The sequence below is a fragment of the Melozone crissalis genome, unplaced genomic scaffold (assembly GCF_028551555.1).
Source record: "Melozone crissalis strain CALT ecotype California unplaced genomic scaffold, PUWL_Pcris_2 ptg000005l_1, whole genome shotgun sequence".
Lineage (NCBI taxonomy): Eukaryota > Metazoa > Chordata > Aves > Passeriformes > Passerellidae > Melozone > Melozone crissalis.
This window is the reverse complement of record NW_026535783.1, coordinates 22,278,601-22,350,689: the sequence shown is the minus strand read 5'-3', so window position 1 is coordinate 22,350,689 and position 72,089 is coordinate 22,278,601.

Below are 72,089 nucleotides of genomic sequence, written 5' to 3'. Positions count from 1 at the left end.
TATCACAGTTTGCTATTATTTGGCAGCTATGAAAAATGTGACAGTGGAATTGTTCTGAAAAACTCAGTCAGCATCAAGTGTCATTTTCCTTCCCTTTAGATTAGAAAGATGTATGCATTTGGGTTTTTTCCTGCACTATTTGCCAGGTAGACAGCCTCTTTTCCTAGCTGTCAACAGTGTCACTTTCCTTATTCTTTGTGGTGGGTTTATACTTCTTATTTTGAAACAGAGGTGCTAATTAATCTTCCCACATTCAAGAATTGCAAACATATTTCAATTTCAAATGAGGCAAGACCCACGTTTGAAACACCCACACTTACAGTTTTAGATAGCTTTGTACCACATATTGGAACTGGCCTGAATTTTCTTCGTGACGTTGACATTATCAACAATGAGCTTGTGAAGCTTTGTATCTAACAGGCAGCCTCTACATAAAAGCTCACCAACTCACATTACAGTTAAGAGAGTTGGAAATATACAAGAAAGAGTAAATTAAGAAAACCAATTTCTGCTAGCCTGTGTACTGGGCTCCTGCTTTTCAATATCCACATATATTAGTCTATTCATATGCATGCTGCTCACTTCATTTTCCAAAATCTGCATGATTCTTATGCCTCATTCAATTACTACTTAGTTATTTACTTAGCTCATGATTAAGGCCAAGAAGCCCAAACTGAATTGCAGGAAATGCCATTTAAACAGAAGAAAACACTTTTCTTATTGTGACCTTGATTGAGCACTGAAGCTAATTGCCCAGGGAGGTTGTGTATTCTCTATCCTTAGAGATATTCAAAACCCAATTGAGCATCAGTTTGGGCAGCCTTGATCCTCCTCAGAGCAGGAGCTGGGTGATGGTGATCTCTAGATATATATGTGACTTGTGAATTATTTTATTTAATGAGTGAGCTGTATATTGATTTCAGAGTCTTCCTGTTGGTTTGCGGTTTTTAAGCTCCTGAAGTTTTCCTTCAAGAAAGAGTTAAATGTATGCCCCATCATATATCAAGTTTTATTATTCAGTTGACATGAATATTCATAGCAAGAAAACAGCTCAATGCAGGGTCTTAACCAGAACTACTGAATTTCTGCTGTACTTGCATTTCAATATCTGATTTTCACCTATGCTTAGAAACTCCCTCTTTCTATATTATCATTTAACCTTCTCCTCTGATGACTTGTTATTCATAATTATGTGACAGTGAATATCTCAGGTGACTTCAAGTCTTTGTTGTGCTAGATACTGTGGCAGTCCCTAAGTTCTGCGGCCTGCAAACTGATTGTACGCCTTTTTCCTTAGGCCGTCCTGTTATACCACTTTTTTTTTCTTCTGAATCACTGTTGATGATGACTGAGTCCCAAAATCTATTACCAGGTATAAGCAGAGTGTCACGATCCGTCCTTACAAACAGGTTTTGTGATGGTTCGTGGATTTGATCGCAGGGTGCAAAAGAACCGACACAGTACAAGGGGGTTTGCAGTGATAATCAAAACAAATGCACCTTTATTGTATGACCACAGCAAAATGCGATCAAGGGATTAAGGGAGAGAAAAAGATAGAGAAAGAGAGAGAAGAGAGAGAGGCGGGGGGGTTATAGCTACCAAACATAGAGATGAAGTCCTTTGGTCCAGTCCTGTCGAGGATCCTTCTATTACATTGGGAAGATCTCAAAGGCTCTAGCTAACTCAGAGGTTTTTATTATTGAAAATTGTGAGGGGGGGAAACAAATACAATAGGGAACAGATGTAACAGGTAGTCCATGTTCTCAGCAGTGAACCAGAGCCATTGCTTTCTTGCTCCAGTGGTCACAACCTGCAGGCAAACATCTCGCTTTGGTCAGCTTGCCTCCCCCACACACCTCCCCCAGGCTGGGGGTTTCAGTCCCAGTCCTTGGAAGGAGCAGAGGGGCCTTTCCACATGGGGGTTTCCTGTCTCAGTCCTTGATGGAGAGGCTCCTTACATCTCAGTCTGTCTGTCACAGTGGTTGTAAAACAGGTGAGGGTCTTCTGTGGGAGACCACCCAGAACTCAGGAGAAGTCCACCAGGCCGAGAGGTGGGACAGCTTCCAAAGCCATTGCTGCAAAAAGGTCACGGTGCCCCCTTCTTAGCATACAGTAAACAACACATGTGAAAACAAGTAACTTAACACTGAGCTTTCAGGTCTCAGGGCCTTTCACGTGTGACTTTCTCCTTCAGAGCCAGAGATTCTAGAAAGGGGGATCTTCTCTTCAGTGGTCCCCCAATGACAATCGTGAGGCAGATGAGGGAAAATTCGGACAGACTCTCAGACAGAGGAAGATGAAGAAACCACTAGTCTTTCAAGACATATGCAGAAATGAGGTGAAGACAGAGAACATATTTCTGCAGAAAGCGTGAGGCAGAATCCACTCCAATTGGATTCTGCCTCACACTTTCTGCAGAAATATGTTCTGCAGATAAAAGCAACACTCTTGCTTTTTTCCTTCACCAGACCTCAGTTCACTGACCGTGTGTTTCCACAGGGCAGGTGAGATATTCTTACTGAACAGCAGTAGTGAGGTGCCCTGTACTTTGTCATGTTGAGAACTAAGCTCAATTACACTGTGCTCCCAGTTACACTGGTGTCAATATGAATTATTTAATTAAATCATTGTTATTGAAGTCAATGTGATTGTGGCAAATTCACATCATGGTCAACAAAAGTAAAGTATAACAGCATGACTTTGCTAGTTTGCTAGACTTCGGTTTCTTTTTGCAGCTGTGAAGAAAGAGAAGCAACTTTACCAAAGGAATAGAAATACTCACTACACAAAGCATTTTTAAATATAACTCTCTTTGGATTTGGGGGGTTTTTTGTCATTTTGAGATCTCTTTTTTTGTGCTCTGGTTGCCAACTGGCAATGACAGCAATGTGTGGCAGTATGGAAATGCAAAATTGTCATGTTGTGATGTTCAAATTCAGTAAGAGGCTGTTTCCCTTCACCAGACAGAACACAGTCCAGAGGCAAACTACTGTGATAGCTCTTCAGAATCATACTGTGGTCACTGAGGTTAATTGGGGTGTGTTATTACAAATATTGTGGCCTTTGATTCAAGCACCTTAAGAAGTATTTTTAATTACATTTTACAGCCAGGTAAGCTGATGTGAAGCAGTGACAATTTAGAGGATCATACAAAACTGCAAATAATACATATGTTGTAAACAGCTAGAATGGCTTAGGGCTAGTCAGCAGTGGGAGTACTATTGCCCTCATCTCTCTTTCCCCCTATAGGTTACAAGGACAGATTTGCTGCCCCTGTTAATTGTCATGCCTCTGTTTGCTTAAATGTTGTCCTGAATAATAATACACCTGAGCATCTGTCCCAAGAGCTCTTCCTTCAAATCAGTTCCCAGCAGGATAGCCTTAGAAATGGAAATGGCTGAAGGAAAACACTAGAGATCTAAAGGTAAACTGGATTTTGAGGGTCTTTTGTTTGGGTGTCTAATTCAGAATGAAATTTCCTAAAGTTATGAATCTTAATTTAAAGTGTTTGTTTATCATTCCATAAAAAAACAATGAATGTTCACACACCATCTGCTTACATTTTCCCCAAAGGGTTTTGCATATTTTTAGGAATAAATGACTCTAAATATCCTGCAGTTTTCTCTGAAATGTTTCATTATTTCACAGCAACCCTGTTGATGAAGTACAGTATGTGCCCTTGTAAATAAATCAAAATTATTTTAAATTGCTGACAGAATCCTTCTATGTCATGAAAACATACCAAAGCTTCTGAAAAGGAGAGGTCCATTTTGGCTTTAGTCAAAAGATCGGAGGCTGCAAGTTCTCCTGTTTTAGAAAGCATGGTGGGTAACACAAACAATATCAGTCTTGTCTCTGGCAAACTGGGGGATAGTATGGAAAAATTAAAAGGGCAGGGTACTTGTGAAGACCCTGTGAGATGTATCAGCCACACTGGAGCACACCTGCTGTCTTGCAGAGATGTACCAAGGACTCCTGGATAAAAGAAGCCAGCAGGGAAACATTGGATAAAGCCCCTGAGTAGCAAAAGAAGGGTAAAGAGGGAATACCTTGACCAAGCACAAGCAACCAAACACACAACCGCTAGAGAGGACAATGATTTGTCCTTTGCACCTCCACAGGGATATTGTCACCATCAAATACCTCTATAAAGTGCCTGTACACCAATGCACAGAATTGTGGGGAACCAACAGGAGGAATTAGAGATCTGTGTGCAGTCTTGGGGCTTTGGTCTCACTGCAATTACATGGTGGGATAGCTCACAGGATTGGGATGTTGTTGTGGGGGGCTACACATTGTTTAGGAGAAACAATCCAGGAAGGAGTGGTGGTGGCATTACACTCTATGTGAGGAAAAATAGAATATATCAAACTCTGTCTTGGTGAGGAGCAAGTCAAGACCTTATGGATCAGGATAAAAGGGCAGACTTGTAAGGGTGACAGCGTTGTGGGTGTGTGCTACAGACTGCTGAAGAGGAGGAAGGGGATGAGGCTTTCTACAGGCAACCAAAAGCAGTCTCGAAATCATGGGCCCTGGTTCCTGGGACTTTAACCACCCTGATGTCTGCTGGAAAATATACACAAGGAAGCACAAACCATCCAGGAGTTCCTGGAAAGCATTGACAATACTCTCCTATCTCAGGTTGTGGGGGATCCTACAAGGAATTGTGCTGCTTGACCTTCTACAGATACACAGGGAAGGCCTTGTTGGAGATGCCAAGGGGGCAGCCTTGGCTGTAGTGACCATGAGATTGTAGAGTCCAGTGTTGAAAAAAGATGTTGCAGGACAAGGAGAAAGATTATAGCCATGGACTTGAGGAGAGCTAACTTTTGCCTGTTAAGGAATCTTCTTGGAAAAATCCTGGAGGAGAGAGACCCTGTAAGGAAGAAAGGTCCAGGTGAGTTTGTTCAAGGCTTACTTCCTCCAGGCTCTACAATAATGTATTCCAATGAAAAAAAAGTCAAGTCAAGAGCACAAGAAACTTTTGTGGATAGATAAAGATCTCCTGTCACTGCTCAAGTTTAAGCAAAAAATTCACAGGAGATGGAAGTGAGGTCAGGCCCTTTGGACTGAATATAGACAGGTGATCAGGATAAGCAGAAATGAGACTGGAAAGGCAAAGACTCATGTAGAATTAAACCTGGCCAACAATGTCAAAGATGACACAAAGGAGGCAGAGTTGCTGAACACCCCCTTTGCATTGGTCTTCACAAAGACCAGCCCTCTGACCCAGGATACCAGGACAGAGGAATGCTGGAAAGGAGACTTTCCCTTGGTCAGAGAACACCTAAACAAGTTTGACTTCTGCAAGTCCATGCACCCTGACAGGATGCATCCACCAATGTTGAGAGAGCTGGTGGACACCATTTTTGACTGTCCCTCATGCAATCTTCATAGGCAAACTCAGGAAGTGTGAGTTGGAGGAAAGAATAGAGTGAACAGTGAGATTGGGAACTGATTGAGAATTGCCCAAACAGCAGATCTCAGAGGGTCATAATCAGTGGTACAGGGTCCAGTTGGAGGCTTGTCACTCGTGGTAACCCCCAAGGTCCAATAGTGGGTCCAGTCTTGTTTAATTTACCCATCAATGACTTGGATGAAGGGCAGAGGCCTCCTCAGCAATTTCACTGACAACACAGAGCTGGGAGCAGTGGCCGATAGCCCAGAGGGCTGTGCAGCCCTTCAGAGGGACCTCAGCAGCCTGGAGAGATGGGCACAGAGGAACCGTCTGAAATTCAGCCAAGGCAAGTGCAGGGTCCTGCAGCTGGGGAGGAAAAACCCCAGGTACCTCATCAATTTCTGTAAGTATCTGAGAGGAGAGTGTCAAGAGAGTGGATGAGGTTTCTTTAAGGGGAGCCAAGCAATAGGACAAGAGGTAATGGACAGAAACTGATCTACAGGAAATTCCACTTGAACATGAAGAAGAATTTCCTTACTGTGTGTGTTGCCACTCACTGGAACAGGCTGTCCAGAGAGATTGTGGACTCTCCCTCACTGGAGATACTCAAGAACCATCTGGACACAATCCACTACCATGTGCTCTGGGATGACCCTGCTTGAAGAGGGAAGCTGACTATGGTCCCTTCCAAACTGGATGATTTTGTGGTTCTGTGAAAGTAAGACATGAGAAAGACACAGGAATACTGATTCAGACTCTACTGTGAGTAGGAAATTGAGGGAAAGCGCTCTGCTGATATTTCAACATTTTTAACAGTTTAACAACCTACAGTGTCAAGTAATTGCGAGCTCCTAAATGCCTTCTCATGGCAGTGTTTAGGTAATTTAGGAAGTCCCTTCTTTATGTTTGTACCTAATGCTGGTTTGCTATGCAGCTTTTTTTACACTGTTTTTAAGCACCTCATTCTGTTTGTTGCAGGCTCAAATCTTTCCTGATGTTTATAGAGCTCTCCACACAACACAAAACAGCTCATCTCAAGATGTATTAAAAAGGCCTCACAGATGAGTAACAAAGTGCAAAAAATCACGTTGAATTGCAGTTGGATGAACCAGAAGATAGCAGAACACCCCAGTTAAACTGAGTAGTTTTGAAGATGTGCTTAATTTTAAGCAGGTCTCTTGTGTGATATTTCTGGAGCTATTTTGGGTGAGTTAGTAAACACTTCACAAAAGTGCATTATTTTCAAAAGGCTTGTCTTGCAGTAATCTCTTGCTTAAGGACTCATTGATGTACTTGTTCATATATAGTACAGTTTAAAGTACAGACACAAGGACAGTAGGACCGATTATATAATTTATTTTTATTTGTGAAAAGAAAAATGTGAGGTTTCTTGACACTCGAGGCACCCTAAATCTCTGAAGCACAGTTGCATGCATTTGTTAAAAGGGATGCCAACAGCAGCCCTGGACCCAGAATACCAGGTGCAAAATCAAGAATATATTTAATGATCAATGCCAACCCCTGACAATGGAATATCCTCGACTCTGAGTCCTCCAGCTCCTTTTATGCTCCTTTTATGCTCCTTTTAGACATGATGAGAGACCATGTGGAGTGCTAGATTTGAGTTATTTTGACCTTTGATACGGGTCCCTGCTAAAATAACAGGATTTGCTATATTTCCCTAATAGTCACTTATTTATTTTATATCAGATACCAAGAATACCATTCTGCCTTATTCATCCATGAGTATGCATATTAAACAGATTCATTTTCCAGGGTGTGTCCTTAATGCCTGCATTAGGAGACCAGCCTCCTTAAGGTCTTTCTGTGGTCTGTGGAGAGATGCTTAATTAAGGAAACTCAGAGCATCTGGAGAACATTTCTGCCCTGGTTCATGTTTATGGGGGAGCATTTTGCTTTGACCACATAAGGAATCAGAGAGACAACTCTTTGAACACACACACACCTACTTAGGTGCCTAAAATTAGGTAGTGTGAGTTTAACAGCAGTGAACAGTCAACAGCATTTCATAACTGAATATGTTTCTCTGCATTTCTGGAAGAACAGACTGTGGATTTCCAAAGGTCATGGGACTCTGATTGGAAAGAAAAATTCTCATTGTGTTATTGTGTTTTGTTCCTAAAAGTCCATCTTTCTACAAATAGTTGGGGGGCGGGGGGGGCTGAAATTTACAAAGCTAGTATCCACAGTGTGGAGTACATTAGTTCCCTGGGAACAGTGGGTGACTACATTTCTCAAGGACAGAGCTACTGTTCTTTCCTGTGCAGCCTGCTGGAAGGTTTGTCTGTCATGTCTTCTGGTGTCTTCTTCCTGAGACTTGCAGAAATCTAATTCTGCTCTAACAGCTCCTAGATACTTGTCTGTACAGGTAGTGTTACAACCTGACCCTGAAGGGGAGGTTAATAGATCTCTTGGAGCAGATTAGAGTGAAACTGAATGACCAGTGTTTATACATATGCATATAAATAACAGTCACTCAGCGTGAATGTACATGTAGGGTTTATTTTAGAATTCTTTGGTTGCAATGGTAGACATCTGGGTTATTATCTGTAGAAATTTAACAATATAAAAGTATATAAAGAAAATAAAGAAAAAAAGAAAAAAAAGAAAGGATAAGGGTTAAAAGATGTCACCATCCATAGACCCAGTGACAAGACTTGATTTTTGCAATATCAGTGTCTGCTGGTTGAATTGATGGTCACAGTCTGGGTCTGTCATGGATGGGGGAAAAACACAAAACACAGAGTTCATTGGGTTAATGTACCTTTAGGTTTATGGGAACACCCAGGTACTTCCTCTGGGGATGTGGGAGTTGGACACCTCTAATACAGCACTGTGGGTCACGTGCAGGCCTCTGGTGGAAGGCTCCAGAATTGAGACTGGAAGTATTCTGGGGATCACTGGTGTCATGTCTTGGAGAGTCAGACACCTTGTACGACATGACACTGCCTCTCACATCAGAGCAGTAGAGCCAGTTATGGCCCATCAGAAGGGCTGGATACCTTCAGGCTCTTATGTGAATATCCTGCTACTTCCCCAGAGGAGAGTTTTCACACCTGATCCAGTTGCATGGAGGACCTTGGCATGATAAAAAGCATTATCCCACTTAGTAGGATCTGCCTCTTATCTGGCTCAAACTCCAGTTGCTGATATAACAGAGGTCCGTTTGCAGAGTCATTCTGCAGCGATGGGTGCACACTCCCTCTGCACCTAAATTGTTCTTACACAGATCAGATGCTTCACTGTCACCCACCCAAAACCTCCTCTCATACCTTTTGGCTGAGGGGTGCAAACCTGGCTTGAGCAAAGCACCCACTACTTTCACACATGGCTAGCTGTTAATAATATTAACCAATATTATTTCAGTCCCTCTCATATTGTTGTTACCTGAAGATGGGAACATATAGTCTTTTTTCTTGTCCTTTCAGCCCCCAACATTGCTCATGATCCAGCCCTTAAGATCTAACTACATTTAATGCTGACATATTTCAGAGGTAACTATTGTTGTTGCAATTGGGAATTGACTAAAAAGCCATTAGGTTGACTGGTACATAATTTCTCTCAAATAATATATGGAAAAGAAAGTTCATCATTGAACTGCTGCTGTCCTCTGACAGCAATATCAAGGGTGAGGCTTGAGCTACATTTCATAATGCACATTTCTATGGCTGTCATTCTGCAAAGCCATTGTAGGGAGAAAAGGAAGTGGCTGATGCCTGGTTTAAATTTTGTTAATCACAGTGAAGTGAAATGTGTTAAGAGCTCTGTAATGCCTATACGCTTCATGTAGTACACCTCCCATCAAGGTGCTAATTTCCTTTCCGGTAGTGACAGCAAATAAAAGAGGCACTTTCTTAAACCCAGCTGTTACATTATCAAAGGAAGTAAAATGAAAGGGAGAAATGAAGTGAATGCAGTGTATAAAAAGAAAATACATAGAGCGATAATGACATGAAAAATTACACCAGAAAATGGAAATTAGTATATGAATGGAGATGGTAAGGTGAAAATTTTGAGTCACTATTTAAAATTCCTGCAAAAATGCAACTTATGTACGTGTCAATCCATGTGAAGTCTTGACTTCCACTCTATCACCAGGAGACAATTACATTATATAGCTATACTACTTTCACATGGTTATAGTGTTTGCAGCCTATCTTTAAAGAATTATTTTTTTGTGAGAATATTTTAAAACAATTGATAGTGAAAACAACTGTCTTTCCATTCTACCCAGCCCATACTTTAGGTTTTGTATGAATGTTGCTTCCAGCAAATGCACCTGCAAAATCAGGGGTTATTTACCTAGTATGTCTGGGGAAACATCACTGGTTTTGTAGTTTTGATTATGATAAGGAATCTTAAAGAAGCAAGAAGAACTGGCACATTTGTTTCCAAAGAACAGTTCCAGTAATTCAGATAAATAGGCTCTTGTTCCTTCTCCAGACTTAGAAAAGACTTATCCCTCTTAGGGGCCGCCTATGATTCAGCAAGAGATTTATTTGTGGTCCTGCAGAAGGGGAAGATACCAGATGATAAGAGGATGTTACGAGAAGGATGGTGTGGTAAAAGGCATCTAGGAGAATTAAGTTTTGGTTGTGAGCAGAGGTAGGGTGTATCTGCTGTGTTCTCCCTTAGCAAGGTGAGAGAAAAAGGAATGCACTTTTCTCCTCTCATCAGCTGCAGGTTCTGGAAAGAATCATTTCACACTCTGTGTTTTGTTGCGACGAATGGGGGTAAAAAACATTTCATGAACTCTTCAATTTTGCCGTTACTGCAGGGTGGATTCCAAATGAACATGATTTCGACTGACCCTGTGGCTGTCAGATTTTCTGTCTCCTTAAGAGAAATGCTAGACCCATGTGACAGTGCATCTCAAAATTCCCTTCCTCTGCTGGTCTTACCAAGGTTTAGTGGGCAGCCCCTGTTTTGTCCTCCTCAGAAGACACTGCATCTAGCAGCCAGTCTACTGGTTGCAAGATCCTCAAGGCAGACTACCAGAATTCACTTCTTAGTTGAACAAGAAAGTCCTGAAAATGAGGGGAATCTGGGAGCTGTGATCTGTGTCTAAAGGCAGAAGGAAGGCAAGGGATATTTTGTTTCAATCATAGCTGTCATATTATTCCTTTTCATATATTTTCTATTCATATTTGTCTTCATATGCCAATATGAAGGTCCAGGGATATTTTTAAAATCTTGGTCCTAGCCTCCAGCAGCCGTTGTAATATCAGGTAAAAAACAGTCCATCCAACAATCTGTATTATAATTTGTAACAAATTTTTATTAATTTGTAATAATTTGTAATTAATTAACTCTTTCTTGACATGTACACTCTCCTTCTCTCACTTCATCTCCATTGGGGAAGTATTTCAGACACTTTCCTAGGAGGCACCCGTGCTTCTTCCCGGCTGAAACATGTTTATTCCCTAGATAGAGAAGAGTAGAGACCAAGCACCTGGGCCTTGGAAAGGGATACTTCCTCTTTAAAAAGTAAGCAAAATCAATGCACTTCTGCAAAAAAAACTTAGTTGAAGTGTTCCACCTAGTTCCACCTGTGGCAACCAAGGGAAATGGGAAAGCTGTGAACAAAATGTGTCAGGGCTGAATATCGTACAGATGAACTTTCTTCTCAGCTTTTCCCATTTCCAACATTATCTTTGAAGTGTCAAAATTTGGACCATAGATATCATGTGCAGGAAGCACAATATAAAAGAAAAACAGAATTTTAACTCCCACAGTAGGTTAGAGACTTCAGGCTTCCTCTTAGAGACACGATTGAAACTCAAATGTCATAAGCTACTGGCTTTCCTGCTTATCAAGAATTGGTCCTTAATTAAAATTAGAGTTCTCTTTTACACTGTGAAGATTTTAGCTATCTTTTTTTTTTTGTTTGAGCGGTATTATTTAATGAAGTGAATAGAATTAAAACCTTTCTGTATTATAAGCCAGAACATCAGTCTCTTGAAACACAGAACAGATAGACACAAGTAATCTGATCAGTGATGGGACTAGAAGTATGCAAAAGTAAGATTATTTATCTTGTCTTAATATTTCTCATTGCTATTGTTATTGAGGCCAAATCGGAAAGTACTTAATCTAAAATACCATTGAAGATAATTGGATTATACTTGTCAAGATCAAAGAATAAGAAGGTTCCACAATTTTACCCAATATAATTTATTTTAATTTAAATAGCTTCTCAGAACTCCCTAAAACTCATTCTTCCACAAAACAGAAATATATGGTAATGGCTTCAAGGAGCTACTCTGAGATCTGCTAACATACTATATTCTTATACATATTCTTATTTTAAGCATATCAACAATCTCACAAGTTTTTGTTGGGTGGGTTTCTGCACTTTGGAAAATCTTGTTTTTTATATGGAGAGGTGAAAGTAATATTGTGTAGGAATTTATCTGTGAGGGTCATGTCTGAGGAAAAAATTGGGGTAATTTTCATAGGTTTGGTTGGTACCGTTGATGAGCTTTCATCTATTACTATATTAGGAAACAAGTAGAAAAAGTGTCCAAGTTGGAATTGAAGAAAAGGTTCATCTCTTTCTTAAGATGGTGTTTTGTTTCACTCACTGAAGTTGGAAAAAACATATGGGACACTGAAAATATTTGGATTTTAACTGTAGCACATGGGAGATGTGATCAAATCTGTCAAAAAAAAGAAGAGAAAGTAAGTTGATGAAGTGACAGTTCAGGAAAAAAAGGTGTGATATCAATATTAGGGCACCCTTGGATGGCTGTAAGAGAAAAAAATATCATCATTAACAGGTTTTGCTCTCTTGTTTTTTCTTTTTCTTTTTAAGTACTTGTTACGCCTATGAATAATTTAATGCTTTGGACTGACTTGTGTGCTGTAAATTATGACTGCATAAATATGGAAGTGGGAGTAAGAGTTTCCATCTCACTCTGTTGCTTAAAGACACTAGCTGTGAAGTACAAAGATTCACAATACAGTATCTATACTGCCCTGTAAGAGCATCCCTACCTAAGCATCCTCAAGGCAGGTTTTCGTTACCACCACCAATGTCTTTACAGTGAATGCCATGGGGAAGCAGCTCGGACCAGGAGGTTGCCTGAGCTTTTCGTGACCCCCTCACCTCCCTCCATGCCGTGTGGATGTCACCCAGGGAGAGCTGTAGCAACATGCCCACACTGTTGGACATGTATTCTGGCGCTTCATGGGATCTAGAGAGCTGTGGCCAGGAGGACCAACTGCCCTGGGACAGTGTCAAGGGACATTCCTCCCTCCTCGGGTGTAAGCTGTGTTTGTCCTGACAGACCTGAATCATCACTGATGTACTCCAGAACTGATCCAGCTTGCTTGTGACCCCCACTTTAAGGAAGCTGGATGAATTTTGGACTGAGGGCTGTCATGCAACACAACTTTACCTAGAAACTAGTTTCCTGCAGCTTGAGTGAGAAGCACAGAGTTTCTTGCTGCTGGGGTCATATGGAAGTGGACATCTGCTGCTTTTCCACAGCTTTGTAGGTCCTGCATACCTACTCTATTTCCCTTCCCTGTAAGCTCAGTCTGGCTTGCTGTCACATTTCTGGATGACCATTACTTCTGTCCCACAGAAGTGTGTCTGTTACACAGACACAGAGAAAATCCAAGGGGGAAGGTGTGTTATTTGTTTTCAGGACACCTCCCAGGCTGTACATTTCCCACCACTCCTGGCTCACATGTGTCCCTTTTTCCTGCCCTCATTCATTCCCCACATTCCATCCCATGTGCTGCAGAGCAAAGAGCACACACAGTTCTGTGTGAGTGACACAAAGCTGCTGCCTTCAACACAAAGTCAGTCAGCTCAGGTGTCACAGTGCACATCAGAACATTCTTTAGGGCAGCTGGCTGTTCAAGTCACACAGGGAAGCCTACTCTTATCTTCTTCTTTGTACTTTCAGTTGTCTCTCAGGCCTTTCCAAGTCCCACAAGCAATGCCCATGACTTCTTGTCCACCTTTCATGTGGACATATTTCCAAACCCTCTGGCTTTCCAGGGAGAACAAGACACAAAGTCTAATGCCTCCCTTGTAGGGGACCTTGTGTTTTTCATAACAGGGAACAGTGTGAGGAACTTTCTTTTTGCACTAAACTGGTTTGGCCTCTCCATATCTTGACATGAGAGTTGATAGGAGTAAGAAGAGACCACCAGGCCTCAGATCCCATATGAAGATAGACTTTCCATGGTCCAGGATGCCGGAACAGACATGTAGCCCTGCAGCTGGAAACAGCAAAGCAAGAAAATATTACAGGGTGGGCATGTGGGAAGTTGGGTTCGAACTATATATTTCTGGACTATCTAATCTAATCTAATCTAATCTAATCTAATCTAGTTTTAGATTAGATTAGATTAGATTAGATGAAATTAGTCTATATTTTTAGTCATTCCTTTGTCCAAAAATACAGAGATCACTGTTAGAAATTGTGAGTCTTTGGATTCTAAGAGTAATGATGTTTTGATAATGCTTACTAGAGAAAGCGGGTTCAAACTTTTCATTTATGTGGGGTTCAACTGCACTATACTATATACTTCCTTGCAACAGTAACTATTACTAGCTAAATTTCAGTTTGACATGCACTTAAGATAATGAAAACATTTTTGATGTGTCTTCTGTCTGTCCATTTTTGACTCATGTCTCCATGAAAGCACTGACTGGTAGATCATGCTAGTATAAACTCTAATTCATTGGCATGTCTACTCAGATTAATTTGCCAAGTTACCATGCTCTCACAGAATGGGTCACATTGAAAGGAACAACAGTGGATCATCTGGTCCAGCCTCCTTGCTCAAACAGGGTCATCCCAGAGCACATGGCACAGAATTGAGTTGAGACAGTTCTGGAATATCTCCAGTGAGAGGAACTCCACACCCTCTCTGGGCAATCTTCTCCAGTGTGTAGGCAGCTGCATGGAAAGTTCTTTAATTGGAACTTCCTGTGGATCAATCCCTGGCCATCTCCTCTCTTCCTATTGCTTGGAAAACAATATGTCTCCAATAAAAAGAGCCTGGGCTTCTTGACACCATCCCTTCAGATATTTACAGAAATTGATGAGGTCCCACATCAGTAGTCTCTTTACAAGGCTGAACAGGCCCAACTCAGCCTTTCCTCATAAGACAGAGGCTCCCTTAATCATCTTTGTTGGCTTCCACTGGACCTGCTGGAAGAGTTCCATGCCTTTCTTGTACTGAGGAGCCCAGAGATGGACACAGCATTCCAGGTGAGGCCTCTCCAGGGCTGAGTAGAGGGGCAGGGTCACCTGCCTCAGCCTGCTGGCACTGCTCTTCATGATGCAGCCCAGGATGTCACCGGCCTTCCTGGCCACCAGGGCACCGCTGCCTCATGGAGAGCTTGTTGTCCACCGGGACCCCCAGCTCCTTCTCCACAGCGCTGCTTCCCAGCAGGTCACCCCCAGGCTGTGCTGGTGCCTGGGGTTGTTCCTCCCCAGCTGCAGGACCCTGCACTTGCCTTGGCTGAATTTCAGACGGTTCCTCTGTGCCCATCTCTCCAGGCTGCTGAGGTCCCTCTGAAGGGCTGCACAGCCCTCTGGGCTATCGGCCACTGCTCCCAGCTCTGTGTTGTCAGTGAAATTGCTGAGGAGGCCTCTGCCCTTCATCCAAGTCATTGATGGATAAATTAAACAAGACTGGGCCCACTATGGACCTTGGGGGTCACCACGAGTGACAGGCCTCCAACTGGACCCTGTACCATTGATTATGACCCTCTGAGATCTGCTGTTTGGGCAATTCTCAGTCTCACTGTCCACTCATCCACTCCACACTTCCCATCTGGTCTATGCATATAACCTTTGTTCCAGAGGGTGCTTATTTAATGAGTTTAAGCTAGTCGGTACCCTTTAACATGTGGATTTTTCTCTTACATTCTTGCACTTTTTTCCTTGAGTTCTTAAATATAATCACTAATACCTAAGGAACTAATTCAGCTTCCCCTGGTGGCATTATATGGACAATTTAGCTGGGCTCAAATTACTCCCTAATTTATTAGTCTTTTTACTATTTTCACTCTTTTTCTGGCTCAGCTTCCTATTCTAGATTGTTATCATCAAATAATTATAAAAATATCTGATCACAATTACCCAGTTTTTTATAAATAAAGAAAAAAGTCACTGAACATTTCAAATTTCTCTGTGTGGTACATTTTTTATTCACAGTGTTGGCTACTCAATGAACCCCCATTTTTCTTTTAGTGTATTCCATACTACAACATTGCCTCCCCTTGTTTTACTCTGCCCTGCCCAGAAACAATCAGCACATCCATATCTCATGTTTTCAGAACTGCAGAGAATATGCACGTTTCTTGATAAATAGTGTAAAAATCATGTCCCACTGTTTAAAAGCACTCAAGGGCTAAGCCAATAAAAGCTAAGCCAATAAAATCCCATGACCCTGTGGTGCTTATCATGCCACAGTTTGCACAGTACGTTACTTGTAGCTCTTCCAGTTTCCCCCCAGGTCTAGAACTAGGAGTTTTCAAAAAATTTCCTGCTGCTTTTCTTTAGCTTACTTTATGACCCTGTTGCTTATTTCTGTTTAGCATGTCCAAAGAAGGGCAATACAGCTGGTGAAGGGTTTGAAAAACAATTTATATGAGAAGCGAATGAGGGAACAGGGGCTGTTTAGCCTGGAGAGGAGGCTCACGGAGGGCCTTTCAATCTCTATAAATATGTGGAAGGAGGTAGCAGCCAGGTGGAGGTTGTTCTCTCAAGTAGCAAGGCAAAGGATGACTAAAAGGTCTCTAGATGTGACAGGGAAGTTTGGATTGATTATTAGACAAAATTTCTTCACTGAAAGATTAGCAAGGTATTGGCACAGCCTGCCTGTGGGAGCAGTTGGGTCACCATCCCTGGAGACATTTAAAAACACATATAGATATGGTGCTAAGTGTTGAACTTAGCTGTGTTAGGTTAATGGTTAGACTCAATGATAATGGATCTTTTTCAACCTGAATAATCCCATGATTTTGAAAGCATTAAACATTTTGCCTGCCTTCATCTCTCTTCACAGGCATGCACATTCACCCTCTCACTTTTGATTTATTGAACATTTTACTACACTGTGCACTTTCAGCAGCTAGCTCAAGTTCAACTATCTCACTTTCTAATTAACTGGCTTAACCAAAACACAAGCCAGTAGGACCTCAACAGGCTTATAATTGGCATTATGTCTTCAAAGAAGAACATATATTTTTCCCACTTTGCTACTCAGTAGCATGACAGTAGCTTGGTAACTTTAAAGATATAAGGAAGAAAAGTTGTTTGACTTAACAGCACCATAACCTTAAAGCTCCTTTCCACACATTTGGAATAAATTTTGCATTTCCATGGAGCATCTGTTTGCTAAATAATTCAGTTAGCTTAATTTCCATCTAAATATATTTTTTGTTGGTTTTTTTTGTGTTTTCGTTTTGTTTTATTTTATGACATCTAACAAGCAATGAAATGTAGTGTTTGGGCAAGGATCTTGGAAGAAATTGTCTTTTGAGGGGATGTGATAGAGAAAGCATGAGGAAGGAAACCTTCAAATGCCAAATGCACTAGTAATTTATTTAGTGTTATGGAAGTGTGTCAGCATAGTACAAACAGTTGAGGTACATGAATCATACATTTAAGAGCTTGTTTATATAGCTCTAGGCTGAAATACTGCATGACTTTTTTTTTCCTTTCCCTGATAACTTGCTTGCTCTCCTCTGACGTTGTTGGCAAAGTTGAAAGAGTTGAAGCAGCTTTTGTTCTGGACAAATAGGCACTTCAGTCAAACTTTGCATACCTTTAAGAAACCACAGATAGACAAGCAAGACAAAATGGTATAAGCTACCTTTGCACTGATTTATTTTTTGTAGAAAAGCTTAGGGCAATATTTAATTTTTTATATGAGAGGAGAACTCAGAAGTGTAAGGTTCAAGCAGTAAATAAAAGCACTGAAAGCCTCTTTTGAGTGCAATATTCTTCAACAATGGTATCTCATACACTAAGCTGCTCATAGATGAACCTTGTCTTATGTGCATGATCAGTGAATATACTTCTGGTCCAAAAGTATGCTGAATCATAAGCTTCTCAAAGTTACATACTTCAGCTCGCTCCATCAGGTTAGGTCTTATTCAATTCATTGAATGCTGTTCTGAAGAATTCACAAGGATGAGTGAAATTAGAAATTAAATTTGCTAAATGGGAAACACTACAAAGTCCAAAAAGCTATGTCCTTTTGGACTTTTGGACATATCCAGGTAGCATTCAACATTTAGGGACTTCTAGGCTGACTTGACATGCAAACTCAGTTCACTGCCCTATGTGCATTTTAGGGGGAATGAAAAGAAAAATAATTCATTCTAATCTCTAGCAAAATCTACATGCTTCAGTGAAAAAAAGAAAGTTTCTTTATTGAAAGATTTGAAAAAAACCCTGTAAAGTTTCCAGGTAATTTCTTACTCTTTTCTTAAAGAACAACATTCTTGCAGTATCAAGTCACTATTAGCCTCAAATGTAAATTACCATCAATAATTCATGTGCATTTTTCAAAGCCGAAATCATTTCAGGTATTAGAACCTTTGAGTTTGCAATGACCTGTATCTTTTTGTGGGTGATATTTGTGTATGTCCTTTAGGAATTTCCTCTCACTTAAAACATTTTTCCCCCTAGTTTTTGCTTTGGAGGATAGTATAAAGTAGTTGAGTAGGAGGAAAGGATTCCTGGAGAAAACATCCTAAGGAAAAGAGTCTGTGGACTACCAGCCTTCCTGACCGCTATCCTTTGTTCCCTCCATCCATGACTGAATGGGCATTCTTATGCTTACATATTCACAAGGACTCTGAGATGATGCAGAGGGACCTGTTCACCTTAAAAACCTTGTTAAAGTAGCCAGTACACCAACAAGGACATTTCTATATAACCTTAATCAAACCAGGTACAAAGAGGGCTGCTGGGGCCCTGCACTGGGTAGAAGGCTTCTCATGCACGGGAAGGAAGGTCCATGATCTGTGTGCCCACAACAAGGGCACACCAAAACGGAGCCAGCAGTGCTGGCAAGGACTGCAACAGGCAGAAGAGGGTCAGTACTCCAAAAAATTTGTTGAGCACCTGTGTGCTGTGGGAGAAGCGAAAGAAGTTCTGCAGACTTCTTTGTTAAATGCTGCTTTGAGTTCCTGAAATATTTCTGCAACACTGCTCAGGTTAAAAACATAAAATTTAAATGAAATTTGATTCTGTCGTGCTAATTCACAGGGCATTTTTTAAATGACATTTTTTCATCCATGTGAGACTTAAACTGGGAGTATAGGTCTGGGAAGAGCAATTGAAAGCTGCAAAGAAATTTTGCTAATCTACCTGAGATAGGTGACAGTAGCAGGAAGGAACCTGAACTTCAAAGCTGGGCCATACGAGCCTGGGGCACCTGGGAAAGTGCTTTGATTGCCAGTGTAGCAAAGTCAGTCTTCCTGCTCCCTTTTTGCTATTATTTTTTGATAAATGAAATACTTTAAACTTTCCTAGGCTGGCAATCCAGTCCCAAATATAATGTGAGAAATACCTTGTGTGACCTGACCTATATATCAAAGCACCTACAGAGAGTTCTCACGAGAGGACCAGAGACACTGCTTGCAGAAAGATTGCTTTATGGGCTCCAATTCTTTCCTTATATAAATGACCATGAGCCCAGCCGAACCTTTCCCCTGGAATTGCCTTCTATATGTCAGTCATGTTTTTAACTATTCTCAAGACTCACAATAAGCTTTCAACTAAGCAACTAGACCTCCACTGATTTCCAGGATAACTTTGACTGACAAATTCATGTGAAGAATTTAGAGGAGAAGCAAATTCTGCAGTGCAACAGCTGACCCAATTCCTATTGGTGCCAGTGTGGTAAGATCACTTATCCTTAGGGGTTTTACACACTAGACATGCAACTTTTTATCATTTTACATATATATATATATATATATATATATATATATATAAAATATCTCTTGCAAAAGTGTTTCATTAAGTAAATTGGCTCCTAGTCTCTGAATTCAATGGATCTATGTGGGTCATGATAACCAGGAATTAGAGTGTGTCTACAGCCAAAGTAGTAACTCAAGTCTGTAACCCATTTATCACAGAAAGAGGAGATACATGCAGTATTTTTCAGATAGTTTATATTTAATTTCCTTGTAGCAGTAGTGCAGGAGTGAGATGGCTGGATGTGCCTTCCCAGTCATTCCTCAGCCCAGGAACTTCTGTTTAAAGACCACAAAGTCAGTGGTCACCAACTGGTTTGCTACAGAAAGCCTTTGGGTTAAAGTGTTAGCCAGATGAGAAAGGCAAGCATTAATATGAGAAGGAGCTCCCCCTCCCTGGATTAAAAATTTTTTGAAGATGTTAAAAACTTTACATTTCTGTAGAATCTTTATGTTATCTTCTGCAAGAAGCGGTATCAGTTGGATTAACACCTATAATTAAAAGAAATAGGAATGGAGATGACTGTAAAAGTTTTGACCACAAGGACTGCTAGGGTCGACTAGCTGGAATGTAGTTTTCCTTTGGGAGGATGGCTGGAGCATGGAGCTGGGGGCAGCCAAGCTCCCTTCCCTCTCGGCCGGTTGCTGTCCCACACTGCTGGCCCCAGAAAGAGAAGATGAGAGAGAAAAGTTAACTTTAGGAAATATAACCATATTCCATATCTACTAGAGGAAAGAAGGTTGTACTCTGATTAAAGCAAGGAATAGTGTTCAATATCAAGAAAGTAGGATTCAACTAACTCCCTCACTCTGCAATATTGGAAAAATACCGTGGGAAATTACAGCTAGACTGGGATAGACAGGAACAAGGACATGAACTGCAGGATGAGAGAGGTTATCTTTAAAGGGAAACTGTATTGCCACACACATCTAATTATAAACTTGCTTTGGTTATTCCATTTTGTTTTTCCCTGTGACATTTAGACATGGATAACATGGGGATAGACATTCTCACTGTCTATCCCTATGTTATCCATCTTCCTTCATACTTGTCAGTATCCACTGAAACCTTTGACCTGCTACCTACAAATTTCCTGACCTTTCCTTTAAACAGTTCACACACCACTAATCCCAAAGGACTGCTCGGTATATTCAGTCAAAACCAGTATTACATTCCTACCAGCAAACTTCAGCCACCCCAGCACCTACACAGAATTCCAGGGTAATCCAAGCAGAAACTCATTTGGTAGTCTAAGAACTAGTTAAAAACTTCAACCAAAATTGAGTTGCACGTAAAGCCCTTTTTTAAATGTAACTATTCATTATTACTATTACTATTTGAATGTAATTATTCATTACTCGATCTTCTTCTCTTTTTCTCCTCATTTTCATAAAAAAGGGGGAAACCAGAAGGTATGCAGTACAACATGCATGCATGGCAACCTCCCAAGTCTGATAAAAATGTGTTTGACAACAAATTATTTTTCGTTAGTCAGTTTTCACTGAAAACTGGAAGTGTCTCTGAAAATATAAACAAAGGAAAATTTTTTACATTGAAGTTTCAGCTTGGAAAAATAACAGGACAAAAGCAAGGTGCATTCCTTTACCTAGGAAGATTGTACCCCTATAAAGTTTGGGACATTCAGAGTTTCAGAGCAACACAAAGGACTAGACAAGGAACGACTGAGTACTGTCTGGCTTCACCTGAAGCACTGACTGCAGCTCCACGATCTTCAACACTGGAATGACACGGAACTGTTGGAGTGGGTCCAATGAAGGGACATTAAGAACTTTGGAGGGATGGAGCATCTCTCTTATGAGGAAAGGTCGAGAGAGATGGGGCTCTGCAGCCTGGAGAAGTCTCCAGGAAGACCACAATGCAGCCTTCCTGGGCTTAAACAGCATTTATAAGAAAGATGGGGACAGGGTCTGTAGTGATAGGGCAAGGGGTAACAATTTTAAGCAGAAGAAGAGTCAGTTTACACAAGACACAAGGAACAAGTTTTTTCCATGAGAATGCATACACATATTGCCCAGAGAAGTCATGGATGTCCCCCATCCATGGAAACATTCAGGTCAGATTACAGGAGTTCTGAGCAATCTAGGCTAGTGTAAGGTGTCTTCACTCATTGCAGGTGTTTTGGACTGGATGCCCTTTAAAGGTCCATTCCCACCCAAACCATTTTGTGACTTTATGATTCTCTATTAAGCCCATAGAAAACCCAACACGCTGTAAAGATGTGGTGTGGATCCACCACTACTGTCCCCCAGGCATTGCCACCACCTCGCCCTATCACACATCGGATGCCTCAAAGCGAAATCCTTATCCTCTCCCTCCAGCTGCTGGATAAAAACCAGGTTTCTGCAACATTCCTTCAGCTCTATATCAAAAGCCTGGTCTCCACTGCACTCATTTGTACACAAGTCAGCTGGGATACAGAGAAAAGCAAATTTCAAGATGAGGTGTTCCTGCAGAGCTGTTTGCTGCCTGTGCTGCACACCACAAGTTATTGGCTGATCCTTCTGCAGCAATCTAAACCATTCCTGACCATGCTGCACCACTGAGAGCCTCAGCAGATAACAAAGGTGTCTCAGCCGTACTCACGGTGTACCGTGGGACCCCTGCAAGGTATTTGGGGTGTGGACATCTGCAGGGGCAAGCAGGCTGTGCCTGCCCAAGCTGCTATACCGGGGCTGACTGCCTCGAGGACCATAACGCAAGGTTTCCCCATCTTCAGGGCACAGGACTTGCTGCCCACTTTTTCTGCAAGCCCCTTGTGTGAACTGTCACTTAAACTGAGTTGGCAAGGCTGTCCGTGTCTGCATGAATATTGAAATAATGTTCATCCTCGCAAAACAATAAAGTCTCAATAAAGTCTGGCTTGAGAGGTGCTAGCAACTCCATCAATTTAATTTGAATCAGATTAAATATTCATTTCAATAAGATCTGAAAAGGCCCTTTTTTGAGACTTTTTCATTTCCAGAGCAAGTCATAGATGGAGGAAATAAGGGGACAGCAGGAGCTCTACTTCTGAATCCACCTCAAATATTGTATTTGGAAAATCAAGAAATAATTATTTTTTGAGATCTTCTAGGTGCATTTATCTGTTTAGCACTGCCTTTCTCTCCAGTTTTAATTTTGCTAGAAAACCTGCAATGAATTCTTCTTTGAAAAGATGGAAGAGAGTAAAATTTAAAATTTTTCCCTGATATAGTTTTCAAATTGTTAATATATTTGTCAGACTGATAAATATTATTTAAATTAATGGCTTTTCTAACCACAGACAATGTTTATAAACAGAAAAAAAAAAAAAGGAATGTATTTAAAAGTTAAAGGGACAGTTTTTAAATAATTTATAAATTCACTTCAGCCAGTCTTTTACTGATTTTTTGTTTTATTGCTTTATTTTATAATCAGAAATACTTCATAATTCTGTATCTTGCTAATAATTTGCATGACAAGAGGAGAATTCAAGTAAAAGTGGCCCAGTAGATGAGAACCACTAAGCTGATGATGTTAACAGAACAAGAGTGGCATTGAAATATTTTGATTTAAAAAAAAAAAAAACAGGGAATACTAACTGGGTTTATATATCTGGAGCTTATGGTGAAGTGTAACTGAATTTGGGTGTTTGGTTTGTAAATATACTACAAAAATGTGCCAATACACATGTGTGTACATTCATGTACACTCAAGGTTACATACATCACATATTTCAGTGCCCTGTGAAATATTCATTAATCATGTCTCTCAAAGTGCATTCTGCACAATCCACAAAGAAGATTGTGCCCAATGATTTGACTGTCTCCAGGAGTCGAATCATTGGGCAGCTCCGATCATCTGCATATTTTTAGAAATAGACAGCTGTCTGGAAGCAGAGATGGATGCCTATTAAAGAAAAATATAGAGAGAGATCCTCATTTTCTTCCTTCCCTCCTTCGTGTCCCAGCTGCCTGGAAAGCAGTATATGAGCAATCCTCCCACTTGGATAACTAAAAAGTATATGGTGTGATTCCCTAGCAGTATTCCAAGAAATGATGAAATACTAATTTTATTTTATTTATATATATATACATACATATATATATGTGTGTGTGTGTGTGTATATATATATATATATATATGTATATATGTACGTATGAATGTCCGTATGTATGTATGTAACTTGATACTATGTACTTGAAATTACTTTGAAAACTTTGAAATCTCTGACTGTCCATTTTCTTTTTCTCTCTTTATAGCTGACTGAGAATAATTAGGTAGCGTCCCTTAAAAGGAGAAGGGAAAAATAGATAACACATAAGACAGCATTTTCATGTTCTGACCCAAAATACTATCAAAAGTATTTTCTATGTATGGTGGATACAGAGGAAAAAAGGGCACTATAATGTGGTTATGCATTGCTCCTCTTCTGAAAGCATTTTGCATTGCTTCTCCTCAGCAAAACTCTAAAGCACATTTATCTCCTCCATACTCTGGTGTTCACAGACCCTACAACTTTTAATGCACTTACCTGCAGCACATGCCCTGTGAGAAAGAGAAAAGTTATTGTCCCTCTGTTAGAGGTGGGAATCTTGAACACAGAGAGTAACCTGGGCTGCCTGAAGCCGCGCAGGAAAATTGCAGTGTGATCCAGTCGTGAATCCAGGGCCCCCAGTCCAAATTTTTATCTTGAGGCATCTTTCATGAACATCTTTTGATATGACTTGCACACAGCTGCTCTTGCACTGCAAGAGCGTTTCAGGTAATAAACTCCAGTTAGAGTAATTTTTTGATAAATTTTTTCAAATTTGTGAACTCAAACTACAGCTCCATTTGCCAAAATGGAATGCAAATAATCTCCAGTGCAATTCTAAACAATAGTAAGTGTGAAAACATCATATTATTCCTGGGCAGAATGGCCCAGTTCGTTCAGTGCTTGATGCAGCAGTAGCATACATTTCCCACACAGCCCTGGCTGTATTTATATGCATGACATCTCTGTTGAGCTACAGAAACAGATGTAAAAAATGTAAACTTTTCAAAAGCTTTGTGATGCCGAAGTGCTTGAAAACACTCAGGCACCTGGTGCTCCCTGAAGAAAGTCAGGGAACCTAAAAATGCAGAATCTCAGGCAGAACAGAAGATAAACACCTAGTGTCTAGAACCTTGCAGTATTTGCAACTAGCTTTTACTTTTGAAGCGGGGATCTAAATCCCTCAGCCAGGAGGGACCAGCAAACACCAGCATGCAATCAAGAATTGGTGACAGTCCCTGCTGTGGCTTTTCTTATCTGTGCCACTGGTGCCTGAAGGTATTCCTCATTATTGATTTTCCTCTCTGAAAATAGGCTAATTATAGAGAAATAATGATGTGATCTCAGCTTTGCAGACTGAGATTGGTGCTGGATGAGGGACAGGCTGAATGTTAAATGCTTTTAACTTGATAAAGGTTTGTAAATCCCATTTCCAGCATTGCGTGCTGGCACCATGAATTCAACCTTTCTTCATGGGTGATAACAAAAATTCTGCCCATTTTGTCCATGACTCCAGTGCAGGTAAAGCTGTCAAAATCGAGGACAAATGGCAGTATGTCGGAAAGAAGAATTCAAAAGTTTGATAAAGCATTCCTGCCTATGCAATTTCTTTTCTTTTCTTTCTTTCCTAACAACAACAACAAAAAGTTCATATGACCTTCTCTCTCCTAACTTTTTAAGATGGTTTCTAAGTAAATCTTTGAATGTTCCTGTGGAATTCACTGCTTCAGAGTCCAGATAACAGTGAAGGACCATTGGTGAAAACATCAGTTCCAAAGGAGCCACTTCCATGACCTTCCATGACACCTTCCAGGAAGGTGTCTGGAAAGACTCCATTTCATTCCAGCCAGTGCAATCTCCATCAAGGATTCCTAGGGTAGATTTATATAAACTCCAGTTCTATGGCTATTATGAAAATTAGAGAATTCCTCCTAATTCAAAGGTTTCTGTGCAGTTGCATCAGTGAAGGAACCAGCCCTGGGGAAGGGGGGAGGGATAGGGAGGGGCTGGAATATAATAAATTTCAAGATCTCACAAGTATTTAGCAGATAAATTTAAAAAAAGGCTAAGAAAAAATAATGGTTTCTCTGGAAAGATGTTCCTATGTATATTCATAAATTAAATATGGCAATTGGTGATATTTTTGTGGAAGAAGAACGGGAGTGTTACAAAATGTGCATGTCAGAAGAAAAAAGGAGAGCAAATTTACAGCTTCTACTCACATTTGGAGCAATTGTTCCCGAAGCAGCGCTCTCAGCTGGCATTTCCTGAGTAGCTTGGTTAGTTTTGCTCTTCCTCCTCATACAGCCATGTAGAATGCACGTGCCCTCCTGGGAATAACAAGCAAGAAAGATGAGTGCGCTGTAGACCAGGAAAAAACCATCACCTGATGGACTGTGATACTAAACCAAATGTAAGGTGTAAGTAAAAAAGGAGATGTATGAAGAACAGTGTGAAAGAAATAATTGTAGCATGAACTCACTTCTGCAGGCATAAGGCAAATGTCTTCTTTTATCCTGCAACCACAGACAATCTGTATTAAAATACTTTGAGACACATCCAGGGCTTCAATGTCACCCTGATTATTAGCAAGACCCTTCTGTTTCGACCTGACTTACGAATGTATTGCTCTCTGTGTCTCTTTTCCTCTCTCTCTCTGTTTCCTGAACTTAGATTGTTATCTCTCTGAAATGATGCCTCACATATGTGTGGAATAAAGATTAAAGAGCAAGGCTATAGGGAGTTGAGAGAAGATGTGTTATAGAACAGCAGTGGTTAAACAAGTAACCATTAAAACAAAACTAAAGGAAGCCAAGAGAATGTAATTTACCAAAATGAGTCCTACTGAAAAAGTCATGCAGGAGAGGCCAAGACATCAGCTACATCTCTGCAAAGCTTTGTATTCAGAAGATTGTCAGCCTTCACAACAGGCTCTCATGGTGGGAAGTCAGTCAGGCTCTTCTCTCTGAAGCGCTAAAATACCTGTGCTAGTCCTCAGTGTTTTGCAAAGGGACCAAGGGACTGCCCTAGTACCACTTTCATTTCAAGCACCTTTGATATTTACTGCCGTATCTTGAAAGTGAAATTTATTGACTCAGGATCTATTTGCAAAAATACACACCTGTGTCTTTATTTTTACTCACACAGTAATCAGTTTGGCAGGCAAAGCTCATGTCTATACATCTATTTGGTATGTGCACACAGGTTTTAATGGCAGTATTACCTTCTTGCTTTTCCAAATAAACCTTTTTGTATTTTTAAAACATGCCCTGAGCTGTCAATGTTTGATAACCTGTCTTCAAAATCACAAATATATTTTACTCTCCTTAAAAGACCAAACTGGTGTACACACATACTTCTTTGTTTCTCAGCAACAGCACAGGGAAAGCTTGCAGCTGTCCTGTCAGTGTTGCTGTAGTCATGCAAATCACACAATTGTTTATCAATGAGTGAGATGTGAAAACAACTAAGGAAAAAGTGCCTGTATCTCCTGTGTGATTGCAAATTTTTTTACCGGTCTCCAAAATGTCTTAACATACTCCAAAAAATCATTGGCAAGATAGATTAAAAGCTATAAAAATAAATAGGGTATACTTTAGTTGATATAAATTGTCCATGTCAGGTGCTGCTCTGCTCTTTTCACCTGATACTAGGAAGAAAGTCTGCAAGACCAGAACTGGAAAAAAAAAAGTTGGAGTATAACCACATGAAAACTGGATCTGTGCTAGAAATAATAATCACAATGTTTAGTCTCATTTTATATATATACTGAAATATCCTAGATACCTATCTATCATATCAATAATCTTTGGCATTTTTGGCCTATAAACACAGGATTTTCTTTCTACTTGCTTGCCTTTTCTTTCAGCTTGAACTGGGGGAGGTACTGCCTGAACCTCCCTGTATACAGTGTGGGCATTTTGGGGACGTGGGACACCACCACCACTGGACAAATCCAGAGGATGACCTGAATTTCCACCAGAAAACCAGACCTTCTATAGGACCACCACTTTCAACTGCAACCACCATTTTAACAGGACTGCAATCACTACTTGATAGGCCTTTGACTGCCACCCTGACCAACAGGGTGCCGGGTTGTACTCTAACTTTGTGTGTTTAAGCCAGTTTTCCTTTATCTTTGCATTTATTGTAATCTTCCTATTAAATTGTAACTCCTGAAATCTCTCTCAAGGTATTTGTGTGGGGTTCATTCCTCCCACTTTTGTGCTGGTTTACATTTGAACCAGCACAGTCTGCTCACTTTGTAGTGAGACTGTAGAAGGATTTTGTCTTGATGGGGAATTCCATTTACAAATTTGACAGGCAGTATTACAGCCTAGCAAATTCTGCACTGTAACAGCTCCTGAGTGGAGGTGGACTCTCAAAAGAAGGAAAGGACAATAAAGAAGATCTAGGCTTTATTCCGAGTAGAAGCAGACATGGTTTTATTCTGATTATTTGGGAGGTGTTAGATTGCCTCTTGCTGCTGCTGTCTAGCACAGCTTTTTAAAATGGAAATGGTTCCTATTGCTTCCTTCAGTTTTCATGTTTTAAGTAGGACAGCAGCTTGGCAGCTGCAGATGTTAGGCATAATTTTTGTCTTTTATCACAGCAGATGAGCAATTATCTGCTGAATCTATATGTGGGGCAGAGCTGACCTAAGCAAGGGTCTTAAACCACCATGAAGTCCAAGATCAGGGAAGCTGGTGACCAGTAGAGCAGAGAATAAAAAACATACATAGAGCAATTTGATGAGGACTCTCTTGGTCCTATCTTGATGAAAGAAATACTCAGAATCAAAGCAGAAACATACTTCACAGGCATGCAAGTCACAGAAAACTCATGAGGACAAGGATAAGGACACTGTGTTTAAGTCTAGCTAAACAAAGCCTACTCATATATAATGAATACATTTTACCATGAAATAAGAAGATTTTTAACCTGTAAAATGCAGTTCTGACACTGCCTTTTCAGAAGGACTGTGCAGGAAGGGAAGGAAGAGAAGAACGGAACTACTTCTAAAATGTCTGACCACATTATGTAAAGGATTGAAACACAGTTTCTTCCAGTATCTTGGAGAAGGACTCCACTAAGAGCTGCTGCTGCTGTGGTTTTAATATTTCCTAGATTAAACAATGCCAAAATTATGTTTCTGTACCAAGGAGGAGACCCTACTAGCTGCAGCTGGTATGGGTATCTTCCACACCAAACCTTAATGTTCCTGGAATATTTTTGCTTTCTCCCATGAGTGTAAAGAACTGAAGTCTTTATAATGCTTTCCCCATAAAAGAGAGGCAAATTCTTAACTTTCTACTTGGTGCATTTTTCACAATGTTTCTTCACAGCCACCTCTGGTATCAGACAGCTCAATGTAGACCATGTGGACTGTGCCATGATCTCGGCTTTCATTACAAAAAAGCATTCATTGCAGCTTCAATCTGAGCTTCTGTTTGTACATTTTCAAAGAGCAGCCCTATTGCCCTGAATAACAGCACACCCAGGGTCCTGGATTGCCAAGCAAACTGTATTCCATTTGCCATCTGTATGGCAGTTGTCTTCTGTTAAGTGGGCAGTTTTCCTTATCTTTTCCACACCCAATCCCTCCTCTAGAGGGACATCTGCTGATAACAGGCTATTGAATGCCACTGCATGACTGATGAGAAATACAGCATCCCATTTTAAAACGCTCTGCCCAGAGGGAGGAGCCAAGCATTCCTACTCAGATATAATCTTGAGATTCTGGAACACCGGCACAGCTTCTCCACTGGATTTCCCAGAGGAACAGCTGCCTTTTCTTCCACTGGACCTTCAGAGGAAGACTACACCCTACAGGATAACTGCTACAACAGAACCACACCTGACACTCCAGGAAGACTGCAGCCACAATTCCAACTGGACTGCCACCAACACCCTGACCCACAGGGTGTCAGGTTGTATTCTGACTCTGTCAGTGTTGTTTTAGTTTACTGAACTGTTTATTTTTTCTTTTTATTTTCTTCCCTAATAAATAGCTATTATTCCTGCTCCCATATTTTTGCCTGAGACCCCCCCTTGATTTCAAATTTATAACGATTCAGAGGGAGGGGGTTTACATTCTTTCCATTTCAGGGGAGTCTCCTGCCTTCCTTTGCAGACACCTGTCTTTCCAAACCAAGGCACCCAGGGTTCATGCTGCTGTGTTTGCACCTCATCTTTGAGGGGTTTGATCCCAACCACTTCTGTGCTTTCGCACTACGCCAAGGGCCAAGCCTGGTTTTGTACATCCCCTGGGATGGAACACAGTGGTTGATCTTAAAAATCACCCTATGCACAGTGCTGACACTCATGGATTGCCATCTCCATCCTCTCAGAAGGCAGTGTCTCAGTACCATTTAAAGAACTCTTGTGTCTCACCAAACAGAGTGCTCCTATAATTAAGCGCCATTGTGACTGAAGTCTATAAATTTGGAGGGTTGCTCACACTCCTCAGCACTTAACAGAAGAAAAATAATACTTCCAGGGGGTCTTACCCTAGTTCTCATTGCAGAACTATTAAAAAAGAAAAGGCATATGAATTAAAGCTTTTTTCTGTTGCATTTTAGAGTGACTACAAATCAGAACATGCATTGCCTTGCAGTCAATTCACAAAGGAATTTTTTCATCTCTGTTAGACTATAATTTGAATGTCTACCAATAGCAGATGTCATGAGGATCATAACAATAGGAGAAAACTAATGAACATTGAAAGAATGTGCTTTTAAAACTTATTAAAATCATCATAATACTGATGATGAATAACTACTGCAGTAATTGTAATGAAATAAGGGTTGATGATTGCAGTACAGCAATAACAATCTCTTCTCTGTTTTACATGGGCTTGCCTGTAAAGGAATACTGGAGAATTGCACGAACACATTAAAATGCATACACCATCAAATATTCTTATTAGGGCCTAAGTTGGTAACACATTTTTTAAATATTTGATTATGTGACAATAATTTCATGCGACAGGTTTTAATAGTTTGTAGCTAGTGGTTTTCCAAAACTGGAAAATTTAAATATGGAAAGGAAGAACTTATTTAGAAAGCTAGAACAAAGAAAAACTTCTGTCGAATCTTCACTAAAATTGAGTAAACAGATCATTTAGCCACATATGATTTTCTTATATAATTCACATGAGAATGTGAATATTTGACCCACTTTGGACAGATGACAAGTTTGACAATCATAGTTTATTTATGTTCTGTCATCTATTACCAGAACTTTAAAATTAAATCCTTTCCTGGTTTCATTCTACTGTTTTTGCAGTGTTAAAAGGCAATCTGAGCAGTTTAAGTAAACTTCATTTCCATGACTTTTTACAACATGACAGAGAAAAGCAGCAAAGCAGCCTAGTGCATCTGAAAGTGGGTGGGTATTATAAAGAGTAAAGAAGAATAAAAAGGCATGAGAAGCTGATAAAACTGAGGTGCTTCTGATGGGTGGGAGAAACTGCCCCAGGATAGGGGAGAACCGTCCTTTGTCAGCCAAGAAGACTGCTTGTGTGGAGGAGAGCTGGTAGATGCTTGGTAAAAATTTGAACCCAAATTACCAAACGAGGAACTTAAAGTTGCCTTGTGAGAAGAGAAAAAAATGGTGTGTGGATGTCCACATTATAACTAGAAAAAGAGTCTTTCTCAAACCTGGGAAAGAAAGTTTGATTCACCAAATTACTCAAATGTTACACTGTCATGAAATACTGAAATAATGCTAAAACCATAGTCTCTGCTTGTGGTTATTTTGTCATCTCAGTAGAGAACTCCTTGCATTTTATTATGTATATGGGAGTCAATTATTAAAGCAACAAAATAAAATCTGCACAACAATAATTAATTAAAACTGTGGATTCTTGATGTGAAGGGTACTTTTGCATTTTGATAGTCTACTACTAATCAGCTGCTATTTCTTCATATGATCCTGCCTCTTCCACTGCATTCAGTTAAGGAAAGGGAAATTCATTCAAATATTAAGCTGTTGTACACCACTTACCACATTCACATTTATTTGGAATCTTCCATTTGCGGTGACACTTTATTAGTCATCATATAGCCAGGCTCATCAATGTCAGGATGTCAAAAAAAAAAAAAATAGAATCACACAGGTAAATTACATCTTTGGGCTCTGCACGTAAAATTCAAATTCCTGAGGATACTACTTTCCCTTCACTTTACTCAAACTAAATGGCTGGGGATTTTTTAGAGAGTAGTTCAGAAAAGAAATGGCGCAGAGAGCAAGGCAGAAATCTGATTCCCAGAGCATTTATACTCCAGGCTCAGATCTTCATTTGGGGTTTTCACTTTTTAAATTTCTAACATAAGAAAGATTTAATAATTCATACATTATATTAATGGCTAAGTTATAACTTCAACAAGTTGGCATTACAAAACTGTCAAAAATGTAACAGCTCCTGCCTTCTTTAATTTCAACTGCTTCTGATGAATTGTAGGGAAATGCCTTATTGGTGTGCTGTGCTACCAATTATCTGACAGAGCCAGAGTGTATTTCCAGCTAATCAGAAATAAGAGCACAGAATTAAATCTCCCATGTGAAACTCATCATTTACATATTTATTATTCAAAAATTATAATAAGCCTAATGAGAACCTCACATGGTGCCTTTAAAAGTCAAGCCAATCTCATTGCATATTTTCAGCAGATAAAGCTTCCCTGGTACACAGTAGTCAAAAGATAAATTCAGCTGATTACAGCTTAGTTTAATTAAACATTACAAGTTATTTGTATGGATCCATACACACTTTGCAGGAAGGGATTAGTTACATAAGCTGGAACAGTCTCAAGAGAAGTGCATGGACCAGGGCAGACAGCTAAAGGGAAGGCTATTTTTGTATCTGCATGGGTAAAAGAACAATAAGACACAGAAGGAAATAAAAGAAAATATGGAAGCCTCCTTCAGAGGGGTGAATTTAAAATCCCAGTGCAGCAGCAGCCACAGGATGCTCATGCAAGCTGCAGGGCAGATGGCATGTTGTGACCTCATGGGTATGGTCCTCAGGCAGATAGTTCCCACCTCCATGAACATGACCTCAAACCCACCTGTCTCATCCTCACTGTACATAAAAGAGAGCTCCCCAGAGGCTGCTGAGGTTGCTGATGCTGGCATCTGGCCCTTTCCATGCATTTATAACACCAGCTTCAGTTCATTGAGGGCATTTAGGCTTCAAATCAGTGGCTACAATTTTCAGACACTGTATGATCAACTGTCATCACTGACCTTGTTTTCCAGGCACACCTTGATTATCATACTTCACAAAAACAGTCACAAAACCACAAAACCACAAAGTCACAAAAACACAAAGGGAAGACTTGACTATCTACCCCTTCTCCCAGAAGAGATGTTTGCATTTATATGTGTGACTCTCCATGAGCAGGAATATGACTGTGCTTCCCTGGCTTCCTTTCCAAATCAAATGCTGTATCTTGACTTTGGAAAAAAGTGTTCTGAAAGTGCTTGGTATATTAGTAATTAAAAAGGAAAAAAAAAAGAAAGAAAAAAGGAAAAAAACTCCTGTTTGCAGCCACAGAGTCACTTGGGCTTGCCTTGTGCTCTGTTCCAGTAAGAGATTTCCTTTGTCTGTGATATGCTCACAGCCAGCACTTTATTCCCACTTCTATGTATGTCATAACAACACTTATCACAAGAAAAGATTACTCCAGTGCCAGCAGACTACAGCAAAGTGATAAAGGCACTATTAGGTGTGACCTTTTTGTACCTTTTCTTTCCAGTATCCTCTATTCCTGATGTCTTCTGCAATAGATAAGGAAGCAAAGTCAAATCAAATAACTCCTTGCAACTGAGATCCTCTTCAGCCAGAAAATGCAACCACTTTCAAAATGTGTTTCCAAATAATTTTGATTTGGTGACTGGTAGCAATTTTGCTACAAGATATTCAGCTTAAAAATTGGACAGATTTTACCAAGGGCAACAATTAACTTAATAATGGCAGAGAAAACTAACTTGCTCATCACTTTCTTTGCTTACACTGGTCCAGATAAGTAGCTGAAGATCTACAGCAGCATACATTAATCCATCTAAAAGCTGTCCACTTCCACTTGTAATAACAAAGGGCTCTGACCTGATTGAAGAAAAGCCTGGGTTTTGCAATTTTCTCACCTTCTTTGCACATGCAATTCGGGTTCCTTGGGTTGGCCCTAGCAGCAGAAAGAGGGGTCTCCTGCTTGGCGCACAGGCCAGAGAATCCTGTATGGTGTAAATAAAGAACAGGGCCCTAGGGCAGTGAGGACAGTGAGGACAGTGAAATGCAGCACTAGCCCTGTCCCTGTGCCATGCATACCACAGTGAGATCGTATGGGGTGCTGGGATGTGGAGACCCTGAGAGGCATTCTCGGGGTTAGGGAGACACAAGAAGCTTCCCTCAAAAGCTGTTAGAGCCTGTTGGCTCCTTCCCCTTGGTCCTGTGTCCCTCAGCCACTCCCTCCCTATTCCCCCATTGGCCCTCATCTTTGTACTGCCCCTATGCCGCTGTTCAGCCCCTACCCTGCAAGACACAAAATCCCGGACTCTCCCCATGAGTCCTGCCTTGGACCCTGAACATCTCACCACGCAGCTGAATTAAACATCCGTGGATATTATGTAAAGGCCCTTTTTGCTTCCTTTCCCTGGACTCTAATAGCAGCTATTTCAGCTGCAACACTGGGAGCCCCTGCAAGATGATGGGCTGCAATCAGCCAAGCACAGACCTCAGCCAACAGCTTGGCTTCACCAAGGGAAAATCCTGTCTGGCCAACCAAGTGGCCTTCTGTAATGGGGTGATTGCATCAGTGGATAAGAGAAGGACTACAGACATCATATATCTGGACTTGTGTAAAGTCTTTGACACGTCTTCCCCTAAATGTCATGTGCTGGGTGAAGCACTGTGTGCTGCGGTTGGTGTGCCCACCAGAACCACACCAGAGCCTCCTCCAGCATCACCCCACCAGCCAGTGCAGCTACACCCACAGAGAATTTTGCCTTGCAGCCTCAGTGGTAATGGATGGTTTTCATTACTTTGTTTCATTTTTCACATCCCCAGGAGTGTTGTTCTCCTTGCAAATCGCATCCTTGGTTTTCATAAGTGTCTGCATTTAATTAGCCTCAAATTAGAAACCTGCAGCACAGCTGTAAAGCAAATACTTAGATAGGAGTGAAGGACCAGAATAAAAACGGATTTTTTTCCCCTGAAGGAAATCATTCACAGCTGCAGTAGCAGGGAAAGACATTTTAAAGGGATTATACTGTATACAGTAACAATCTTTATTAGTGGTGTCTGAAAAATTGCCACACTCTGATATCAAAAATACCCCTCAAGGCTACACAGCAATGGAACTTTTTTCTCTTTTCATATGTAAAACAAAAAAAATCAGCCACATAAAAAGTAACCTGAGTAAAAGATTGACTAGTAAACATATTTTCCATATTCCAGAGAGCATGAATTAAAGAACGTTTATTTTGTTGCTGGAAAAAAAAATATATCTTTCAAGTTTTGAGAAATAGCTTCACCTGTCTTAAAAAATTAATAATTGTTAAGAATAAGAAAATGTCTATGTCATTAAAAATTTTCCTGCAGCTGTCTGTGTTCCCCAAATTCTATATTTAAGAGAAAAAAATGCTTTTTTTTTCTAAGGAAAGAACTACCCACCTAGCTGGTGGTATGAAGTCCCTTATGCTTTTGAAGTGCAACCTGAAACAGGCACAAAGAAGCAAGTTGATTTTCAGAGGTGAAATTCTTGGAGCATCTTTAGACATTTGTGTAGCCATGAGGAGACCTAGGCAAGGGATCTGACACCCCCATGGCAATTACAAGGTAAAAGTAATTTTCCACTCTGGCCTTGCTCTGGGCAGAGAATCTCATGCACAGTCTTGCAGAGATTTCCTCTGTGGAGGAACAACTTCAGCAGTCCTCAGTCCTCGGAGCTTGCCTACCTCTGCAATGTGTCAGCACAGGATTTTGTGAAGCTGAATGGTGAACCAGATGGAGGAGCTGATTTGCAGAACAAGAGCTCAGCGGCCATTGGATCCAGACCTTATTAGGACAGCTGGTTTGTTCAGCCTGGAGAAGATACTGGGACCTGTCTCAGCCCAGGAACACCTTGCACTTGGTCTTGTTAAACCTCATGAGATTCCCATGGGCCCACTTCATCTTGTCCAGGTCCCTCTGGATGGCATGCCTTCAGATTGGTCAACAGCGGCACTCAGCTTGGGATCGTCTGCAAATTTGCTGAGGGTGCACTTGATCCCTTCATCAGTGTCATTGATGAAGCTATTAAATAACACTGCTCCAGATACAGACCCCTGAAGGACATCAATTTTCACTGATGTCCGCTGGGACTCTGAGATGTTGACCACTACCCTCCCCTCTGGATGTGACAGTTCACCCACTTTTCTATCCATGTAACAGTCAAGTCATCAAATTCATCACACTCCTATTTGGAGAAAAAGACATTTAGAGGAAGACATGTCAAAGACTTTACATAAGACCAGATATATGACATCTGTAGTCCTTCTCTTATCCACTGATGCATTCACCCCATCATAGAAGGCCACTCGGTTGGCCAGTCAGGATTTTCCCTAGGTGAAGCCAAGCTGTCTGTCTCAAATCACCTCCCTGTCCTCCCTGTGTTCATTATCACAGATTCTAGGAGGATCTGTTCTATGCTTTTCCCAGGTACTAAGGTGAGCTGACCGCTCAATAGTTCCCAGGGCCCTCCTTTCTGCCCTTGTTAAATTTGGGTACAATATTTTCCCTTTTCCAGTCACATGGAGGTTCACCTGACTACCATGACTTTTCAAATATGATGGAGAGTGACTTGGCAACTACATCAGCCAATGCCTTCAGGACACTCTGATACATCTCAGCAGGTCCAATGGACTTACGTATATTCAGATTCCTCAGGAGGTCACTTTCTCCTATGTGCTGTCACCAATTTAGCAGCGTAGGTTACTGCCTGCTTTTTCCAGTGAACACACCTGTAGAAGGTCTTTCTGTTATTCTTTATATCCATTGCCAGGTTCAGTTCCAGCTTCATCTTTAAAGAGAATGCTGAGAACCAGACAGGAGGAATTCAATCAGATGCCAAAAACACTTATGGAAATCATGGGGTGTTTGGAGCTTTACTGCTGGATGAATTTCTTGATGCTGGTCATGGCATAGCTGCTGAACAGCTGTGCTGCCAGGAAATCCCAGGAAATGCAAGGGTAAGAGGGAGGCTGCTTTTTAACATTTTAAAGACTGAAACATGTTTAAATCTGTTTACACACATTAACATATCTAAAACATATTAAATGTGTGATTTTAATACTGTGTCAGAGTGGGAAACCCCAGCAGTTGAAGTTCATCCTTTCTTAGCCAAAGCAAAATTCCCTCAGGGACTCGTTTGTGACTAGAATTTCATAAGCAAGCTTCATAAATTGCAACATAAATCAAAATTATTCCACTCATATCAATGTGGTTCATCTGAGTTGCTTCAGCTGAGAATCCAGGCCAGCAGCATCACTCTGATAAGATGAAGCAGCAGCATCCAATCACTAGCCTCAGTTCTTCTCCACAGGAAGAGGTCCTCAGAGAGTCGTTGTCCTGTCCTTCTCATTTTCCTTTACTCTTGCACCATTGCCCTCAGCATCTGCTACTAGGCAGAGGAATGACTGACTAATTTACTGACATCATTTTTACCTCTGCATACCTCTGCAGCAATACTCTCTTTCCTTTCCCTACACAGACTTATCAAATCATTGAATAGTTTGTTTTGGAAAAGGCCTTAAAGATGAACCACCACTACATGGACAAGGGTACCTCCCCTTAGAACAGGTTTCTCAATGTCCCGTCTGTCCAATCTGGCCTTGAACAGTCCCAGAGATGGGGCATCCACAGATTCTCAGGGCAACCTGTTCCAGTGTTTCACCACCCTCACAGTAAAAAAGTTCTTCTTATATCTGATCTAAACCTACTCATTCAGTTGGAGTCCATTCCTTCTTGTCCTACATGCCTTTGCAAATAATCCCTTTCCAGACTTCTTGTAGATCTCTTCAGGTACTGGAAGGCTGCAGTGGTCCCCCAGGTCCCTTTCCTTCTTCAGGCTGAACAGTCCCAACTCTTTCAACCTGTCTTTGCAGGAGAGGTGCTCCAGGCCCCTAATAATATTAATAATAATGGCCCTCTTTCTTCTGTAAGAATAATATTATCTATATGGCACTAAATAGATGTGTTCTCCTGAAGATCCTTTCTTTTCTGTTCACTTCAGGTAATAGCTTCTCTTTAAGCCAGTTCTCTTCTCTGTTTGTTTTGGTTGGCTCGTAGTAAACCTTGCAGATAATTTTTTTAAATTGTATTCTGTATTGCATGAGAGCCAAAATATAGAAGTGGCTACATCCTCTAATTCTGTAGTCCTAGATTCTATGCAAATAGCATTGAAATTGTTATTTTTCATTCTCTGTCTTCCTTTTCTTCTTTGACTGATACAGAAAATATCAAAAAGCATCAGGTGCAGCAGCTTTCAGCCAAACCTAATTAAAAGGAATTTATTTTACATATAAATTAACAACTTGAGGTTTCCATTCCTGCTTCATCTGAACAAGAATTATTCCCTGTTGTAACAGCAAATGTTAATTTTAGTGATTTTAACTGGTTTTTTAGTCAGAAATTGACAAAGCGCTTGTATATTTTTTCCGTTCATCTGGCTCTTTCCATCATTCCTATCAGAGTGCTTCATTTCTGCTTGAATGTCTTCTCCAGAGGACAAGTGTTTTCACCTGGTATCAGCCTATTTTCCATATTTGATTCCCAGCCTCAGGCACTTCTCTCCCATTACCATCTCTGTACTCCTTGTCCTACCAGAGATTAAGGATGTCACTTCAGTGGCTTTACACAAGGACCACAAAGCTTTGTTTTGCCTCCCTGGTTTTTTTCCCACTGTCCCTTTTACTGGTTTTCCTAGTATGAGCTACAGACTGTACACCAGTGAAAATTCTTCCTTCTAGCATAAGGAATTTTAGTGATAGAAGTTTTGTCAACAAGGTTGCAACTCCCAATAATAATTAAAGACAATTAAAATAATAATTAAACAACCTGATTACTGTGGTGGATCAGAGTGACCCTGGGAGCAGGTGGCTTGTGAGCCACCCAAGTCAGTGAAGCACAGTTGGTGTTTTATGTCCAGCACAGCTGCAGCAAAGCCAACGCTAATGGTCCTGGAGCTCTGTACCTTTGAAGTAGCTACAAGATTAGATTCCTTAGAACCCTAAAAAATCCACTGTCAAACTGCTTTTCCTTAAACTCATGAAACTAGAACTATTTGGAAGATTAAAGGCAATTTCAGTACTTAAAGAGAATAACTGAAATATCAAGGAAACTCCCAAAGGAATTGTTGGTAAAGTGAGGATCCTAACACTGGGCCCCAGATGACTCTACATCTATGTCTGTTTTTTCATTCAGGCATACTGCATACCAAAGTAACAGCTATTGAACATATTGCTACTTTCCCCTTCACTTCTTTTCCTGGGAAGATCTAAAAATATATTTGCAGGTTGATACAAATGAGAGAGGGGCTGCTGTAATTCTGTCTATCCTGTACATAATACTAATCCTTAATAAAAAGAGTGGGGGTTGGATTTTTTTGTCTTTTTTTTTTTTCCTGGGTTCTTTTTTCTTTTTTATTTGCATCACACTGAGAAGGATAAAATGCCAGATATGAAAGGTCTTAAGTAAAAGTAGTTATTTCCAGTTGAAGCCAGATATTATGTATCTCTTATATCTTACTCAAAGGGCTGCCCATGGAAAAAAAATATAATATCATTTCTACCCATGCAAAAGAATGAGCCTAAATGGAGAAAGTAGTCATTATTCTTGGAATTTTTTCAACAGGCTCTTCCACTGAAAATGTTTTTGAAATATACAAGAAAGCTAGAATATATGAGGAGGTATATTAATCTCTAAAAAATATGCAGCATTTATAACAAATTTTCATGAAGAAGTATGTGAATGACTTGTGTTCTTCAATTGCTTTCTTCCTTTCTTCCTCTTCTAGCTGAAAGTTCCCTCTGTTGTTACTAATGGACGACATGAGCTTCCAATTAAGAATCATTTTATCATGGCTTGACATTCAGACAATTATATTTTCAAAAACTGCATTTTCTGCCCATAGAAGGTGCCAAATTTCTGCCAGAGAGTCTTGGGACAACTTGCTAGCAACAAGAAATCAGAGCCTGGGACCCAGGAACTCTGGATGTTATTCATGTTCACGCCAATCGCATCAGCTGAAGTCATGGTTATAATAAAGCCAAGTGGCACAGTTCATTTAAGCTATGGACATGTATAAAGTGGTTTCTTAATGATGACCTCTCTAAAGACTAGGTTTACATACACTCATCATCTGTCCACATCTGTTGTTTCCTACTGCGTTTTATTTCTGCCATAGCATGTTGTGAGAAAAACATAAAGTAAAAGAACCAAGTTCCATAATCCTCATTTTGAGGTTTTTCATAGCTCAAAAATAGGAGTTTTACTGATTTATGTTATTTAAAGTGAAGTGATGAATAGCTTTGTAGAAAGCTGAAAAAAATTTCAATTATGACAAGCTTCTTGCACATGTACTCACACCATCTGTAAATCAGTGGGGAATTCTACAAATATTTTCATTATTTCTAAACCCATTTTTTCCAGCTTGATAGAACCTGAATGAATTGAGTAAGGAAAAGTACTACTTAATGAAATTTCATTCCATAGATTGCTCTTGAATGACTTCACTGATGCTGAAACTAACACCAGTGTGCTACTCTGATTTTGCACTCCACTTATGATTTCCAAATCGCATGCTAATTTTTGAATGTCTCCCAAACTGACAGAGTTGTCCAGATGGCCATGTAAATGCTTCCAGTGCCAATACTCATGCAAACATGCATTCACACCCTTATCTCTGATATTTTACTTGGCATTGAACATTCTTCTGAATAAAAACTTGCTTTCAGAAACATTTGGAGAACGTAAATGAAAAGAATTCTGAACATCATGGAAGCTGATTCACGGTTTCTATTCAAAAAACTGCTAGTGAAACCTTCTAAAATCATGAGCATATTCTTCTTCCCCATGACCCAGATTAGAAGTAGTACATGGGTAAATTTAAACATGCAAATAGTGTCAGTTACTCACAGATTTATATATGCAATTGCCTTTCTTTTTTACTCAGGAGCTTTATGATTTTTATTCATGTTCATCTTTTCCTGAAATTTTATGAGAAATCTTTAGGAATGGCGTAAAAGCAGTTAACTTAATGCAAATGTTAATCAGTCAGAAACTTTAATGCCACAATGCAAGGGAGAAAGAACGATACTGGAACAAAAAGCAAAGATGAACAAAAGGAGAGATACGAATGAACAACACATAAAGCCAGCATGACTTTCAGTCTGGAAGAATATAAATGTAAAGTCAATTATTAGAAGGTTTAAAAGGCCAATCAATACTGAAATTGCTTGAAGTAATTCCAGGGTTAAAGCTGGTCGATGATAATAAACAAGATGAGGATCCTTCAACAGGATGGACTGTTGCTAGGAAAAGAAAGTCTGTACATGAACTGAGGAAATAAGAAAAAAGACTTAGTGACTGAGGAGTCACCGTAACAATAATCAGAAGAGATTATTTGATTAATTCTCCAATAACCTCATTGCATTACATATTACTGAATTAACTCCTTTATTTTCTTTATAGTATATCCACTCAGAGCTTCTTCCTTTAGGAGAAAAATAAGGATTAATTTATAATAAAAGCCATAAAGAAACTTAACATCAAGTGAATTGTTTACCTTTTGTAACAGTGTAACAGGATATCCGGAAAAACATTCAACAAATTTTTTGAAATAGCTGTTTAAAAAAAGAAAACCAAACAGATGTTTTGCCAATGAAGTTTACAACAGATTTCAAATAATTTTGAGTACAGTCATTCAACACAAATACTTTAATCAATTAGTCACAATGTTATTCTTCTGCAAATCCCACAGATACAACTGCTCAGCTCTCTGCTCCTTAAGTATCTTGGACAGGTGGCACAGCAGTAGTAGGCAGATTACTCAGAAAGCAAACATCTATTAAAAATACTGATGTTGGCTCCAGCTTGTTTTGCTGTCAATGACACAGTGCTCTAGGAAGCTGGGGATCCATTATTTAGCAGCTAAGAAAACAAACCAAAGAAAGGCCTTAGATGAGGAAGTAAAAGGAAGAAGAAATGAACAGGAGAGCACAAGGTTGAAGCTACAGTTTTAAGGGAAGACAGCTTGAGGATACAAGGTATAGGGTGCAAAAAAACCGTAAAGGAACTAGAGATGAAATAGGCTGCTTTGGGATTATCATCAAGCCATGCTACCTTTTTGTAAATAATTGTAATGCCCATCTCTCAGTCTCTCTAGAGCCCCCTTGTACGGCAAAACCCAAGAACTGGACTTCATCAGTACATCAGTAGAGTGGTTGCAAAAACATGAGTTGAAAACATTTTTTCCTACTTTGGTATCAGAAACTTTTATACTTCTGCTCTTGGTGTAAAACCAATGGCCACAGTAACACACCTACTCTGTCTTCCTAAATCAAGAATCAGGGTCCATAATGTGAGGTGAAGATGCCAGTAGCAACCTTGTTACATTAAGGGGAGGATGATGTTTATGCCGCAACTGGATAGATAATATTCTCCTTCTTACTTTTCCATGAGACTTCTCAGATGCCCAGTAATAAGCTTCCAAGGCTGTCTCCTGAAAGACCATGAGCACTGTCTTCCACAAAGTAATATTTTAATAGTGTTCAATGCATCCTCTTTTCCAGTAAACCATGAGTAAAGAAGCTTATTCTGAAGGCATGAAGATTTAAATCATACAGCCACTTGTGTTTTCATCTTCCTCCAGTAATAGTCAGTAGCCAAGGGAAAAGAAGCTGAAACCTGAATACAAAGAGAGAATGAATAACAATAACACTAGCAATAATAGTAGCATAATAAAGGCAAAAATAGAATTAGAGTTCAGTTGACATTTATGACCCAGAAGGAGAACTTAGATAAGGCAGTTAAGTGGACATGTTTTGCTCTGTTGAGGTTCATTTTCATTAGGTTTAAACAAAAAGGATATCGAGGCTGTCATATTCTCTTTAAACAAAATCAAAAAAAATTCAAGCTACTGAAATAGGTAAAATACTATATACTCACTTAAATCCACTTTAGCCATTGGCAGTTATTGTTGAGTGCATAGCAACATGCTTCACATTCAAAAAAATATTTATGGCAAAAAGCCCTTATGTTTGTGAGAACAGTATTAGTAACCTGCTTTTCCTCTGGAAACATTATTTCTTGATAGCAACAAATGAATACACTACACACATTTGTAGTAATGAATTATAATCTACACTAAAACAAGATGTTGCCTGATTACTTTGCTACCTCAAGTCAAGGACTGGACCCCAAATTAACTTATCTGTTCAACTTACCTTTTGGGCACTGAAGTTTGAAGACATAAAAACCTTTCTCACTAGAAGGTAACAATTCTTCTTTTTAAAAATTGAACCTTTTGGAACAAGAATCTGGAGTAAGAGGAGCAATGATTGGGACACAGGCTCCCTTAGGAAATAGTCTGAGGAGGCTCAGCTAAAGCTGCATCCTCCCTAGTGTCTCCAACAACAATTCCTACAAAAATTCAGATAACATAGGTAGACACAATCTGACTGTTAAAATCATGGAAAAGTGAAAAGGAATGAAAAGTGAAATTTCTTGCAGAGAATGGTCTCCTTTTGTCTGTCATTCTCGGACAATGGGATTGTATTGAACAAAAGCGCTACTGGTGAGCATAATCTAACCTGTACAGGCTTTCACTGAGATTTGGGGAGGCTTTAATTCTGAATAGCTTCTCTTCATCCTTAGAGGTGTTTCTTCAGCTCCCGAATAACTCGCCCTTCAGTTTTAGCAGAGATTTTTGTCTTTCAATCAAATGCACATAGTTCCCATTTATTGATTGTGGTATAATTGCTCAGAAGGAATCTCTTTGGAATACATATGTCAATGCCATTAGTGCAGCTCCTCACTAATGGATTCTTGAGCTTTTTGTTTTCAAAAAGCATGTGAACAGTATAAACAGAAATTGGAACAGCTTTTCTGTCCTGTAAATATGTGGCATATGCCAGTGTGGTGCTTTTATTTTCCCTGGGTTCTTATTCATACTCTTATTCATATTCTTATTCATACTCTTATTCTTGTTGATGTTGTTGTTGTTGTTTAGTTTCAAATCCTAAGGAACCTAATAATTTAATTTTTACCAGAGGACAGAATTCCTACTCTATGCCTTTACAGTGGTGGGAACAATCTAAGTAATAAAACTAACAGATACACATTTCTTTATATCAACAAGTTATAATCCAATAAATTTTAAAACCTTGAAACTCTTTGCAAACATTATAGCCAGAGTCACTGTGTTGGATCAGCACACTTAGAATACAGTCAACTAACAGCACCATATTCTGGCAGACACTTCCATCTTGAAAACAAACCCCTGGCCCTGCATATGTGGGATCTCAAGCACTCATATGAGATGTTTCACACTTCTTTCTGTCTCTCCATTTTGTCAAAGGTTTGTTAACAAACGTGACCACACTTTGCAGCTATAAAAACTGGGTACCAGGAAACAGTTCATTGCTTCCTCACAAAGAGATCCTTGCAAAATAAGCCACAAGCTATTCTGAATTCTGAATTACCTTTGGCGCTCCATGCCTAAATTCTTGCTGGTTAGACTTGCAATGTACTCTTAGCTGTACAATCCACAGAGCAAGCAAATATCAGACTGCCAAACTGCAGGGCGCTGTGCTGACAAATACCATGTCACTGTATACCCTGCTGCCATTTTTCTAAGGTAAACCACGTCACCCTCTTCTGCACCTGTCAGTGTCCTCAGTAAATGACATTTCAGAGTCCTGCCTGTCCCAAGGCTGCTGTATTTTAGCCCCTGCTAGTCCCAAGAAGTTAAACAGGAACCTGACATGAAAACAAGATTTCAAAAGTTGAAAGTCGAGCAACTGTTTGCAGGACAGAAATTATTAAACAGATTTCTTGTTTTCAAGAGTTTCTATTTTTGCCTTGCTTCTATTTATGAGGAATGAGGTACTAATAGACCATAATTCAGAGTCCTGGAGATAAAAAGTAGAGAAGAAAAACCAGAAAAAAGACAAAGATATAGATAAGCATGAAACTTTTTTGAGTGAATAGGTGTGTAAAGCATTTACAGGAAACTCTTTTGTGCACTTAAAAATAGCTACAAAGGAGGTGGATGATGTTAAAAGTCAGCTGGTAGGGACATCAGGCTCAGTGGGGATTGGGGTGGGGGTGCAGGTTGGACTTGGTGGGTTTTCTTCTGTTCCTAACTCAGCCAAATCCATGTGATCAATTAGCAGAGGGTGAGCTGCACAGAAGAAAGATGTATAGGGAGAGAATAGAAAAAAGTGGAGAAGACAGGAAAGAGGAAGAGGAAACAAATCAGAAGCGGACAAACGAGTGCAAATGAAAGCTTACTTTGCATTCTGGACGTAGTCAGGGTTGTACAATTCTATGTGAGCAAAAAATATTAAAGATAAAGCCCAGATATTGTGCTATAGATTTTTCATTTAAAAAATTCACTCCACAGATCCCCAAATTTTGATAATTACACAGCTGAAGGGAAAGAACCACGTATTTCAATACAATGATCTGCTAAGGGCACGTCAATTTTGCTGGAAATATATTTGACTGATTATGTATGAACAGAGACACTATTTGCTGCAGCTTGAGCAGACCTCAAAGATACAGACTTTCATATTCATAAACAACAAACCTGTGAGGCTTGCCTGATTATAAAAAGGCCAATGATGAAACTCACTGTAGCTTACAAGGACTGCAGATGGCTCTGGGACTCTGGTGCAAGAGGGTGTAGAAAGTAAGAGGAGGTTCTACTAACACAGGTCTGGTAAATTATAGGGAGTCTAGGGAGGAGGTGCACAAAAGGCAGAGACAAGATCAATATGTCTCCCCTTGAGTCTCAGTAACCAGTTGGTTTTCATGAGGGAATTAAGGGCCATGTTTTAACAGGGGAAAAAATGACTAAAAAAAAGATCTAAACACTCAAAATACCTATTTCTCAAATTAAATGGAATAATAGCATCAACAGTTAGAGACAGCGACTAGAACTGAAAGCCCTTATGGTAGAATCATGTAGAATTGTAATTAAAAGTTTTGAAAGTAACAGGAAAATGATTAAAAGGAATGAGAAAATAATTTAATTTTGAAGAAGATTTAGGAATTTCTGAACTTCATTATAACTTTGAAGTTTTGAATTTTAGTTTAAAAAAAAGCTAAACATAATACAACAAAACATCAACTAAAACGACAAACAAAAATGTGCAACCCCAAGTTGTGCCGAAATGTGGTTTTTAAAGGATTCTAGTTAAGCTTTGTGGTGTGGGGGAAAACTGAGTCTTTATTAATAGCTGGAGTCTGGAAATCCAGAATTGCTAGTTCCCAAGCTCTAAGCCTGCAAATTACAGGCCTTGACTCCCAGCTCATTTTTATGACTGGCAGCTAGAATCCTAATTGAAACCTCAAAACCCAGAAAACCTCCAATTCCCACTTAGACAAGAAACTGAAGAGTCTGGGAAGTATTTAATCTCCAGCAGGCAGGATACAGAGATGTTAAAGAGAGTTGCTGGCAAAATTCAAAACCCTGTCTCACCTATCATACCTTCACAGAAATAAAAAAGTCTCTGCAAACATTTGAAATTTGACAAAAAATTATTCTCTGATGGAAAAATTGTTCCCTTTGAGAATTTCTCAACTGTCTGTTTAGAAGAGTTGAAACACTTCACATTCCAGAGATAAGACACAAAAAATGAATAAAAAAGGCTTTCTGATGTTCTTTTAATGGCTTCTGAGCTAGTGTCTTGTAAGTCTGTTCTGCTCCTTTAGCTCCACCTGAGATCTTAACAGCTTTATCACAACTGCCTAGCTTCATCAGTTTGGTAACAATCAAGAAATTGTTTTGACACTCAATACTTTCTGTCAAAAACAAAACTTGTTACTTGCTGCTACAGTGATATGTCATTAAAAAAAACCCAACTATTTCCAAAGATAAATAAACACAGTTCATACATCTGCAAGACTGAATCACCTGGTTTGGGAATACTGAAATATTACCTTCACTTTATAAAAATATCTCCAAGATGCTAAGGTACACAGGATTTACAGTTAAACAATTGGCACATCTGACTGCACTGCCAAAGGGAAAAAAAAGTTGCTTTCTAAAGCATGCAGTGTTTTGGGGGGAGATATTGTCCATCCAGTTATGGTTTTATGGTCTTTTTAAATTCTAATTATGTAAAAAACTCAGAACTAAGACGAGTCTTAAAATCCAGAGGAATTTCCTTCCTAGGATTATTTTTCAGTTCTTTTCAAGTACAGTATTAGAAAAAGCTCAAAAGGGCTTCATTGTTATAATGAGAAAACAAGACAAGATGTCCAGGCAGCCTCTGTCACGGAACTTTTGCCTGTCATAAAACTGATGCATTTAGCACAAAGAGCCAGCAGGTGTATACTGGAAACTGCCAGAGTTCACTCTGGATATGTGGGCACATGCTCATGGTGAGAAATACCAATGCGGATCACCAGCTGGGTAAATCACAATCATTTATCTGATTTCAAGTTCCTCCTGTATTTGTTGGTGTTAAAATCAGAAAAGCAATTATGGTTCCAATTTCAGAAAGATTTTTTTTTCTACATTTATCTGTGTAGTAAAGGAGCCACGGTGTAGACCTTTTTTGTATTTATATTAGGGAGAAAATAATTAGTATTGCAATATGAAGAACACTGGCACAAAATCATTTCGGGCATTATACTTATCTAAAGTATCATTTTTCATTAATTATCAAGGTCTGTTAAATTTTAGTACTTAGTAAATTTAGCACTTAGTAAATTTTTAGTGCTACTCCCAACAGGGATTTTGTATGTAAACTCTTGGTTGGTAGGTCCCAGCCAGACTATTTCCTGGGTACCCCAGGGTTTGCCAGGGAACCAGTGCTCTGACCATTAGGAATAGAGAAAAACAGCAATACAGGAATTCATTTTTCAGAACTAAAGTAATGGTTAGTAGAGTAATGGTTAGTAAAGTAGGTTAGGCTTCGCACCTAAGATATGCGAAACAGAACAAGTTTCTTTCAGCTCTTTGAATGCTTCAATATTTTTGTTCACAGTTTCTTATTTAGGGGTTTGACATCCACTGAAATCTCACTTCAACTGCTTTTTTGGAATCCAATATGAGGAATCTAATGAAATACCAACATGAACTTGTCCAGAGTAAGTCTTGCAGAGTACCAAAGCTGAAGGGGTTAATATTTTAGTGTGAAGGGAAGGGCTGGAGCACTTGTGTTTAGAACTATGCCATAGAAATACCCATTCTGAAAAGTGGTAAAGTTAAGGACAGCAAATGGAAGAAACACTCAAGAATGTTGTTTAGAGGCTGCTGCTGTGGCCAGTCTATCACTGCATGGGGAAAGCACAAGGAAAATTTTCAGGATTCCTGGGGAACTCTCAAAAAGCAAATCTGCAGAAAGATTCAGGACACCAGCTATGAAGGCAAGCAATGCAGCAGCTGGTGAGCCCATCAAAAATGAGGGAACAGCAGAGACCCTGTGAATTATCACACAAATACCCAGTGTGATTCTTTCAGAGTGGGAGAAAGAGGTAAGCCTGGACTACAAAACACAGCTGCACTCACCAATTTTGGCAGCAAGCCAGAGAATTAAAAACATCCTGTACTTGTAGAAAGAAAATAAAAACTGACCTCAGGTTTTGCTATCAGACCAAGGGATTTCTGCCCTTTGTACAACCATCTGTGTAGGTGGCTGGCGCAAAGGAACACGGACAAAAAATTGGCAGCATGACGCCTCAGTCAGGGACGCTCAGGTGGACATGACTCAAGGAATGTGCAGGGGGTAAGACAAAGTTGCTCAGACATTTCCTGAGTTCAGGAACCCATTTGGCAGCCCTGAGCCTCATCACAGCCTGGAAGCCCTCAGCAGCCAAGTAGACAAGGAGCTGTAGTGCCAGGAGAAACCAAGGTGGATTTCAAAGGTTTCAGGGAGAACAAGCCTCCTGGGGGGTGGTGAACAGGGACAGAGACAAGGCAGGGATATTTAATGCATGCTTGCCCCAACTTCAACACAGATGAATGACCAAGGAGGTGTCAGTCCCCTGAGCTGGAGGATCATGACTGAGAATGATCAACTCCCAGTCGACCCTGAAGCTGTGCAGGATCTGCTGATCCAACAGATCCCTAAAATCTTTGGGGCCAATAGTGACATGGGTCTTATGGCAATATGGGAAAAGGTTTCATTGCATTAACCTGTGTTGGGGAAAAATATGCTTAGTTGAGAAAGAAGATTTATGAATGATACATCATATGTTGACTGATTAAATTTGCGTACAGTTTCTTTTGCTCTAGAAACAAACCAAGGCCTGGATTGTAAGAAAACCCACCTCTCATTCATCACCATGAACCAAAATCCTAGCATGAATTTATAAAATTTAAGGAGAAGTGTCTCTCACAAGGAGAAAAATCAATTTTATTAAGAATATTTGGGATGAGAATGCTCTCTTTGAAGAAAATGTGATTTTTCTCAAAAGGCAATTGACATGAATTATGCACCATCAGAGCATTGCTGGTGGCACCTGCATGGAACTTATGTTTGTGATGATACTCTAGTCCAGTCTAGCAATCTAGCAGGACACTTCAGTGTGAGTGCTGAGCACTGCTGTGTCAATCTAGTGATCCTCCAACCACTGTAGGGCTGACCTGCATGCAGCCACAGTAGTCACATCTTTGCCAGTCTTTGCACTCCTGGCTCCAGTATCAGAAGTGTTGAGCTTCTCCTGGGTCTTGGGTCTTCAAAGAGATGAGAGCAGTTGTTAGTTGTAGTAGAGTTGTTTATTGCATGAATACATCATTCTCGAAGGCAAGGAGTTCAGAGTATTAAAGTCTGTGCTAAAAGTTTTCTAACAAAGAGTCCTGAGCAGCAATAGCAGCAGCAGCAGCAGCAGCAGCACCCCCACCTTTTCTTCTTCACCCCAATACAGGGATTTTTCTTCATAAATCATCATAAATCAGCTAAAAACATGATTCTAAAACATTCTTTCTAAACCAATCTGAACTTGAGTCTAATGTACCAAAGTAGTATGAAAGTAGTGTCATTTCTTACCCAAAAACCACATATATAATGTTATCTATTTATGCAAATGGTACTGTCTATTTCCTTACTTCAAATTTACATATATGTCTATCTATTTACACATATAATTCTATCTGTTCTATCTAAAAACACAAGCAAAGTGCTATATTTTGCTATGTCTAGACCTAAGTTAAACTTGTGAAAAATGACACTACAAAACTAGGCTTTGGGGCCTTCTACTAACTAACATAGTCCCTTAAAGCACTTAAGATATATTTCTACTTACTTAAAACGAAAACTTACCATTTTATTTCATGTCTGTGTGGCTTAATATATTTCAGCTTCTCTAGAGGTTCTAATTCGAACCCTGTATTCTTTTCTCTCTCCGAAGGACTCAGAGAGGCTTCTGTTCCATGCATTCCAACATGAAGCATAGACCTGTCCAAACCCAGAAAGTGGTGAAACTGCTTCCTATCCCAGTGGTAATGGGCTGCTGTAGTCCTCTTTTTGACCCTGGTCTTGTCTGACTGGACACACACAAGCCAATCCACTTCCTAATTGTGCCTTGGTTTTGTAGCTACAAAATGTGACAGCTATTCCAATCTTCTTGAACTATGAACTCTCTCATGCAAGCAGATATTTCTTAGCATAATCCCAGGAAGTGAGACTTGCTGAAGTTTTTTCTCACACTTGTCACAGATAAAGGAGTGTAAACCAGCAGAATAGCATGCATAAACTACTGCTTCTCCCACATCATTCAGTTCCACCCCTCAAACACTTCTGTTTCTACTCATCAGCCCATTAAGCAAGTCTTTTTCACTTCATTTTATTTCTATGTTCACCCCATGAGTGATGGATGTTATTTTCATACAGTAATTAAGATTTGCACTTTGTTCCTCTTAGAGATAAGATTTTCAGCACAAATGGGAGTTTTGATGTCTTGTCTCACACAGATTAATCTTCTATTTAAGTGTCAAAATGCTTTTTCTATTCTTTTATTTATCAGTGACTGATTTTTAGCTTCTAGGGAACAGTGCATAAAGAGTTTAGCTTTTATTTATCTTCTTGATCTTCTGTCTTCTCTATGGCCAACACAGTTTGCTGATTCAATACTTGGAATGCTCCTGAATATACTCCATGAGTTGATATCAAAGTGCCTGGTCATCGACAGTTGAGACTTCAATTACATTTGGAAAAGGATGAATCTGGAATAATCTCATCTTTTCTATTTCACAGACACTCTGTCCCTCTTTGTTAGGGCGTGCTTGTAGCCAAGATGGAGCAGGTTTGGGGAGAGTCTGGTGGCACCATTTTTTGAGCTCTCCATCTGGAACCAGAGCAAGTGCTTCTCAGAACCAGGGAGAAAGTCTTCAATCACACAGGACTCAGACTAGGACATCGTGTGCACCACAATGGGTGATGCATACTGCAGGGTAAGGAGGCAAACTTTGCTTGTAAGAACACCCTCTCCCATCGATGCTGCCTCCTCCCAGAATCAACATCCTCCTCAGCCTGGCTTCCCGCCACTCACAGAAGAAGCTGAGAGAAAGCAAAACATATAAAGAATTTGTTGGACTCTATGCCCTGTTCATTTGTCATTCTAACAACCAAGCACAATTAGGAGCTTTAATTAGAAACCACTGACCCATCAAAATCCTAGAAACATGTTCTCAGGAATATTCCCTTTGAAGGGACGAAAAAATGTAATTACATGTTGCCAGACTCATTCCTTTCAATGTGCCATTGTACCTGAGTGGACTGTGTGTGCAGAACTGTTATAAAATTCATCTTATAAACCATAATACGTATAGAATTTTACTACCAAGCAAAGCAACCCTCTTACAGGGAAAAAAAATATATTTTGGTAGACAAGTAACATATAGCCTAAATTTTTTTGTCAGCTAGTTATAAATCTCTGAGTTTTATTGAAATGGGAAAGAAAGATTAAAAGCAAGCAAAGAAAGCAGTGGTAATAGACAAGTTTAAATGCAAGTGCTCACATTCCTGTGGAAATGGCTTAATTTAAGATGACATTTAACAGTCCCCTCTACCCACACTGCTGGAAACTAAAATCCAAACAGAACAGCATTATGTTTTTTGCAAGTTAAATTTCACACTGATCAAGAAAAGAAAGATAGGTTCTACTTTCAGTAAGAGAAATGTATCACAAAAAGGGTAAACAGAAAATAAAATTACTTAAATGTATAAATTACTTACTGTGATAACACAAGAGCCATTAGTTAACGCATGGAAGAGATTGTGCAGGAATGTAAGTTAGCACTGCAAAGAGTATTAGACAGTATATATTTCATCAAGGAAAAAAAATATAAAATCTCCTCTTCTAGAAAGACTCGTGCACTACTTCCTCATTTAAATAATAAGAAACACATCCACTTCTCAATCAAATCCTGAAAAATAAGCAACATGAAATGCTTTCCTACTCAGCATCACCCTGTTGTCACTCTGTCTTCTGCTTAGTGGACTGTACTGGTAGAAATAATGACCCTGTGAAATGACAGTAGATATCTGGGCTGCGCTGATTGACTTCAGAATGATGCATAAATGAGTGGCCCTCAGCACAGCACTGTTCATTTGCTCTGATATGCTACTTCTAAGATGTCAGGGTTAGAGAGAGCAGCATAGAAATTACTTCTGGGAAACTTAGGTCAGTATAAGTGACTTTTTTCTGAGACAGTATCTTAGTTTCCAGGGTTGCTTTTAGTCAGATCCTGTTGCAGAGAAAACTTACTACTTTTTTGTGCAAATAACCAAAACCATGGGACTGATTCTGCACAAAATTTTCATAAAAACATAATAACATGGGATATTCTTCACAGCTTTAAACTTTACTCACATTCAAACCTAAGCTCTAGCAGATAATTGCATTTTGTTGACTGTAGAGAATAAAAAAGAGAGCAGCAGAGAGGAAATGGAACAGAGGCCCTTTCCTAATACACTGTGCAAATCATACAGTAAAACCCACAGCAAATCATTACTTCTCTTCTCTGGTAGTGCTGTATTCCCAGCTGCTGCACACTCTGCTCTAACATCACCAGAACTGCAGCTCAGAAGTTATGCTGGTGATTCTGATACCCCCATCCCCATCACAACTGCTCTCATGCTTTGAGGTAAGGGCACAGTGGAATGATTTCCTGGAGTGTTCACACCTAATAACTAACGTCTGGCAGATCAGCATACGTCCTACTTAACACTGACAACTTCAGTGGAACTGCTCACACACTGCTGGTCTTTCCTATACACGAAGAATTCTTACCCTAATTTTTAGTCTTTTTTTTTTTTTGAGGGGGGGGTTAAAATTACCTGCCATTAAAATAATACCCCCAAACTGATGTATTTTCAAAACTGTAACTTTTCCTGATACTCCTGTTCTCTTTGATACCTGTTCAACCTCCATGACTATGGGTTCTGAAGGATAACTTTCAACTGTATTCTCAGAACCCTGGGCTGAAGAAATGCTACCATCTGCATTTTGCAGGGAAAGAGTCAATACTACACACAAGCTGATGTAAGGGTTTGTTTTCTGAGAATGGATTCCGTACTTTGTGCACTGAATACCGTGTGAAACTTGCATTTATGCACATTTTCCTCTCGTCTAAAATATGCTGCAATTCTTGATATATTTATACTTACTTTCTTTCTTATTCCTGTATTTGTTTGAAATGATTCAGCTCATGAATTGTGTGACTCATGGACCATAACTGAATTTCAAACAGCCTTCCACCAGAGTGGGAGATATGCTTGCTTGGTTTTGTTTGCATGCCCAACTTGTATTGGTTTTGCTCTCTGACTAAAAAGGCACAATCTCTAGAATCAAAATTTTCATTCTATGAATATTACCATAATATCATATGTTTTAATAAGATCACTTCAAACATATTTCATAAGCAGGCATTTCTATGCATGAATGAATTCTGTGCATTCTATATATGAATGTAAAAGTGGTACAAACAATAACAAGGTGACATGAAACAAACTGTTCTGTACGTGTGGATCTTCACCTTTTCGAAATTTCTGTACATATCCTTATGCTTGCCTGTACTTTGCAGTGTATGCCTTAACGCTTTCCAAAAGACACTATGGATAAATATTTCTAGGTACCTGCCTAGCTTCTCTCAGCCCTTCTGGTCAATGAATAATATGCAGATGAATCATCACACTTTGGCTTTTAGTAAAAAAATAAGCTTTGGCATGTTTTACATAGAAGCCACAACCAATTGTAGGGATGGGAAGCCTTTGTGAAGATGGATCTCACAGATCCTATTCCACACCCATCCCACAGTCTCCTCTCTACTCACTACCCTGGAAAGCATGGGAAAAGCTGGTCACCAGCTCCCACTGTTGAGCACACAGGTTGGCTTAATTTCATATTAAAAAGGTTTCTGTCAGTCCCTCATGCCATGGGTACCTGGGCCATACGTGCTACATAGCTGGTATTTTGGTCAATACTTATTTGGGCTATAATGTTTAAAGAGAGAAACTACCTGCTTTCAATAGGACCACTAACTTAGCTGATCAAGGTCAGCGTTCAAATTCTGAAGCCTGTTTAATTCTGTAAGAAGACTGCAAGGTTATTTATGGACTGTCTTCCTTTTTTAGCTCTGGAAACTGAGCACTATTTTGACAGTAAAGTCACAGCATCAAGGAAATTACTGCTCTCTTCTCAGATTGGAGTCTGGTAGCAGGTGAAAAGTAAATAAGCAGGGCTACCTAACAGCCGAAACAATCTTGCTGAATGAATGAGAAATAGTACAGTCCAAGTTTCAGCAAGAATCCAAAGCACAAAATGTGTGGGGAGAGTAAATTTCTTTTGTTTCCTTAGATGTCTGATGGATACCTGCTGTTGTTTCAGTGTGCGCCTTAACATTTGCTATGAATGAGTGCTTTAGGCTCCTCAAAGAATGTACTCTAAATAGTATTTCAAAGAATATCCTGAGACCACAGTGTGGCCCTACTGGGGGGTGAGGAGTGGGAGAGGGATGAACCCACAACATGACCACGACCATACCATTAAGCTTCTCCGAAACTTAATTATTTCGTATATGCATGTATATATGCATGTTTCATTCAGACAGACTTTGAAAAGTTCTTGTCTTAATGATACCCAGAAACTATCAGAAACATATTTGAACTGAAGGGAAAGCCTGCACATGCGGTTTTCTCAAAGTCTTGGCTAGGCTGCGCCTGGCTTTTCAAAACATCAAATTTAAAACAAAACCACAAGCAATGGCAGGTTTTGAAAGAAGAGTGGAAAGGGCCTTATAATGAAGAGAATGAAAGGAAAAAGAGGTACAGGTGTAGGGAAAAGACTGATAAGTATATAATATTTCTGTTAATAGAAATCTACTAGTGAAGTGAGTTGCTATGAAGTTTAAAAGTCTCAGAAGAGTAGAAGAAAATTCAGTCTTGGTATTGCACAGTATCAGAAGAGCAGAAATGGTAAACTAGCTGGTGAGAAGCTTGGAAAATCTGTTCTATGTAGACTATCCCCTCAATAAATAAATAAATAAATAAATAAATAAATAACCCATATACTGTGAAAAAAATTGTAGATATTTGTGGCTTTGTCACTTTCTGATTATGTGTAGCTTTTTTATTTTTTTCTTAAGAGTCAGCAATAAAGGATTCAATCTGTTTCCTCATGGATGCTCCTGCAAATGCACAAAAATGTTTTTTGAGAAATACTTTTTGTTCTCAAATGTATCAGGGAAGGAAAATTCAGCATCTGTTGTATACATACTGTGAATAAATGCATAAAAAATATGCAAATATGAATCTAAATAAACAGCTATAGGGATTTGAAGAAGTGTCTTCCTCCACGCCTGAGAAGTGCTAGTCTAGTACACTAGTTTTAGTCATTTTGTTTCTAAATAATCAAGTTGTACTTGAGGATTAATTACTTAGCCTGTCTTTGTATTGAGAGAAATGGTATGCAATTAATTTAAATGATTTGGCATAGACTTTCTGGAAGGGTCTTTACTGAGGTGAGTTCTTTAAGCAGCATGCTAACGACCAGCCTGCTTGGTCAGTCATTCACTAACACCTCAAGCGTGGAGCAGAGCTTCAGGAGGAATCACACTGCTCGAGGATGTGTCTGAGTAATCACCAGGAGCTACCAGTGGGCTCCTGTCGGGGAGCTGATGGGTCAGAAATGGGGTGCTCCCTACCCCGACATGCCCTGACAGCTTCTTTTCCATCTGATGGTGCTCAGCCCATGTGAGTTGTTCCTCCAAGCTGCTGTCTGTCCAAGCAAGCACCAGGTGACAGCGATGGCCCAGCATGAGGGGTGTGCCCGGCCACCACTGCCTCAGCAATGGCCACAGAGCTGGGCTGGGAGAGACAGAGAGGCTCACACAACACTCAGACCTCCTCCAAAGGCAGCCATGTAGAGATATGCAGTGGCGATGAAGTCTTGCATTGCCTCACTCCGTAAAGGGTAAATTTCACACAGACTTTGCAACCAAATGGATTTCATTTCCGCAGTCATGAATGTGGTGCCTTCCACCAGCTCTGCAATCACTTTCAACTTAAATAAATTGAAGCAGGCAGCAGGGCAGGGGAAATTAAACCAGCAAAGGAAAAAAATTATTTAAACAGACTGGAACAGTCATTGCTGCCTGCTAGGAAATGTTTTTCTAGTCTTTTATCACCACATACAATCCCTAGTCCCATGTGATTAGCAAATTCATCTTGAAACACTGGTGTTGCTTGACTGCAGTTGAAAAATTAAGTGGTATCTTTAAATCCTAGTTCCTCAACTCAGTGAAAAGAGATGTTTTGCAGCACTTGGATTTTGGCATATATAATCAGGCTGCACATTTCCTATCGCATTCAACACCTTGCAATCTCCTGTGTGCCGGCTGTGCACACTGCAGTGATATGTCTGGAGGTAATTATTTCTGTCACCTACATAAGGGCGACAGATATGAGAGTCATCATCTCATGCTTACCTTTTTGTATACTTTTAAATGCCTGGCTGGTTTACTTTATACACAGGAACACATTTTATTCTATTAATTTGTTCCTGAAAACAAATGCTAAGGGAGACACATAAGAAAGAAATGGGCCAGATATACTGTCTTTATTCAGAAGTCTCTGAAAATTATTGGCAATGCTACAATAGATGGAAAAAGAAAGGATGAAGTAAATGCATTCTTTAATGACATAAGGGAGGAGCCCAGGAAAAGAATCCTAGAAATATTAGTGAATGAAAATGGAAAGCCAAATCCGTGCCCCTTAGTGCATCTTGAAAGAAGGAAAAGGCAGCAGTTCTGGTCATGTTGTGAGTCCCACCCACCAAGTCCTGCAAAGAAAGCAGTAAGATACCCTCTCTCTAGAAAAAGCCAGTCTGCATAGTAATCGCTTATGCCATGGAGGTGACACTGGTACCTGAGGACACGAGGATAATGTGGCATGTACAGAGAGGAAGATGCTGTGAGGCAGCCACCGTCCCTGTGAGCATGCAAGGGGCAGTGTCAAGGTGGAACAAATCACCTCTGCTTGCTAGTGGGTAAGCCTGCAGGATGCAGGGCAGGGGTTTCATGTCAGCAGAGTCAGCATGATGATAGCTGAGTGAACAACACTGATGGTTCTGATCACTGGAGGGCTAGTGAAAGAAGTGAAACTTGTGCCAGAAGACCTAAATCCATTAAATCCTACCTTAGGTCGTAGAGGAACCCCCACTGGCAAGGTGTCATTTTTCTTTGTTTTGGTCTGTGGATTCTGCAAGTTGGTTTCTTTGCTTTTTGATACTTAATCTAGATTTTACATCTTGTTTCACAGCTGTATGAAAACCAGCAATATCTTTTGTTCCACTTCAAGCATGTAATGTCTCCTATAAGCTTTGTTATCACTAAGATCTCATCTCAGGCCCTGTACCTGCCCTCTGCACAGAGGTGAGCTTGGGAGCAAAGGGCAGTGAGGGAGGACAGTAACAAGGAGAAGCCCACATCTGGGTGGTGTTCATTTTACAGATCGAAAACTGCTGCCTAGGGCTTTCCACTGTGTTTACTAGGAAGGGCCAGCCTGAGGGATCTGAAGTACGCAGAGCAGTGGATGATACTCCATTTGTAGCTCCATCCTGGCCCAAGTGACTTCCATTTGGCCTTGAAAATTTTGCAAGCACTGGCTGTGATCAAAAGTCCTCCACAAACAGGACAAGCAGCGTGGCTCATGAAGCTGTACTTCTGCCAAGATGGTCTGGCAGACTCTAGTAGCAGAAAATAATGTAAAAGGTACAATTTATTGTGCTTTGAAAGTGAGGCAAAATCTTTAAAGTCACAGCCTGAGGTAGAATCATGCTCTACTCCTTGTACATCAGAAATGGAGAACATGGTACCACAGGGCAGGCGAGGTTCTTTGAGGCAGGACCTGTGACCAGATGCTAGTCACTGATTTTCTCAGCCCCTTAGAGCTCTCCATGCTCTCTCCTATCATTACATATGATCACTAACAGCTCCACAGCTGAGACAGAAACATAAAACTATACATGAGGCACAAACACCTCTTTCAAAATCTATTTCAGGCATGACCAAGGATGGTCATTTATATTAACTGCAAAATTCTGCAAGATTAATATTAGGTAGGGCATTAATATTTCAGCCATGATCTTGGAAAAAAATAACATTTGGAAAATCCTTTGGTTGCTTTTCATAATCAGTAGTTTCCCAAAACAGGAGAAAAAGGTACGATCAGCCGTTTCACTTCGCTAGCAGAAGCTCTTCAGGTATAATATATCGAAAAATTTTAATAAGTCTACATTCAGACCACTCCTAGAGATAAAAATAAGGCTGTTAAAATCACTGCAAATGATCCTTCATCAGCATAGTAAGACTTCGTGCAAAAATTAAAAAGATAAATAGTATTTGGATTTTACCTTGTGTGACAAGCTAAAAACACCATCTGCAGAGATGGCGGGATGCTGTCAGCCCAGGATGTTTCACACAAAATTAGGCCCAAGTAGAGAATCTATAGGGTCTGTATTGTCTTGGATGAAGCGAGTTGAGTTGTCTGTGTTCAGTGAGCAGCTATGCACATTCAAAAATAAAAGTAAGAATAATAAAAATGCTACCTGTGATTGGTTTTAATAGGTGAAGAGGAGTATTCTGAGTTCACCAGGGACACCAAGAACAACCTAAGAAATAAGATTAGCCACCATTTACAATGGTGCTCCCAGAAAACCAAGGAGGTAAGGAAGTTTGTTGTGTTGTCCTTGTAGACTGCTCTGCAAGCAGAGGATGCGGATATTTGACTGGCACCTTTTCCTGGTGAGTATACTCAGCTAACTCCAAAAGTCCCTGTACTTCTCTTTTCCTCTGGAGTCTCCTTGCATTTTACACATCTGTAATTGTCCCTGAACTGCAAAGACTTCACAAATTTCCAGGTAACTGTATCAGACTTGAGGAATGCACCATGAAGTAAAAAATTATGAGAACACAAGGATTACTTTGCTCTCAAGGAGTGCCACCGTACTAAAATCAATCATATGAATGAAAGGCTTTTGACAAATGAATAATTCATATGCGTTTAATTAATTAATGCATTTTCAAGACAGGCTTAGTACATTTTCCTGTGTTAGCCATCAGCACACGAGCAGAGCTTTAACAGCTCTGCCATCTTTGCTCCCTGTAGTCATGATTCAGATTTGGAAAGAGGATACAATTTCCATAGCACTTGTGTGTCAGTGAAAGGATTACTTTTTTATTTAGTAATCAAAATAATGCAGCATACATATTACTCTTTTCCTCCCTCCCCTCCTCCCCTTTGCAAGACACTAGGAGCAAAACAACTGTTTCTTCATAAACACTCCAACTACAGAGATGATATTTACATAAATGGATTGCAGTGCAGTTGTTGAACATACACAGGGATGATTCTCTAATCCCATTTTAATTAGATGGATGTTGCAAGCATACAAAAAATTACAAGCCTCGATCCCTGTGGTGATGCCATACTGGCAAGGAATCAATCACCACGGCCTCGGTTGCCATGGAAACTGATAGGTCCTGTGCCGCCATCTAAGTGCTAAATGATTGGTGGTGTAGTCCTAACACAGGGAGAGCAATGAGTTTTTAGATCTCATCCAGCAGCTGTGCCAGAGAGTTAATTAAAAGCAGAGAACATGAAATAAATCTAAATCTGTGAAGAAATGAAATGTACAGTACAAATTGAATTCCTGTGTTGGACAGAAATTAATATGCAGCACAAACCACATAGCAGCCTGAATAAGGAGCAGCTGTGAATCCTGGGAACTGGTACCTCCGTGGCAGCTAAAACCCAAATGTGGAGGGAGCCTCCTTATCTTGTTACCTAAACAAGATTTTCCTTCAGTGCTTGTGTGGACTGAAGCATGCAAATGCATCCTCTAATGTTTGCAGAAAAGCAGGAAGGACAAAGCCTAACCAGGAGCTAATTAGCAACTGCAGTTTATCAGTTGTGGACACGATGTAAGTAAATGTTTGCACTGCTGTACTCAAATTCACCAGACAACCTCTCTGAAAGTCAATGTGGTTTTTTGATAAGCTGTGAATTTCAAATTCATATTTCAAGTATCACAATTCCAGTAGCAAACCCCAAAAAGCTTTTATCACTAAAATATTAGCTCTGCATAAAATATTTTTGGTGGGATGGGATGCAGCTGAGGCACAAGATTCCCACAGCCTCCTCTGAGGGCTTTCCACTTCCTCAGCCCTACTGTTTAGGAGGCAGATTCCTGGGAGTGGAACAGCGCAACTCCATTCTGGAAAAATGTTTAACCACTTACACATGACACACATGCCAAGTGGGCAAAGGCACCAAAGTTGAACTCATTCCTCTGTGCACAAGCGAAATTAAGGAAGGAATGAGGAAGTCTCCTTCCAGCCCCAGAAGCAAGTCTGTACTGGACAACCATCTTTGAAACAACAAAAATTACTGTAACGCTGTCTGAGATTTTTAGGTGATTTACATCTTTATCAAACCTTTTATGTTCAGTGATTTCCTGTTAGCCTCTTGGGTCAGCCTGGTTAGTTGGGATGATGCGTGTTGGTCATTTTTTCCCCTGATTTCTATCCCTTCTTTTTCCTGCTGTCAGCTCTTCCAGCTGATATCAGCCGCACCAAAGTCTGAGGATTTTTCTCACACCTCTGGAATGACACACTGCGGATGCTGACAAATCATTAACATTCAAACCAGTTGTGCTAGATTCTTAGAAAGAAATCTCTTAAATGGTTGTATTGATATTCAAACCATAAGATTTATCCCAAAGGAAGCAGGGACCATGCAATGGAAGTGCATCCTGCTTGTTCTCCTCTTTCAGTCTGAGCTAGAAAGGCACCATTTGCTCCTGCAACCTGTCAGACAGAGTCCAGGCCTTGGCTGAGAACTGGTCTAATGCAAGAAAAGTTCTTCCATTCTTGTCTAAGTGTAACAAATCTGATTAATTTACCATCTTTTCCTAGAGCCCATAGGAAAAAAAAAATGTTTTTAAAGGTTTGCAAGCTTTTCTAACAAGAAAATATGTCTAATACTGCAGATTTGCAGTGAGATACATATATTTCTTTTGTAACCAACCTTCCTTCCTTCCTTCCTTCCTTCCTTCCTTCCTTCCTTCCTTCCTTCCTTCCTTCCTTCCTTCCTTCCTTCTGCCACTTCTGCCACTTCCGCCACTTCCGCCACTTCCGCCACTTCCTTCTCCAGTGCACAGCTGACATACTGGAAACATTTCAAAGGACATTTTCAGATTCTTCCAGGTTCTAGTTACTGCTAAAATATTTAAAACAAACCAAAAGACGCCCAAACACACACTTTTACCCCCAAATCAGGAGTAGTGTGATGTCCCCAGTAGGAGCTGGAGCCTGAGAAAGGCCTCAGCCAGCTGTGAGAGGCCCCTGAGTGCAGCAGCTGTGTTCCTGGGATGAGACAGCACTCACTGCCTCCTTCACGGCCTGAGCACACACAGGGATGCTGCACCACATGGGGGTGTGCATAATTTCCATATTTCCTCTCCATCGGAACAGTTCAGTTTGATACATGAGAAACCCTCCCGTTTTCCTTTCCTGAGATGGCAATCACTGAAGTGGCTTCCAGAGAACTCCATGAACTAGCAACTGGAAAAGCAGGGTCAGATACTTCACAAGTGAAAATTCTGCTGCTTTTCGGCTCAGCTGCAGAAAGGAGTGGTGAAAGTACATTTGTGTGGTAGGTAACCTGCAAAAAAGGGAAGAAAAACAGGGATGCAGCAACAGCATGAATGCATAATAAAAGGGAATGAGAACACCAGCAGCATAGCCATGCAATGGAATCTCTTCTCACTACATTTTTACTCCAGTTTCAATGAGATTGTGGGTGATTGCTGGGAATTGAATTAGCTTCTTAGCATGAGAGAAGCCTTTAGCTTGAAACCACTCATGGTAAATTTCATAGCAAAATTAACATTCAGTAAGGGTGTCACATGGAACTGGTCAAGGTGAGGACACCACAACTGTGCCTTCCAGACACACTCCACATTCACAGTTCTTCAGAAACACTAACACTAAGCCAAACTATGTACATCTTTCATAATTCATGAGTCATAGATATCAAAGCCGCTGAAAACTCCTGGTGTCCCCTTTATAGCGACAGATTATTCTCATTTAACCCATCCCTGTACAATCAGCTTTTTGTATGCCTCGTATGGCTTCCCACGTGGAAATCCCCCCTTAAAACATCTACTGAGTGCTTTTCTCCATTGGCCTATCCAAAGAAGGAGTCCAAACTATTCCCAAAGAGAATTAATCAAGTGGGAAAATTAAACAGTGAACAAAACTAACAGAAATTAATTTCCAGGGTTTTGAATGGGTATGCTCTCTGTGCTTCTTTAGTATAAATCTTTAAAAAGTTAACAGGCAATGTAATAGATCTTTCACATTTTTAGACAATCAACATACCTGAAAAAGACCAGAGAATGTTGTGCTAATAACAGGATGTGCCAATGTCATATATAAAACATTATGAAGTCTATTTAATTTTACATGTTCAAAAACGAATTTCTTCATAAGTGTTTTGGTGAAGTTATGTAGCTAAGTTATGTAGCACTTTCCATAAGTGCCTCTAAGGGTGTTTTAAGAGCACACCTTTCAAGACAGCTATTTTTCTTGACCCCTTTTCAGACTGTTAGTCACTCTGACCTATCTTTAAAAAATTCTAGAAAGATGGAACTTTCTGTCACTCCTATTCAAAATCAGTTTCTTTTTATTTAACTTCAGAAGATTTTTTTTCAGTTTAAAGGCTGTAGTAAAGAGATCATACGCCAAATCACAGTTTTTTCATTAATTTAAATATTTAAAATCAAGAAGATCTCACCATTTCCACATCCATATGGAGAGAAAACCTTTTAGTGCTGAAGAAGAGAAGGGGAGAAGTTGAAAAATAGTTAAGCTATGTCCAGATGCCCTCTTTCATACAGCGAAAAAATTTTATGCAAGGATTCAAAACATGAATAGCAGAACAATATAATAGGATGGATATATCAAAAAAAAAAAAAAAGAAAATTACAAAGGGAACATGTCTAAATATGAAGAACTGCAGTACTAGTATCTGAAGTCAAACAGCAGTCCTTGAGGGAGAAAGAAGGACTATGATTTTCAAGATTTTTTAATATGATTCCTGTTCTTCTGCTTTGAGGCTAAATCCAGAGTCCTTAAGCTGATAGGTTGAACTGCAAAGCAGTAGGGTCTAAATTAATTACCTTGTTTTAACAGCCCAAAGTCATAAGATGGTGTCAAAGTCTGCTCCCAGTTACCCCTGTTGAGCCACCAGAAAACTGCAGAAAAATCATCACTTTTATCAACTACTCTTCCTGTTAGTTCACAATTGTAAGCTAATAGTTCACAGCTAACAAAGCCAAATTGATTTTTGGAAATTAGGCTATCTTTTGTTGACCTCCATCAGCTCTACATGGTATGAGCTTTGGTCTGATCTCAGCTGATTGAATATAGACTTTGTCAGAGATTTCTGACTTGCAGCAGTGAAGATGTAGATGAAGAAATATTCCCTCCAATTCAACTCTGGAAAAGAATATGGAGAAAGAGAAATAAATGGTAAGGTATTTTTCACTTCTCTGTCATGGACAACTCAACTCTTCTGCCATGTTAGCTTTATATGGTATCTATCTCCTCATATGCGGTCTTTATTAGCAATAGTTTAAGATTCTTTTTGCACAAAAGCCACAAAAATTTGAGATATTTTAAGAGCAAATAGCAATTTCCTTTGAGACAAAAAGGGTGCCCTTATATTCTAAAATATCCCAAATAATAAACCATGAAATTAAAAAATATAAGGAACACAAGTATTGAACAAATTACATCAAAATTCTCCACAGCAAAGTGTTAATCTTTTGCTTATTGAATGTACCATTAAACACTTTTTTCTTTCATATAATTAGTAATAAACTGTGGGATCTCAAGTGACCACGAGCAGGAAAATATGTGATAATGAATTTATACATTTTTCTATTTATTTTGTTAATTATTTTCATTGCTTTCTATTGCATTATAAAGGTCATGGTCAGAGCAACATTAGGCAGCGTGCCAGATGTAAAAATATCTTCATGTTCTTTATGTCACAAAAATTAAATATAGCTTGAATTGAATGAAGATGAAACTTTGCTGCCACGGGCCTGCCAGGAATGAACTCAACCCACATTTTTGTTGTTGCTGTTGGAACTGATGCCAGCTGGCACTGCACTCAGCGATGAGGTGCTCTGTTATTAGCTTTTTTAGAAGTATCCACCAGCATCCAACACTTCAGGGAAACTGAGTGGCAGCATGGTAGACTCTGTCAAGGTGTCCTATCATAACAAAGACAAATCAGCCAGCATGCAGAAACTGACTTTGTGTGCTGCCAGAGCTGGTGGCAAGTGGTATGGAAAGAACTTTGGCTTTAATTTCTTTCTGCTGAGATTTCTCCTAAATTATTTTGCATTTTTAAAAGAATTAGAAACTCACCTGCATTTTAAAATATCCAGCTGCAAGAACATCCAACAACATTTTGGAACCCTGACCTCTATCCCTGAGTTCAGAAAATCAGTTCTGCTGTCATTTACTTTGCTGGGTATTTTGAATGGCTAAGGTCTTCCACATGTCCAATCCTTTATATTTTGCGTAAAGATAACAAATGCAGAGCAGCCTAGTTCTAAAAGACCTGGCAGTCTGACACAGTGATAGTCTTAAACAACCCTGTGGAAGCCTATGACACTGTCATAAAAAGGTCTTCAGCTTCTCCAGCTGAATCAGGAATGTGCATTTCTTAAAATATGCATAGAATAAAGTTTCAGAATATTGTGTGTGCACTGCAGTTATGAGGTGATCATTGACTTCAATTTAAGTTTTCCAAGGTCAAATGGAAGTTTAGCTAGAAATTTGCATCAAATGGAAAACTGGATTTGTAGTAGGAAGGTCTTTTAAAAGCTTTTGTAACTTTTGGCAGTGATATACTATATACTGCAGGCTCACTATATCTCCTCAGCAGGTCATATATTTTCCTTTATGCTCAGCTGAGTGGAGCTAAGATCAATTTTTAAATCACATTGCTATATTATCCATCTTTACTGTTGGAGACAAGGTAGATAATTGTTTGCTGTTTTAGAGATCCTTGTGTTACAAAGCTAAATCCTTTTCCCAGAATTTTATTTTAAATCTCAAAATTACCACTGTTTGCTACTTACGGGATGTTTGTGTATATAATTTCCACAAAGAGGGTCATAAGCGCCAACATCAACCTATATTCATATATACTCAAACACAAATAATAAAGTATTTATCTTGTATTTCTTATTTAAATAGTAGAGGTTTAGGCAAGAGGTTTATATCAAAGCGATGGGGAATTTGGTCACTCACACAAACAACTAAGAAAAGAAAATAACCATGAAAGGAAGATCTGTGTCCTAACTAAACAAAATTTATAGGAAAATACAACGAAGATCTTTTGCAGGAATATAAAGCACATTATTAATTCAGAAAAAAAATGTTGTTCCTGTGTTTTACTACATCCAAAAGATGAAATACTGCTGTTTTACTACATACAAAAGGTGAATTCTTATTGATACGTCTTCTGCAGGAATATGTTTCATGTCTGTGAAAACAGATTTGTTCATGTGCTTTCTTTTCTATGAAATGATTTAATTTTATGTCAACATATTGCTGCTCAGCAAGTCACTGTTCTTTCTGTGTGTGAGTATGGGATTGAATACACGCTGTCACACAAACCTTTCGTGGCAAAATTTTTGCTGTTCCTCCACAAACTGATATTGTCAGCTTCTGGAAAGTTTTCCAGGTTGGAGATATGTCTCTGGTACAATGATCCTCAGGAGGAGCCATGGCTATTTACATCTGGCCAGCAGCAGGAGTTATGACCTCTGTACGCCACCTCAGGTCTTCTGCCAAATATCTATGCCAGACAGCAAGAGGTCCAAGGTAGCCTCTGCTCATCTTATTGGTTTCTTTGTTGACTTTTTCTGGAAGAAACACATGAACATCATCTGCTTTTCACTCTCCCCCTGTCTCAGAGTCTGAAGAGGCATTTTAGTCCTACAAGTGGTTTTTGATTGCCTAGCTAAGCATTCAGTACAAACCTCAAACCCACCACTCCGGTAATGCCACACAATGTTCAATATGATTTGTCTCTCTCCTGTTTTGTGTTTATTTTGTAGTATATCCAGCACATTGCTTTTGCTGATACTTAACCAGATGCAAGATATTTATAGAAATTACTTGATGAATTTGGACATTTTCATCAAACAAGTCCATCTGTGATTCTGCATTTCATTTTCTTTGTAAGGTGCCATGGTTAAATATTCTTCAGCCTAATACCAGGGAGAACTTAAACAATCTGACTGGAAATCATGCAACTAAATTTTCTCAAATCATGCATGTGTCCAATACGGTGTTATTTCAGAGGCAGCAGACAATCTGTGGATCCATTGTGCAACATGCAAAGAAAAAGCAAATAAGTACTGCTGGAACGGAAAGAAAATCACTCAAGAGTATAAGGATTTAGCAGGGCCTTCTGTCTGAAAGTCTGCTACAAAAGATCCAGACATTGCAGTAGTATCACTGATATCCTATAATAATATTGTGCAGATGAGGAAAAAACTGCACAAAACAGGAGCTCCAGCTGCCATGCCTCTTTCAAATGAGAAAGAGGCATATTAGATACTAGAGTCCTTATTTGCCAAAATTTTCCTTTTCTGTAATAGGAGGAACATGCTAAGTGAAATTCCCAAATCATGCAGATGGCTACTCTAACCTAGAGCTGGATTCCTTTCTGACCTAAAAATCTGTTTTGGCTTTTTTTTTTCCTAAGCATAATCTTATCAATAGACCAGATAAGACTGAGGTTTTTAATGTCGTTTAGCTAATTTAGCAACTGAAATTATCTATTCTTAAGCTTTGGAGATGTGATAGGAAAAGGAAAAAATATTGCCTGTATTTTTCTCCCTCTAAAGGAAAGATACCTTCTTATATTACAGTGGAAAAAACTCCTAAAAGGCCTTTTCAAGTGACCTAGGAGAGCCCCAAATTAGTACCTTCATATGAAGAAAATATAGCACAAAATGTAGCCGTTTACAATACTTTCTAACTCTTTTGCAGATGCTGCTTCATTTCAAGGTTAAGGCCAAATATCACTGACATAACTGACACTATGGGAATTTCCTTATCAATGGAAAAATATATTAATGACATTTTTTACATAAGGCACAAAAAAGTAACAGAACAGCATCAAATCTTTTTGAATTTCTATTGATGTGAGTGGAGGAATAGAGAGAATAAAAAAACCCCAATATTTATAATAATAACAATTATAATAATAATAATATGTTGCTATACAGAATAGTCAAGTCTATTAATTTCACCACATAAGGATCATATTTGAAAATATTTGTGGCCACTTTTTGACAGAAAGTAACATTGTGCAAGTCATTACATGTTGCCAGAACAGCTCACATTATGCCCTGCATTTTGTTCTCCAGGTTAAGAATAGAAATTCCTCCTCATTTCCTTCACTTGTGATGCTTGTTTTATACCTTCAGTTCCTACCTCCCATTCAGTATTTCCAGTTTTGGCTGTATGTGAAGGTGTTTGACCTGAGTAAGAAGCACCATGTTTAAGTGGAAATAATTCAGGCTGTGTCAATTTTATTTTAATCCCTCCCTAAAGACCCCAGATAAATCTGACCACTACTCAAGTTTAAGTACCAAGCAGAGTTGCCAAGGAAAATGAAAAATAAAGAGGCCTCGAGAAGCACAGTAACACATTGATGTTATGCCAAATACTCTGAGCCAAATTCTTCATGTAAGTACTCAGCTGTGGAGTTACACTAGAGAAAACTTTACTCAGCATTCTCTGATTACGGGAAAATTCAGTTCTAAAGCCAGGGATAAAATCGCTGACCCAAGTATAATGAAGCGGCACGGAATGGCAAGGATTAAATAAATGAAGATTGAAACTCATTGACTTGTACTATCCTGAAAGTCAACCTGCCCTTGCAAAACTTTATTCAAATATTTCAGGAGTTTAATGTACATATTTGGAGATCTCAAATCATCTGTACAAGAAGATAAACTGTAAATTTACTGAGGGTGCAAATAACATTATTGAGAAGAAATTGTGGCAGAGGAAGAAAATGGGGTTTTTTCAGGCACAGTGCTGCAGGATCTGCAGAGTAGCTGTTGCAGACTTTAGCGTTAAGACACAATGCAAAGGCACAAAGGAAAATCACTGGACCAGCTTCCTCCATAGGGAAATAAATGCACTGGGTTTTGAGGACATAGATAGAATGTCTCCCCAGAAACTATTGATTTAGGAATGAACTTATATAGTAAGGTATCTTTCTTTTTCTTTCTTTCTCTTTCTTTTTTTCTTTCTTTCTTTCTTTCTTTCTTTCTTTCTTTCTTTCTTTCTTTCTTTCTTTCTTTCTTTCTTTCTTTCTTTCTTTCTTTCTCTCTTTCTCTCTTTCTCTCTTTCTCTCTTTCTCTCTTTCTTTTTCTCCTTCTGTCCTTCTGTCCTTTTTAATTCTTCCTGTCAATTGCAAAATCATGGAAAACCATCAAGGCAAGAGGTTTAATGTTCCAGCTCCTGTGGGTGGAATCAGTTGCACTTTGTAAAATACAACAAGAAGCAATAAAACTGGAAAAGCATAAGGGTTGGTCTGAAAAAAAGAAAGACAACTCTTCTTGCCAAGAATAATTGAACAGAGTACATATATCTTCCCATGGCTTGACATATTACATTACATTTCAGGTTCTAAAACTGCTTTTCTCTATTCACACTTTAACAATCCTCTATGATTTCTATGATCTCTATGACCCCCACCTTTTGCCTTACTGTCCCAAAGGTATGCAATAAACAATAGATAAATTGTTGCAAATAGGACTGGCTGAAGCTGTATGGACCAAGGGGAAAAAGCCTGCTTTTCTTTGATGGACATTCTCTAATTGCATGAATTATGTTGCCTGCTAACTGTAATCACATATTAAATTTCTATTTTTAAGGTAAATTAAACCACATTATCAGATTTATTTGTATTTTATTCTCAAGACTGATTTGAAAGGATAGTCAGAGACCTTGCATGGCATCAAAAGTTTTCTACTTCAATATGATGTGTGTGACAACAGCAATATCTGTCCTCAGTGTGCTTCAGCAAGCCCTAGTTTTGGATAAATGCTTCTTTTTGTTTAGCTTCCTTAGACTGAACATGCAATAAAATTCCAGGCAGTTACAGCAATTTTAGGATAAAAATATTGCAGACAAAATGAATATTTCTTCACCACCTGAAGATTTTAAATCCTTTCTTATTTAATGTTAGAACTTTTAAATGTAAGATCCAGCTGTAGCACCAAGGTGGTCTATGAATTTGGAAACACAATTTACATTAAAATAAATACAATTATTTCAAGTCTTGTTATAGTTTATCTCAGTTAAGTGGCTTTTATTTTGTTTTAATACTTGTTCCACATTTTTATAGAAACAGATCAGCTCGCTTACTTGACATTTTACATTTTATTACAGATAAAACTTATTTAATAGCTTGCTGAAATGCCAGCCCTGTTTTCTCTCTCTACTTCTGGTACCTCTGAATTTATAAAGTTCTATTTCCACTTCTATTGGCTAGGTGGTAACTTTTATATTGAGAGAAACATACCACTAGTGACAAAAAGGTAAAAAACTGTTCTTTAGGAATTGACATTTTAATTTCAAAGGCAAGCTTGAAGAAAAAAATTCTACAATATACAGAATATTCTGATGGCAATTACTTGTCCTTGAAAATCCTGTTTTAGATGTCAATTGAAGGAGCCAATATTTTGCTAGGAAGCATTAATAATGTTACTTGGCAGCAGTAGTATATCCATAAAAAGAACTTAAGCACAGCTAATCGTAATTAATAACACAAAATGTACACTCTCATAAGCTAATCATTTTAGGACTTTGGTCAATCTTGTCAGTGCCATTGCACAGTGGCATCATTTTATCATGGACACAGATCACTTTTTCAAACTCTTTCAGGTGTATACCATTTGCCAGAAACTTTGGGTAATAAGTAAAGAAAGTAGAGATTATAAATGTCTTCCTATCCAAGAATATCAGAGAAACAAAGTCAGCACATTTATACATTTACTAGGTAAATGCAATTTTGTGGTCTAGTGAACGACCATTATTTTTGAAGATCAGAATTTGAAATAAAAACACTGATTTAAAATGACATACCATTTAATATTAATTTGTAACCTTTTTATGTTTCTATTTACAATTTAAGATTGTGGTAACTGAAAGCATCACAATAACTTTTTTTTTCCCTCCTGCTTACTTTATATATTTTTTACCATTTCATAAACCAGTTTTCAACGTTTTCTTTTTGCTAGTGAACTCCGCTCTTCTTATTAATCTCTTATGTCTTTAGCAGATCCACAGAGGAAAAAGTAACCATATAGGACTATAAAAAAGTATTATGTGTTTTTGAAATAACCAAATTCATGAGGAGGTTTGGAAACTCAAAATCATTATAAAACTATGAAGTAAAAAGAGTGGTTTGTTTCTTTTATTTTTCAAAGTGTGTACATTACTTGAACACAGAAAGATTCTTGATCTTTACTTCAAAGATATAGGAAGAGAATAAGTTATTCAGCCTGAATCTAAAATATTAATTTCTTTCCTCATTTCAATGCTACTCATGTATATTAAATTGTTCCTGTGAACAGGAAATCAGTGATTTCAGGATCTGTCAAACACTTCATATTTGCTATCCCACAAGAAATGTTTTTCTTTTTCCATATATATATATAGGGACTAATAAGAATCAGAGAGGTTCTTAGGTCTTTTTTTATGCTGCAGAATTGTATAACAACCTTAAAAATGCATCAGTCTGCCAAGAGAAAACCTGGTGCATAATAAGTTTCGTTACAACTGTATCTGAGTCAAATTTCAACACATTATAAAAAAAGTTGAAACTTAATTAAATGTTCAGTAATGCTATCTCTATCAGGACTTGCTCCCTAAAGTTGAAATGGATTTAATGACAAAACTATTCAAACAGATCTTTCCAGAAATTTCGGAAAACATAGAGGTGGAGACATAAACATCAATGCAGGCACAAATGGAAGTAATTGGAAACTTCTAGTGAGATAAGATATAAACAAAGATGTAGATGGCAGGTTGACCACACTTTGCCTTTTCTAGACAATTATACCAAATGAAGAGTACATTAATTTCTGAGAAGATTTCTGAGAATCTTCCTGTGTAAATTGCTGGGACGAAGTGCTGAATGATCACCCCCTCAGTCATGAGTGCTCGTTCCCAGCTCACCCTTGCTTGCAAGAAATCACTTCTGCAGATCTCCCAGAAGAACAATGCACAGAGCCATGTTCTGCAGCTTTTATATCTCACTGGAAAATGCTAGGGTGTGCCTGTAGCATAGACTTCACTCTGAATAGGGTTCATTTATTAATCTACAATTAACTGACTGACAGAAAGCCACAGAAAACAGACAGGCAGAAACAGTGAATCATAGAAAAGTCTGAGCTGGAAAGACCTTAAACACCATCTAGTTCCAGCCCTCCTGCCATCAGCAGGGACACCTTCCACTAGACCTGGTTGCTGTAAGCCCCATCCAACCCCTAGCCTTGAATGAGTCCATGAATGGGGTATGCACAACTTCTCTAGCCTGTTTCAGTGCCTCACCACCCTCACACAAGAAAATTTCTTCCTAACATCTCATTTAAACCTATTCTCTTTCTACTTCAAGCCATTATCTGCTCCTATTACCACAGACCCTTATCAAAAGTCCCTCTAGTTTACTTGTGGCCTTCTCAAGCTACTGAAAGGCCACAATGAGAACGGTTACAGTGAGAATTTCCACAAAGCCTTTTCCTCTACAGGCTGAACAACCCCAACTCTCTCAGCCTGTCTTCATAGTGCTCTTCATAGAGGTG